The sequence below is a fragment of the Leguminivora glycinivorella genome, chromosome 6 (genome assembly GCF_023078275.1).
Source record: "Leguminivora glycinivorella isolate SPB_JAAS2020 chromosome 6, LegGlyc_1.1, whole genome shotgun sequence".
NCBI classification, from domain to species: Eukaryota; Metazoa; Arthropoda; class Insecta; order Lepidoptera; family Tortricidae; genus Leguminivora; species Leguminivora glycinivorella.
The window spans coordinates 378,314-450,402 of record NC_062976.1 but is presented as its reverse complement, the minus strand read 5'-3'; the positions used below and the strand labels follow the sequence as shown (position 1 = coordinate 450,402).

The window sequence follows — 72,089 nt, the reverse complement described above, 5'->3', positions numbered from 1 at the left end:
AGGCAAAGCAGAAGAGTTGTAGGCGGTAAAATATTTTGACTATTTAGTTGCCTTACTGTTCACAGTAGCCGGGCTAAAGTAATTCTGTGTAACGTCGTAAAGGTAACGAGGCGGTAAAGCCGGTTCCGGTGACATCCGGCACGACCCGACAAGTCGGATCATGTACAATTCATCTTGGTTATTTATATGAGATATGTATATAACTTTGTTGCTTAACTTGTAAAGTAATTTTGACTAAATTAATCGCAATTTTGCTTTGTATATTATATCCGACAACTTCGCGCGGCATTGTCGACGTAAGGCAGACAAGCATGTTCGCGCGATAAATGATGTAGCGTCACGCTGTCTTTTTAGCACTATTTGTAAGTGCGATAGGGACGTATCGATGCGATACAGTTTATCGAACTAGTGTGCTATGCCCGCAGGAAAAATAGCGTGACATATTGTCAACATGTTTTTCCCATCACGGAACAATGGTGTTCCGGACCTTTGGGAGGGGTGCGCGGGGCCGAAGTCAACGCGTATAAACCATTTTGACACTTTAATGAAATGTAAGGGGTACACCGAGTGGATATTGCCCTTGCCCGTATCATGCGACACACGCAGAGGCAGCACCCGCCTTATTATTGTTGACATACTCGCGACATCGCACGACATACGACCTGCATACGACATCCAATACATCGATGACATGTCTCGCGCGCTGTGCCAGAATTGTAGGCAACGTTGCGCCACTTTTCAAGGCTTTTTTGCCCCAAATTGAAGTCAGACATCCGTCTCTCGTAACAAATCGACGCCGAAACGAGCCGCCTAAGTAATAACGACACATCACTCACGCTTTATTATTTCTTTTTTGTCGCACTTGCTCGGAAAGAGTGTTATTCCATGCATTCATATAGGGTATAACGAGTAGGTATTCGTCTTCGCCCCAAGGAGTATAACGTGTATTTTTAATTACATCTTAATTGAAGTCTAGATTATTTATACTATACTTAGTACCATTGTTCGACAGTGTGCTGGCACATGGCGATTGAATTTTTGATCATTAAAAATAAAATATCTGATGGGCGACCGAGCTCCGCTCGGTTCTATTTTATTATATTACGTCTTTAGATAAAAAAGGCTCTTATATGTAAATACAAAAAAAAAACTTTATTTCTGGCCGGGATTCGAAACCTTGACACCAGCGATGTGCTTACGAACATTAGACCGACCTCTTACGACAGAGCTACGCCCAGCCGATGCACGGTCGGCGAAATTAACGACCATAATTTTGCATTTACTAACGTGAAAGAAAAACGCATGAAAACTCGAAAATTCGCGTTTTCCGGGATCTAAGGCTACGCTAGATCGATTTTCCTCCCCACAAAACCCCACATAACTCAGCGAAATCGTGAGAGCGGTTTCCGAGATCGTCGGTATATATAAATAAATAAATATACAAGAATTGCTCGTTTAAAGGTATAAGATTTGACAGGTTATTTGGCATTCGACTGTCGAGCACTGGCACTTTTTTTCCTGTTCTCACTATTTCCTGTTTTCTTTACTAAAAATATTGCTAAAATTCGAAATAGACAATGTGGTTGATATGACGAATTCTATTATAATGACGTAATTTTTTTTTAGTTCTATCTCTGCACCAATTGTATCTATATCTCTTTGTCCCTTAAGGTTGACTGGAACTGAATGCCTTTTGGTAATTTCGCCATTTATAACCTGATATTGATTTTGTGAAATATACCTTAATTAAATAAATATCACCGAGGATTTTCACAGCCTCCCAGTGCATATCAGCGTATGTCGCCGCAAGAGAGAGAGTCACCTTCTTCTAACTGTATTAATGTCATAAGGACGGGTAGTCTATCTCGCGGCGACATACTCTCGCGGCAATCATGTGCTAACCCTGCAGATGTTATTTTAAACGTCAAACTTTGATAAAATTATGAAGTTTACTTAACCTTAAAATTATGAAGTAGACTTATCGTGGAACGATTCTATGTAAGAATGAGTTTTTTCGATATATAGTAATAACTTTTACATCGCCACGCGTTACAAAGCACGAGGTAGTGAGGCGCCCCTTGGCGGTACATTTTATTTATGGCTCAATTTGGCAAGAATTCACCAGCCGTTATAAATTCCGCAGGTAACCTATAAATCAGGACCCTCTGAAAAACTCTGTCTCTATCCTTTTCCCTCCTTGGCTAAAAAATGGGAGGGAGAGTGAGACGAAATGTGGCTGAGATTATTTCCCATTTAGTTTTGTAGGATGGATGTTACGACAGATCGTAAATGATTTTAAGGTTATCTTGAAGCTATGCCCACACTTTCGTGCTGGAGCACAAGGCTGAGCTTGAGCCTTTTTTGCTGACACTATTGTTTGTTATTATTGTTTAAGACAAACACCCGTTGACTGCATATAAAATATTCTTCTTTCTTTCTTTCATATACTTATTATTAACAAAACTGTGTGATATTGATTGTAATCTTATCCTTACAAGTAGCGTAAAGGGGCAAATACATTGCCACTGATGTAGGGTAACATACAGTTTCTAAACAGGACACAACATGTAAGTATAACTTATTTATTAACAAAATTGTGTGATATTGACTCTAATTCTGTCGTCGCATGTAGTATAAGGTCCCAGGGGCATGCAAACCACGTTGATGCTCTGAACATCGCCACTGATGTAGGGAGCCCGGTCCCGGAACGAGTTGCTTGCAACCACTAGGGCGCCGCTTGGCACGTTCGAACAGTACTGAAAAATAAGCCTAAGATTATTGTCTTCGGTTACCGCGATAGTTACTCATGAAATAAAACTATGGAAACATTAAATCGCGTATAATGATTTTAAAATACATCCACGAACTCTTTAGCGTTCGTGGTCAACGGGTGACTGAGGAAAAATTAAAATGTGCAAAATGTGTTTTTTTTTTTTTTAACAGAGTAATGGTAAAATTTTTTGAATATTGTATAATTGGCTTTATTAATAGTGTGTGAACCTGCCTTAGAAATCTATATTATTTGTGGTCATTGTTCGTTAATATTTCTTGTAAGTGGGTAGCGTTTTAATTTTTCCTCAGTCACCCGGACTTAAAGAGTTCAAACGTCGGGATGTATTTTTAATTCATTATACGCGATTTAATCCGTTTCCATAGTTTTATTTCATAAGCCTAAGATTATCAAAAAAATACACCAGATAGCATTTTACCTGTAGATGACAAGAAAACCTATTAGAAATCTACAGTCAAGCGTATGTCGGACTTCAGAGAAAAAAACTTAAGGTACGAATTTCGCTTACTGCCAGGGGCCCATTTCTCAAAACCGAAAGTCACTAGTTACAAGGTACAAGTCTCTTTCCAATGTGTCATATTAGACATTGACTACCGCTTGCAAATTATAGCTTGTAACTTCGAGAAATGGGCCCCAGATCTCTTGAAATTATGTGAGCCCATTTGAAAATTATATGAATTTACTTTTGTTTCGTTTTTTGGCAAATTTCGCATATCGATAATTTTCACAGAGGTCTTAAGCGGCTTCCAAAGTGTAAGGCGCTTAAGACCATTTGTGAGTTAGCAGTGATAGTTATTAAGCTATCGCCAAGAATATGTTAACGCCAAGAATGGCAACACAACCCAGGATGACCAACATAATAGACCTTCAGTGAACCAATGAGCGGCGGCCCTCGCGACCAATCAGAAAGGCGACAGCAGCGCCAGAGTTTCCCCTTCGCGTCACTTCAAAGGCAGATGCGCTGACTGCTCGTTCTTTTGTAGGTTTTAGTGTTTTTTCTTACATTTTTCACATTTATCCATCCTCCTTGTGGGTTCAGCGTCACTTCATTCAGCCTGATAAACCGTGGTGCATTAAATCCTGCAACCAACATAAAATTAGGTATTGTAGTTTATATTTTTTTATTAATAATTATGATAAATATCGTAATTATGACTGTTCACGCAGCACAATACTTGAGTATTATTTCAGCTGTATGCATCATTGTCGACTGTAGATGTCGCTGTTCAGTTGCGCAAACGTTGCGACGAACATCAGCCATAGAGTTGACTAAACGCGGACGCTCAGGAAACGCTATGGATTGTATCTTACCAAACAATACTTGTTCTCTCCCAGCGTCGGCGGCGGCGAGCAGCGCGGCGAGCGCGAGCAGCGAGCGGGCGAGCGGCGACATGGCGGCGGCGGCGGTGGCGGCAAAAACGGCGTTCTGGTAACGCCGACTCCGACAAAACGTAGCCCCAAAACGCGCAAACAAAATTTATCAGATATAATATCAATCAAACAATGAAAACCTTTAATTAAAAAATAAAAATGAGAATAACCTCAAGACAGGAAATGCAGTTAAATTGTAACTAATCGTGGAACAGGTGCAGATTGAAATCAAATCGATTGACCGATGATATGAGTTTTTCATAAGTGTCTAACCTTATCGTGTCTTAGGTAAGTAGGGGGTTATTCTATAACTTTGATTACAAATCCCAAGTATGAACAAGAAACAACTTTAAGCGATATGACTGGGGCAACCATAGTTTTCGAAGTTACGATTTATTAAAATATTTTTTGTTTATAAATACATAATTATATTTTGCGTCTGCGAAATGTTTCATCCTTAATGTATGATGCAGAATTCCTTGCAACGGAGAACAGATTAAAAATGTATTCGACCAGATGCAGAGAACGACTGTCTGGTAAAGGAGAATCGCCCAAGCATAGAAAATCCATCTAAATTGAATTTCTGTTCAACTTACTATTTGCCGGAGATAACATTGACATGTCTTCAATGTTTTTAAGAATGTCAAATATGCGACAAAAATATTTTAACTATAAGTAATTACTTATCATTTTCAATCGGAACGAATGAATCGAATACGCAAAGCGGTGATGGCTAGACCGACTGAGTTCAATTTCTGGCTCTCAGAAACTTCAGAACCCTTGCATTCCCTTGTTTAGACTAATAATTATTTAAAATTATTTGTATGTATTGTGAATGAAAACGTCAAAATTGCTTACGTCTGCAAAAAAAACTCAAAAGTGATATGGTTGGATTGTAAGTGACTTAACTTACAATCGAACCATTCCACTGAGTCACAATGCAGACTATATACTACCCAAGATCTTCTAGTAAGTAGTACAAATTAGGTGTTTATACTTAACTTCTAATCTAAACTAATATAGTAGAGGGGACCTGTGCCCAATAGTGAGATATATATTATAATGATGGCACACGTATTTTTATTTTACTAACACAACATGTATCATTGATAATCAAATCTTAAGTAGGTAAGTGGAACTTAACAGCTTTTAGTTTATTTCGTTTGGTTTTAAAACAAAAAATATCATTACTAAGTTTAAATCAGATACAAACTTTATGTCTTGTACCTCTCTTATTTTACTGTAGCTTAAATAATTTTCAAAAAAACAAGCAGCCATTTGCAGAAATCCTCACTCAATATAATAAAGCATTAACTATTTTACTTAAACATGCACTTTTCAAAACACTTCGTCGTTTGAAAGCTAAAATTGAGGCCTTAAATTAATTTAGTAGCGCGCCTGAAAAACTAAACGCTCTCATTCTAAAACGGCTTTAGTCGTGAGAGTTTTCAATACGTTTAGTTCCTTTTATTTTGGAGAGCTTCGTCTGAAAGCGCACGAGTCGTTCTCGATGCAGCTGCGGTTTGGGTTCAAATAGCACAGCCGCTTCACTTGCACAGGTGTTTTGCAGTTATTCTTATTTGTAACAGTTCTAATATTGTTAATGCAAATCATCATCAAAGGGAAAGAAATAACGCAAGCATTGCTCTCGGATGGAAACCGCAGAATGCAAGCCGTGGCCCCGGGTGCTGTCCATTCATGGAAACGGTCCGTCGAAAATGAACTACGAGCGGCTGGTTTGAGCTGGAGCGAGGTCACAAGGGTCGCTTGTGAAGGCCCTTTGCACCTCTGGGGTGCCTTAGGACTACAACAACATATCATCATCATCATCACATCAGCCTTTTTTCGCCCACTGCTGAGCATAGGCCTCTCTTCTAGTACGCCACTTCTCCCAGTCCTAAGCTAGTCTCATCCAGTTGTGACTCGTCATTTAATACCTGTAATGGTATTAGATATGTTTTACCATCATCATCAGATTATAACTTTTTTATGATACATCATACGTATACTCTGTAAAGAAAAGAACAAGGTATTTTTTTTTAAGATTTAACTATAATAATTCTCACTAGCAGAGGTCACCACAGGGCTGACTGTGTTTTGGATGAAGAAACTATAATTGGTGACAAATAGTCTGCAGAAATAAGTACATAGAAATATTGACTCTATTTTCCTTAAAACAAGGCAACGTTTCAGGCGTAGCTATAGGTAAGTACTAACGGGACTTAAAAAAATCATACAACATTGCATTACTTCCAGGCCTTGAGGAAGTATTTTTTATATTTCTATTTTCCAAATTTTAGTGACACAGTATTCAAGGCTTTCAATATCACATGCTCTGAAAAATAATCATTGATTTGGAAAGATAAATTAATCTAAAAAATAATATAATGACTGAAAAAACATATCAAAATATCTTATGATTACTATAAAGAACTCTTTAAAATAAAGCTAGTGTCTAGGCTGCTCCGTCTGGCTCTGCACTGAAGTGCCCTCAATATTCATAACTGGAGTTAAAATGCCGATGGAAACCCAGGCGCCGCCTCGGCTGTTTTCTGGGGTTCCGTAGCCAAAGCCGGCACCTTTTCAATTCAAATCTAGAAATAATATGCCACTGTTAGCTGTTACTGAAAACTGCTGCAGTGTCGACGCAGGTGATGTTAGGTCGTTTTTAAGGATTTCGTACCAAAACGTTACCCTTATTTATTTATTTATTTATTTATTTATTTAATCTTTATTGCACAAAAGAAAATCTTGCAGTACAAAAGCCTTTAAGGCGTCTTGCGTGAGCGACGAACCCGCGACGGCGACGCGATGCGATGCGATGCGACGAAATCAAACCTTCTATCTCTATGGACTTGTCTTAGGTGGGCGACGGAACGCGACGGCGATGCGAAGCGACGAACTAGCGATGAACATGCGAATGTTAAGCGACGCGATGCGACGCGATGCGATCAAACCGCTGTGTTCATATGGGAGTGTCTTGCGTAAGCGACGGCCCGCGACGGCCCGCGACGGCGATGCGACGCGATGCGATGGCGATGGGCGCGCGATCAAGCTATTTGATTTTTAGAAGCAAATTCAATACGTAGAGAGGTCGGACTAGAGAAATAACGATTGATTACTAGTCTCACATTTAATTCTTTATATATTCTTATAATAAAAATTCAAATTATTCAAATTAACATAAGTTGACCAAAGGAGTAATGTGCCTAAAAAGTAAGGAAATTACAACTTTTGTAACTTGTATTGACAGCCTTTGATTATGTACACGGTGATACGAGATTGTCTGCGTAAAATATTAAAATTTAAGTGTGAACTAAAAATATGAAACACTAGTGCGATGACCTTACGATATATGTACTAGCACTTGACTTTGGTGAATAGGATCACAAAATTAACTAGTTATTACAACGGGCTCGTAGCCTAGCGGTTTCGACGTCTGGACGCCGCACCAGCGGTGTGAGTTCGAACCTCGGCTGAGGCGTGCTTTTGCAGTTTTATTTTTGTTTCTTTTATTTTCTATTATTTGATTGTTTACTTTTTTCTTTCTGTAAGAATCTTCATTCTTATTTTTATTTTATTTTTAATAACTCCGGCTTTTATATTAACAAGGAAAGGTACCCATACAAAAAAAAATAATTAGACTACTCTTTAAGGGGCGTTCATTGTAATTCCTGCGATTCCTGCATTTATTGTAACTCTTAAATAATAATATTATCCTAAACCAGAACTTCTTGTTGCCATATAAAAAAAATACATATAAGACATATACCTTTGTGTCGATAGATATTTTACAGTACAGATGGTGTTTTTTTTACGCACTAGTGCGAGAAGTGGTTCATTATATGCCAGGTCGAAACTTCGGAGGCTCATCTGTACTGAAAAACGTCGTACGATACACGTGCGAAAAGGAAATTCGTATCTCGTGTCGGGAGTGTTTTAATTTATCGCCACTCGTTTCGAACTTCCTTTTTTACGCACTTGTATCGTAATGTACTATTTTAAAGCACATAAAATTCGAATAAAATACACTGCTGACACGGGCCCGCCCGCTCACTGCTCAGTTCAGTCTGCGCCCAGCGCTCATAGACAGTGGACCTACGTTCGATAGTCCGGCGCACCGTGCTCTCGTAAGCGTAAGCAGCTAGATAGTTCTGAGAAGTGCTGTATAGGTACTGCGACTAAACAAATCTTGATCCTGTTGGTGGCAAACAGGCATACGGTCCGCCTGATTTTTACACATGCAATTTTATCCAAGAAATTTTACTTGAAATCTGATGAGAGTTTGAATTATTATTATATTTCGGGACCAGGGGACCGATTTTTGAGTCTCACGCGTTCGAATTCAGAAAATTGTCACTGAAAATACTAAGCAATTCACTGTTTTCAACCGGTATTTTAGTGACAAATCCCATATGTGAAATTCAAAAACCGGCCCCCAGGATGAGGTTCTGGTTTTCATGGTGGAGTCAGGATATGGTCAACAAAACTGCTATTTTACTCATAATAACTCCACTATGTTTGGGCTTATTACATTTGGGCTGATGAGCAGCGTCGATCTCGATGATGTCCAAGGTCACATGATCGAGTCAGGAAATGAATAACAGAACTGCTATTCTACTTATCGTAACTCGACCATGTTTGATCTCATTAGCCGGGCCAATAACACATGTAATTTTTTTCACACAGCTCAGCTCTTTGAAACTGTTTATTTTAAGTTACTTACAATTAGTAGGTACCATATAATAATAATATATTCTTATCTCTTGTAAACTTTACAAAAAAGTTAACACATGAAACCAAAAGAATTGTTACTAGCAATTAAATTCAAAACTATCAAGATCATTCTTGCCTGTGTGTTGCGTTACCGGTGGCTCACGTACCGAGCGCCAACGCCATCTATCAATGGCTATTTCACGAAATTGATGAACGCTCTAAGGAATAAGGGCTCTTAGTGTAGTGGTTATGCCAGTCGACACTAGATGGCAGCATTAAAAAACACTGGGTTACATGACATTTTTTCATTTCAACATTAAGTAAATAGCATTCGTTATAAGTAAATAGTATACGTTAATTCGTCGCTCAGTTTTGCCGTGAAGGACGGACAAATAAATAGACACACACACACTTTCCCGTTTATAATATTAGTATGGATTAAAATAAACATTAAGTTAATAAAAACAAAATGCAGTATTATTGTGTGCTACTTAAAACTTTCCTTGTTATTATAAAACCCGGAGTTCTTAAAAAAAATAAGAAAGTAGAATCTTAGAGAAAGAAATAAGCAGGTAAACAAAATCAAATAATCCATACTGATTAAACTGGAAAGTGTGTGTGTGTCTGTTTGTTTGTTTGTCTTTCAAGAGAAGCCGCGGCCAAAAGCTAGTAGAACATAAAAGAAAAAAAGTAAATAAAAATGCAAAAAGATTGCGTGAGCCGAGATTCGAACTCACGACACTCATGGCGCAAACTATTCCACCTAGAAGTCAAACCCGCTAGACCATTTGCACATTGTGAAAGACGGCGAATCTTGTGATTCTAATCACCAAAACGCTAGTGCCGAAGTTTCGCGCGATGGATACGCGATGACCTTGAGCCATCGCCGTCGCATCGCGTCGCATCGCGTCGCATCGCGTCGCATCGCGTCGCGTCGCAAGACGGAGCGCGTCGCCCAACAGTCGCTCACGCAAGACGGAGCGTACAACATGTCTTTCTCTTCCATTCTCCCCTATCTATATATATATATATAGACGAAACATAGCAAAGAGAGCGCGTTATGGTGCGTCTCTGTCGATCTCTCGGTATTGTCTGTCTGTTTTTCTGTCACATTGCAACATATCGTTGTTAGATGTAAATATGTATTTTAAATATGTTCTCATGTCAGTGATGTATGAATGAATGAATTAATGAGGATTTATTTATCAATAGTGGGTTTACAAAAATGGTCTTAAAACTATTTACAATATGTAACTTCTACAGATCTCCACACGTTACTATGATCTGTTAAGAATCTCGCCAACATTATATTAGAACCATTTCTCACACAGTATTATCTTTATAAGAATAAATGTCTACCTAAACCTAATATCTGGAGAACTACTTATGCTATCAATTTGAAAGGAACACTTTATGAATATTATGAACTTCTACAAAAAGAAGGGGTTTTCTTTCTAGATTTCCTCGATTAATTATGTTGCTGCATTTCTGCATTGCTGACGTGATTATAATGTTATATTTTTTAAAGGCTAATTCAAATCCGTTACACTTTTTTTCACCGTGAAATAAAAAATGACCTATAAAATTGCTTCAACCTGTTTTAAATTATCAAATTAGTAACGCTCTGTCATTTTTATTCTCATCGTAATATATAACGGCGTCGGCGGCGCCGACTCCATTCCCGCCGTGATGTCGCCACTTCACTCGTTGTTCCTTCTCGGCGTGCTCGCACTGTCTGTGTTCGCTCAAGACTTCGTCCCGAACGTGCCAGAAGAATGTTTGAAAACAGGCATTTGTGAGGACTTGCCGGACTATCCGACAGAACAAGTCGCCGCTCTTATTGAGGAACTGGGACCGGCGCTTGAAAAATACGAGGTTTATCGGCTTTGAAATAAAACTGGTAACGGATTTTATCACGTATAATGTATTCGGGATGAATTGTGAATTCATCATACGCGATAAAATATTTCCATAGATTTATTTCATGAGTAGGTACTCGTACTAACTATCGCGGTAACCGAAGACAATATTATTTTATCACCTTTGATTCAGTGAAATTATGCTAAGAAATTAGGCATCTAATGTAATGTGAAAACCATTTACTTATTCTCTAAGATAACGGAGCGCACAGTTTGCTCAACAAACCTAGGATAGCCTACCTATTTATTAAGTCTCACATTCAGCTCAAAAATGCTGAATGCTGGTGACCTATACAACGATATAATATATGTACGAGTACATCCAGGATTTAGCAACCGATTCGAGATCAGCTCATCACACGAATTAATCCGGTACCCAGGACCAGGCCAGGGCTTTACAGACAAGGTCGATCCCCGAAACGCCAGATCGTCAGTTATTTCTCATCAACCCCACAACATCTCTGTCAACAGGTGACTGATGATGATGATCTCGACGAGTCCGAAGCGATGTCCAGAACCGGCGACATGGACCAGGATCTCTGCGAGTCCAGGCGCAGGGCCATAATGCCTCAGGCGGCTCCGGACAAAAACGGCCAGTGGTTCTTTGTTGTCAACAAAAGAAGTAATCCGGTCCAGAGCATCATCGTGGAGGTAACATATTATACTCTGTCAAACAAGTCTGTCAGTAAATAAGAACAAAGAAAACTATGTGCATCCTTTTTTTAGGATGCTAGAGAAAAGGATACCTATAGTTTTCTTTGTTCTTATTTACTGACAAACTTGTTTGACAGAGTATATATCATACAGACTATCGCATACACATTTTTAAATGCTTACGTATTTATTCTATTTATTCTTACATAGAAAATTGACTATTCTAGTTACAGTTTTTTTCTGGTCTTCCTATCAGTCTTTTTATCCTGAAAAATAGCGTCAAATATAACATGAATAAAAGAAAATGTTCACGCAAAAAGAAATGTTTTCAGCTGTTTTCTTTAGTTTCTGTATTACATCAGTATGTTCTTCTACTTAGGTATGTATTTATTAATGTTTATTGTACAAAGAGAATAACACTTTACAAAAGAAGGACTTAATGCTATAAGGCATTCTCTACTCTACCAATCAACCTTTGAACAAATGTTTTAGCATTTAACGTTTATCAATGACTCGACGGTGAAGTAATACAATTTTAAGACATAGATATGGCTAACGTTTAGCCTTACAGCTGAAAACTAAAGTTTCCTTTCCCCATATGCACGTTTTCAATAATTTTCATACAAATTATGGAGATTAGAAATATAAGGAGCGAAAGCTTTAAGTATCAGAAGTGCACATATAAAATAAAAGATAGGTGGCGCTGCAATAGCAGGGAGATAAGGGTTTGACAATCTCTTAGCCTTCTCGGTAGTGACCCCGCCTACGGAGCAAGAGGTCCCGGGTTCAAATCCTGATGAGATCTTTTTTATTTTTTTCTACTAATATTTTTCTTGATTTTTTTTTTTTATGTCCAAAAATATTTTGTTTTGTTACTACTTTTCGAAATTTCATTCGCAAGACTTACAACATTACCTAAGAATCCTAACATGGGGCAAACAATGTAAAAGGGCTTAAATTAACATTTGTCTGAATAAAACAATAAATAAACACAAATAAAAATACACAAAAAGAAAATTAATGTATAAAAAAAAACAAAATGCAAAAAGATCGCTGTCAGAATCGAACCCGAGAACATCTGCGTACGAAGCCAGCGCACTACCACGGGACTACGTCTTGACTTGCTCAGTCTGACGAAACCAGCCTAGAGAAAAGAACGTCTAATGTCATGTCACATCGCTGATCATTGAGCGAGACATGCGCTCCAAGCGGAGAGATTTGTAACTGCAATTACAAGGCCTCAGTCGGTCATTTTTGCGATTGTTGTACTTCGACAGATGTTCCTCGTTTATACTTCTATTCTCCCTGATACAAATTCCTTAATTTTAGATGTGCAGCCACCCAGAGTCATCGTGCTCGAGCGTGGCACACTTCTACACGGGTTACTCCGCCAGCTGCAAGCAGAAGTACATCCAGCGCAAGTCGCCGACTTTGGGCGCCGGCGGCGTGATGATCGAACGACGGTTGCTCTTCCCTAGCTGCTGTGTCTGCCGGTATCAACAGACTGGGGAATAATATTTCCTTATAAAAACTGAAAATTGGGTTAAATTTTACATAAATTATTACAACCTAATGTAAAATATCGATACATGATGTTCACTAATTCAATAAAATGAGTAAAAGAATAAGCGTAACGTAAGCTACTATAATATATGTTATTGCAAAAATAGTCTGGAATTGTTTTAATATTCATCAATTTTTAATCACACTTGGTTGGAGGGACTGGACCGCTGGAGAATGCAATGTTATCGATGTTAAACATCAACTGAAGTGGTAACTCTCACCTGGATGATATATTTAAAATTTAAACAATAATGAAACCCCGATCGCGATAGTGGACCGATTTTCATGAAACATGGCTAAGAACACTCGACTAACTCGACTTTTAAACAAAAATTTGTGCTATTTGGCTACGCACACTGGCCCCGTACTCCAAACGCCACAGAAACGCCGCAGAAATGTAGTCTGGCTCTGTCGCGCCAATACGCAAGAGCGATAGAGATAGATAGCTACGAAAGAGATATTATCGTGAGCGTTTCGTGAGCGTTTGTGCATTCAGCTACGCACACAGAATTGTAAATATTTCAAACATTAATGCATTTTTAACCCCCGACGCAGAAACGACGAGGTGTTATAAGTTTGACGTGTTTGTCTGTCTGTTTGTCTGTCTGTCTCTCTGTCTGTTTGTCTGTCTGCCTGTCTGTGGCATTGTAGCTCCCGAACGGATGAACAGATTTAGATTTGGGTTTTTTTGTCTGAAAGCTGAGTTAATCGGGAGTGTTCTTAGCCATGTTTCATAAAAATCGGTTTAGTATGTCGCGGGGTTGTTTCAAAATTTTAATTTTGTGGTTATTATCTTTATCCTTGTCGTGCAGGATATCGAGTAACATATAAATACAACCCATGTTAGAGATAGACAAACCTCCTAAATAAGTTAAGCTGAACAAACATAATAATTACAAAGCCAATCAGCGCGTAATCAGCTCCGATGCTATTGGATCGGAAACTACCCGCCTCATTACGGAGAACATTGCTCATCCGATCAGGACTCTTTGTTTGTTCCCATTTAGTTCATTCATAGACGCAACTATGAAATAGAGAATCGTAAAACAAGAGGCAATATTATATATAGCTTTACCAGATGATAATGAAGGTAACTATCACTTTTATAACATTTATTTATTTAACCTTTATTGCACAATATAAAGTATAAATGATGAACCTAATACCTTAAGGCATTCCATACCAGTCAACCATTAGGCCAAACAGAAACTTACAAATGGTGCGGAAAATAAAACAGAAAAAATAAATATGATAAATTTACACATTGTAATTATAAATAATACTACTATATGCATCATCAATATATGTACATAAGTAAGATACATAAATAAGTACAATCATATACATACAATAACTAACTAAAAATATATACATATACCTAGTACCAATTTAACCATTGTCACAAAGCTGAATTAATCGGGATTGTTCTTAGCCATATTTCATGAAAATCGGTCCACTATATCGCGGTCGGGGGTTTTTTCAAAATTTTAATTTTATGGTTAGGTCATTTATAAAACTGGTGGGCGCCCGGCGGGTCGGCCCAGATATCCGCTGGAGAGACAGTGTGATGGCGGATCTGTGTCAGCTACAAGCCGATAATTAGCAGGAAGCTGCGCAGGATCAGGATAAGTGGTGTGCTCTCGTTTTGGAGGCCAAGATCCTCTTTGGATTACAGAGCCACACTAATTAGTTTGTTTTTTATCACTTGTGATAAAACTGTACCATAATTTGTGGAAGACATGTTACTCACTCACATAATTTTCAAATAGGTACCGATGTATTTATATCTCAAGTATTTCTCTTTGACGCGTCGTAGAATCTAGTCCTAGTTACCATACACATATCCTGTATTATTCAAACTCAGTATCCATACAGACCTGGCTGTAAATCCATAGACCTTTCAGCTGATCCTCAGGGAGAGCTGTTCGAGCTCGATATATCCTGAGGTATCACGAAGATCGATGGGGCATGTGGTCCAAGTGATAAGCTTTAGTGCGTTTTCACATTATCCGATCCGATATCGGATGTAGGATCGATATCCCATACATTCAAGCCGCCCTCTTTGATTTTTGCCTTTGAAATCCTCCCGACAGATACCGGATCGGATAATGTGAAAACGCACAGACTGATTTTAGTTTCACGCGGACCAATTTGTATGAAATTGATGTTTTCGTTCACTCGGACCTGCTTTACTCTAATAAAACGCTCCCTTAATTAATACATATTAGTCCGGTGCAGTCACCGCTCCGCGCGGTCGACCCACGTGATACTAAAACCAGCCATATAGGAGAAGACTACTAGAAGTAAGTTCCTAAGTATTTTTTAAGCCCTGGCTGATAACATTGCTCCCGACTGTCTGCCGTCTGTCCTGATTAAAATTAAAATTCAGGTAAGCTTAATATCATCGTTTGAAGCAAAAACTTCTACAATACGAGGAGCAGTAACCTAAGAACTTTTAACATCGCTCTTGCTATTGAAGCCAAACAGAATTAATCCATTCTTTCTTTAAACGCACTTTATAATTTGTAACTCTGCTTGTTTCTCGTGCCTTGTATCCTGCTGTGTCCCAGCATTTATCCCGATTGCAGTCAACGCTTTGTCACCCCTGACTAATGCCTGTATGTAACTTAGTTATTACATCATTTTGTTTTCTTTTAAAACCCTTGAGTGAGACAGAAACTAGAGCAGTTTCATGTGAAGATCACTACCTTTTGAGAGCACAGGTATGAGTTCGAATATGTATGTGTTTATCATGGTTGTCTATTGTTTGCCCGACAGTCATTTAACATAATATTCATATGCCCGAATCTAACTTGCCTGAATTTCATTTGCCCGAATGATTTGTTTACCATAAAAATTGTATGACATACTGGTTGTTTATCCGAACATTATCTTCCATAATCATACAATGCCATACTATTTGTTAGCCGTATTATTAAGTGCAATAATATGGTTTAATATAATATTCAAACGCCATAAGCAATTATTGCCATATTAATTGTTGCTCATATTATTACCTAACCTACTTTCTGATAGCAGTTTCATTTTTCAGGGGGTCACAGTTCTAACCTAACCTAACCTAACCTACTTTTCAAGCAGTTTCATTTTCCAGGGGGTCACAGTTCTAACCTAACCTAACCTACTTTCTGATAGCAGTTTTATTTTCCAGGGGGTCACAGTTCTAACCTAACCTACTTTCTGATAGCAGTTTCATTCTCTAGTACTTCTAGTAGTGTCGTCTCCGTGATAATTACGCATTTCGATGATTCTGCCAAATCACATTATGGAAATTGACTTTTCTGGTCGCTAATTTGGATGACAAATGATGTTATGGAATGTGGTAATTACTGATTTCGATGATTCTGACAAATGACATTATGGAAACTGACTTTATGGGAAACAAAGTTTCTGGCACTTGATTAATATAGTAAACAATGATTATGGCATAAGATGTTATGAGAAACAATATTATGATTGTTGAATAGGGTGGCAAATAAAATTATGGCAAATGAAATTCTGGCAAATGGGGGTATCCCGTTTATCATATTGCCACTTAAGTATCTCCGCTGTATCTTGTGCCTTGTCCCCCGCTTTTGTCCCATTTGTCCCGATCGCAGTCGCCGCTTTGTCGCCCTGACTAATGCCTGTATTGGCTACACTAAGCGATATAGCGTTCATCTTTGGTTGCATCTCCGACATGTTTGTTCACTGAACGCTTTGCTCTGTTTCGCTTTCTTTTGTACATTGTTCAAGTATTTTTCTGTGTATCCGTATTCTATTAATTTTTGCTGCGCTCAATTTCTGTGAATCGATCACAGTTTAATATGAATATGAATAAATGATTCAGATGTTCATTAACTTCATCAATACGAAGAGTTTGCGGAGCAATTCTTTTCTCAAAAATTGACATTTTTTTTATATGCGTAACTTGGTGGTTATATAGTAATAACAATGACACTTTAGCTACAGATGATCATAGTTCTCGATAAAATGAGTACCCAAAGGTATGAAATACATTTGAAACTCTTCACCTTAAAGCCATATCTACCACAGGTTTAGCTATACCGATTGGGGTGGCAGGATTTAGACAGCAATGCCGGCTGCAACCCGTCACGGAGCTATGCTCTAGAAGTGCCAGGTTAAAACAACACCCGCCATCTTTGATTCATGAGGCCTGAGTCCCAACACAGATCACTTCTACTTACTTATGTGTAAGTAGCGGCAACTTAAAAAAAATGGAAATTTCCTCGGAAATTTCATGAAAGTTTCACAAGAAATATGGGACATCTTAATTTAAGAAATGGAATGTTTCAATTTCCGTAAAAAATGAGGAAATATTTTGATAATTTTTCCTATGTTGCCAATTTCGCAGTTATGAGTCGCAGTACCTGCTCTACATCACAATTTAGTGAGCTATTCGAATACGGGTGGCAGGATTTTGATAGCAATCCCTGCAACCCTACACGGGGGCGTCACAGTGCTATGCTCTAAAACTGCTAGGTTAAAACAACACCCGCCATCTTTGATTCATGAGGCTGAGTCCCGTCACAGATCACTTCCACTACAAATGAAGTTACAGCAAGTAAAACTGCTCGCAGTCACAAGGCATTCGAATTAAGCCGACAAAAAATTTTATTTTGATATTTGCAACAGAAATTTGTTTTTTGTAGCAATGGCGTGGGACAATACTTTCAACAATGATTATGCGCGGATTTTTACGGTGCCCCAATATAGCGTCTTCGGCAGACTGAGTAGTAGTAGTAAAACACTTTATTGTACCAGAAATTCCAGAAAATAATACAACACACAGGAAAAAGAGCTTATTACAAGTCAAAGGCGAACTTTCCCTTTACGGTGACGCAATATAGAATTGCGGTAGGCTTACAAACGGCGCAGAAACGGATTCTAGGTAATATAAATTATAACTTACACTAACATGCAATGTATACGAATAAATACATAATATACAACTATACAAATAGCAAATATAAATATATACATATATAATATATAAATTAAATATATATTTACATAATAAAAACGACAACTACAAAACCGTACATCCAATACCTTAGTTTTCATCAGAGAGCCAAAGCTTTTTTAGATTAGCAGTGACGCGACCGACTGAGATATCAGTACATTTTATATTAATTAATTAGCTAAGTTTTACTGAACTTTTTAAACAAGCATATAATTGAGTAGGTAGATGAAAGAAACCTATTTATACCTGCTGGTGGGTATCACAAAAACATTGTCTTTGCACTTCATGTGTAAAATGTTTTTCTTTTTTGCGGTTTACCGGGAATTCAGCGGACAATTCTAAGAAGCTAAGCGCTGACAGAATGAATAAGCCTTGTAAATATGTATTTTAAGTGAAACTTTATAAACGCTAACATGCGGAGTCTATGCAACCTACTCCTCAACCAACACTCGAAATACATAATTCGTCGCGGAGTGGCCGGCTCATCCATATTTAGTCGCAGGTATCAGAAGTGAATTAATTCCCGCATTTGCATGCGACTAAAAACATGCTTTTAGGGTAAACTTTCAGGTAATCAACGGATTTTAGGTTCTTTGAGAGGTATTTTGGTAAAATGAGGGACTTAGAAATGAGGGATTGGAAAGGAGATTGGCGATAAGTGTCATTTTCGAGTCATAAATTTATAATATTGTCTTCAGTTACCGCGATAGTTACTCATGAAATAAAACAATGTAAATGGATTAAATCGCGTATAATGAATTTAAAATTCATCCCGACGTTTCGAACTCTTTACAGCGTTCGTGGTCAACGGGTGAAATTCATTATACGCGATTTAATCCGTTTCCATAGTTTTATTTCATCATAAATTTATGTCAAAAGTGACACTTAACGCCATCTACAAGTATAATCGAAAGCTACAAGACATTTCGTAGCGCCATCTATGTGTGGTGTAGTGTATGCGCGTTCTTAGGCTCTTCTTATATTTAATCTATGATCGAAGTGACACATATCGATGATGCAGTCGTAAATCTAATCTAACCTTTAAACTTCATCCATTCCCAAAACGATCGAAATATAGCTTTGAATACTTAGAACTGGTAACAATCTGTAAGCCACTTACTTTCCCGTCAGCGCATAATGGAATCAAACCGTGGCGCAAATCGCCGAGCATAATCACGGAAGTTGGACAATAAACTGTGGCTAGGCTGGGATGCGAACCGGGCACTGCGAGCAAGACACAGTGCGAGAAAGCCAGTACAGACATTTTCACAGCGAAAAATTGGACAAAAAAAAACAAAAAGGTAGGTAATCAACCACAGATGTGTAATCACGATCTACGTAAATCTCAGACAATATAAGGCCGATAGTCCCCTATCATTATGTTTATCGTAGAAATATGATCATAGGTCTGTATGCCTCCCTTTTTCTCTAACGTTAAGAAAAAGGACGGCATGTTGCCTGTGATCATATTTCTATGATAAAGAAATGATAGTGGACTATCGGCCTAAGTCTAGTGCTTTTCGTTCTCACTATTTGGTTCGCAAAGTGGTAGAACGTCAGAGCGAAATTCGTAACTCGTGTCGATTTAAAACACTCCGTTCGGTCGTGTTTTAATTTTTCACCGCTCGTTTCCGCACTTGTATCGTAATGTAGTATGAAGTATCTCTGGTTTAGATAAGATATAGTCCGTCGTAGTAGCGAAGATTAAATCGTAAGTTTGTCGGCAAAATAGTACATTATATAATTAAGGCCGGGAAGTGAACGATTACAACCGAGAGGCTATTAAAAGCCCGACTGACCTGCTCTAAATATCCACCGTTCTTATAGAATATTATGTAACTTTACTGTTTCTTTAGTAAATGTGGAGTAGTATGGGAGAAGATCGGACTGCCAAGAGGGCGTATGTTGGGAAGACCAACTTTAGCACAACTTGCCTTGTCGCGCGCGAGTCCATAAATAAAGCGCGACTTCAAGTATGGACTCGCGAGCGACAAGACAAGTTGTGCTAGAGGGTCTTGTGGCCACCCGGCGGGTCGGCCAAATAAGGCTGGGAAGACAGTGTGATGGAGGATCTATGTCAGCTACAAGCCGATAATTGGCAGGAATCTGCGCCGGATCGGGATAAGTGGCGTGCTCTCGTTTTGGAGGCCAAGATCCTCTTTGGATCGCAGGCGCCATACTAGTTTGCTAGTTTTAGATTCAAGATTCAATATTTACAAATAAATTCATAATAAATAAGACTAGAAAAAAAAATATGTCGGGTTTATCACGAAATGGTCCCGCCTCAGCATAAATGCTGACCCAGGGGTCAGCGCTGATCTTCCGGCGAGACCAGTTTAGTAAATGTAGTTACAATATCATGTTCCTCTACTGCGTTATCGTAACCTAGGTTCTACTGTCCGGCACCCGTTGTTTCAGTAGTTTGCGACCGCAGTAACCAATTAAACCTGCCAATTTATCGGAACCCCAGCTTTACAGTGAAACCCAATAGGTTTGCTTTCAACACGTTTACTGCCAAAGACGCATATATGCGTTCACTGTACCACAGAATATATAATAGTACAAGTACAGAAGGCCCACTGCTTTGATGTTCAAGAAATGCCGCCTTTTTAAATGCCTACAAAATTCTAACAAAGAAACAAGCCGCACGTGCGCAGCGTCGGACGATTAAGATTGTCCTATTTTATCCATGATGTCTATTTAACTAAGCATTATTAGCCATTCCACATGCGGACATCGCATATGAACCTTTAAAAAAACTCGCGACGTAAAGCAACAATAGAAAGTGTGAACGTGAGTTCTGTGAGAACGCTCGCCAACCCTGATTAGGCCGCGAACTCGCGGCCGCCGGCATGTACTTGTAGCGCGGCGATAGAATCGCGGAGTGAGCCGCCCCTGACTGTACACACAATAACTTCCCTGAGTTTTTTTACTCCATGATTTTTTTTCTGACACTGGCACAGATATTAGCACTAAGTTAGACGATGGCATTAAGGAATGGAATTGCCATTTTTTTTTTGTGTCAAAAGTCGTTCATTTTCATCGAATCTAAATATACGTGCATAATATAATGCAAGTATATGTCAAAAAGTCATCACGCTTTTACGTTTATCATTTTTGCGAAAAAAGATTCAAAAACGTTATTTTCTAAAATATGTAGGTATATTTCATGTTTTCCTACTCAGAATTACGAGTCCTTTTCATCCTACTAGGCCGAAAAAAGCCCTTGTTCCTCGTAGATAACCAAGTTTGATAACTGGCTTTGTATTAGGAAAAAATATTCTTGTTTGATTACCCGGTTTGGAAACGAGAATTTATTTTTCCTCGTAGAAAACCATTATTATATGCGGTTTTCTACGAAGAATTGGTTTTCTTCTTTGCTTACCCGGTTTGGAAACAAGAATTTATTTTTCCTCGTAGAAAACCATTATTTTATACAGTTTTCTATGAAGATTTTTTTTTCTTCTTAGCTTACCCGGTTATGAAATGGGATTTTTTTTCCTCATACAAAACCATTATTTAATTGTATGCAGTTCTCTACGAAGATTTTTTTTTTCTTCTTAGCTTACCTGGTTATGAAATGAATGGGTTTATTTTTCCTCATTGATAACCACTAAGTACCTACATATTTCATGCAGTTGTCTTAAGAGAAAATTCTTTTTCACCACACCGACTGGTAAAGGCTCTCTTGATACTTCAAAAACAAATGATAAAGTTGCACTTTATCTCAAGAGTGCAAAGTTATTCCTTACAAATCACAACTTGATGCCCCAAAGCTGGCTAGTAAAACCAGTCAGTGTGGTGAAAAAGAATTTTCTCTTTAGAAAACTGCATGAAATATGTAGGTAGTGGTTATCAATGAGGAAAAATAAATCCATCCATTTCATAACCAGGTAAGCTAAGAAGAAAAAAAATTCTTCGTAGAAAACTGCATACAATAATGGTTTTGTATGAGGAAAAAAATCCCATTTCATAACCGGGTAAGCTAAGAAGAAAAAAAATTCTTCATAGAAAACTGCATAAAATAATGGTTTTCTACGAGGAAAAATAAATTCTTGTTTCCAAACCGGGTAAGCAAAGAAGAAAACAAATTCTTCGTAGAAAACCGCATATAATAATGGTTTTCTACGAGGAAAAATAAATTCTTGTTTCCAAACCGGGTAAGCAAAGAAGAAAATAAATTATTCGTAGAAAACTGCAAAAAATAAAGGTTTTCAGGAAAAAAAAATTCTCGTTTCCAAACCGGGTAATCAAAGAAGAATATTTTTTCCTCATACAAAGCCAGTTATCAAACTTGGTTATCTACGAGGAACAAGGGGAAAAAAGCGTCCCAAATTTATTTTTTCTACTTCGTTACCACTTTTCAAATACTTTATACAGCGGTTACAAAGTGGAAAGTATGCAAAATAATAGATAATTTTGGGACCATCTTTTTATCCTAGATCGAAAGGGCTCGTGATTCTGAGTAGGAAAAACATAAAAAAAATATTTTTGGAGATTGTTCTCGCGAAAATGCCCATAAATCACATCACTGAGACTGTGAAATTGCTGCTAACTTAGCTTGGTATTGCCCTTATCTACCATTCTTGACTGTACCTACTTATTCCTGTACTAACATAGATATTGGCTCTAAAAACGTAGAGTTACATAAAAGGATACAAGGCCAGGTACAAGATAAAATCAGTCTAAATAAAACTACAAAAACGCCATACGATACTCTTATCTCACTTACTTATTCAATAAGAAAACGATCCTTAAAGTGAATATCATAAAGTTTCCTTTGAAGTAAAGTTGAAATTGAAGATACGAGGAAAATATGTATGTGAATAGAAACAAGCTTTCTGTGAAAACGGCATTTTTCCGCAAACACAAACAATGTATTTTCCGCGCTTGCGAGTCGCACCTTATACAATGCTAAAGCAGTAGCTTAACTCAACAGTTAGCTAATACATTTTAATAATCGATAGAATAAGGCTTTACTTTGCGGAAATCCATGTTAATCAAAATCTAGAACATTATAAATAAAAATTATAAAATAAATAAATATTATAGGACATTCTTACACAGATTGACTGAGGCCCACGGTAAGTTCAAGAAAAATAAATAAATAAATATTAAATACATGTCATATACAAAGAAAAAGTGGCCAAGGCCTCCAAGTGTTCCCAGCTGGAATCGAACCAGCGTACTCCGTTTACCAAACGGATGCCTGGGTACCTACGTAGCCGAATGGCACAAACGCTCACGAAACGCTCACGAAACGAAACCCTCGTAGATATCTATCTCTATCGCTCTTGCGTATTGGCGCGACAGAGCCAGACTACCTTTCGCGGCGTTTCGTTTTCGTTTCGCGTCAGAAATGCCATTCGGCTACGGCACCTGAACCACTTGGCTTCTTAGAGTATTCTAGAACATTACGTACTTTGCTTAATGGAATTCGATTTTGAACAGCGATCCACTTTCCATGTTCGCATGTTCACAGACATGGAAATGATGCACGCGTATTGAGCAATAGCCCAAAAGGAGCATCCATCTATTAATTAGTGTGTGGTGTGGGTTCGAGAACTTGCGACAGGCGTATTAATTAATACAAAATCTCCCTCATTTCTATGTCTGTGGATTTGTCTATGGGCAGAGGCAATGCTACTCTTATATAATATGTTATATTATATTATATCACAAAAAACCTTAGAGTTAAATTACTGCTTTAGCTCCCGTATATTCTGTGTCCCCTGTCGTCCAGCGGCGCGGAAAATTTTATTTAAACGGCGACAAACAACGAAACGAGGAGGATCAATGGAACTGTAGGAAGGATATAATAAAATAAAGTCACTTTTATAGTAAAAATCTGCAGGTAAAGGAGATATTATTTAGATGCTTTGTAGGTTACAGAGTTTTATAAGCAGCTGCAACTACTTACCTCATTTAATAATAAAAATAATATTATAAATGGGAATTTGTGTGTGTCTGTTTGTTTGTCCGTCTTTCACGGCAAAACGGAGCGACGAATTGACGTAATTTTTTAGGTTGGAGGGCGAGATACTTGGAAGGATGGAGAGTGACATAGGCTACTTTTTGTCTCTTTCTAACGCGAGCCGCCGCGGGTAAAAGCTAGTAGGTCATAATTCACAATTATGTCTATTATTTTACACATTGTCAACCAAGAACCCGCCTAGTGGGCACTCGTGAACTTTGTTCAGATATGGCGAACCCGCTGGGCGGGTTCTCGCGATACAAGCGGGCGGTTGTGAGTTACGACCAGTTTCTGACGCAGTCCACCACTGCCATCTCTCGACACAAGCTTCTAACTTTTGAACCTCAGTTTTGACAATTTGGCCCATATTGTTAGCTTGTATTAAAATGTCAAAATATTAATATTAGCGCCATCTAGCCGAGCGTTCCCCAAAGATGTAACGCCATCTGGGCCACCGTACCTTTTTCTCTAGGGCTTTAAGGTACGTTTTTTTCTTAGACTTTATCCGTCTATACGGAGTTACATATGTCTTAGATCTAGGCTAAAACAAAAAATCGTTGTGGATATATATATAGAGTAAAGTAAAGTAAAGTAAAATTTATTCATTGTTAACTGTGTACATAAGATGGTATGATATACAAGAAATACAGTATCAACAGTTGCCCATTTCGAGCGTACAATATTCTTAAAAACTACTGACTATATTAGCTTACTGGCTAACTTATAATTATTACCCGGGATATTTCAGAAAAAACTCATTTAGGTTGTAGAAAACATTTTCTATCAGCCAATTTTTTAACTTAAGCTTATATCTATTACCCTCCAACATCTTTATCACAACTGGTAAGGCGTTAAAAACACGTATTGCAGTATTGTATTGTATGCGCATCTATAGTACAATGCGTTATTTGATTTTGGACACACGAGATTAAAATACTGCTCTCTGAGATTGTCTCTGCGTGACGACTTTTTCGTAAAATAATCATTGTTGTTCTTTATAAACAGACAAAGTTCTAATATGTATATCCCAGTAAGTGTAAGATAACGCTTTTCTTTAAATATCTCACGCAAAGATTGCTCAGTATGCATGCGATATATTGTGCGCAAGCATCGTTTCTGGAGAATGAATGTACTTTAATTATAAATATAGGTAAGTAAGTATACGAGTATCGTATAAATAAACTACGCCTAAACCTCACAATCATCCCCATTATTACGTAAACTAATTAACACTTCAGGCTGTTACAATCTGTTTGCCTCCAGCTTAGATACATGACTTATTATTCTAACTAGACCCGTATTGTCGCTTACGACCTTTTGTACAGCACCCTTGGTATTACTCATATGGTTTATAGTTGATGAAAAGTCTTAAGCGCCGAAGATAGTATTTACTAATACATATTGTCATAAGTACGTCAGAATGTTAACTTGCATTATATCAATCAATCAATCAATCAAAATATTTATTCGTAATAAACTTGAAAACTACACATTATGCATTAAGTATGACTAAAACTACAAATGTACATGGGATGGATAAGTTTATCACGAAATGGTCTCTCAGTATTTTGACCCGGAGGTCGCGCTGATCTTCCGACGAGACCATTTTTTCTAGACAGGAATGTAGCCGAATTCTGCCCTTAAGTCTGAACGCGTCCTTTCCTTACTGAAGGCGCCATTTTGTCTATTCCATCAATGACAACAATAATTTGCGTTACTTGACAACATGGCCATTTTGTATGAAAAATAATAGAATTATTACATACGCATTTTTAAAAGTCACTGAACAAATGTTGATTAGTATAAGGAGAATAGCCTACAGTTCAATTCTTCGCCTTTGTTACAGGCCCCACTCTGTATACATCAGGATATTTTATTGTTTTTCAGATTTTGACTTGGCCTGTGAAGTTTTTTTAGTAACTTGAATTAAATAATCGACGAACAACTAGCTTTGAAAATGTTGAATTTGAAAGACGAAATGGGAAGGAGCAAAACAATATTATAGGATATAATTGCAATTTCTTGAATAAATTATAGTTCGATATTTTTGATGAAAAATTAAGGTAATGTCCATATTTTGTCAGGATTCTCAAATTTTTCGTGTCAACCCCTAGATCATCATCATCATCATCCTCCTTGCAATATCACGGCAATCCCAGCTGTTCATGGAGCCTTGGAGCTTTGACAGCTAGTGTCAACCCATATCTTAAAGATAACACTTATGTGTTTCTATTGTCCATGGGCGGCAGTGATCGCTTACCATCTGCTTGTTTGAAATAATTTTTGATCATTTTCGATTCAATGGCTATTAAGACCTTTCAGGACCGAGTCCTTATTGTTTCCCTTAGAAATAAGGCTTAAGCGACGAAGCGATTAATTTCGTTAATCTGTTAGTATAATAGATTGTTTGCTAATATGCTTAGGATGCTGCTGTTATGAGCAGCCTACTTCGCTTTGCTTGAAACTTCTTCCTTCTATCTAGACTCATGTAACCGATGTTCGCGGCGAATCCACGCCACTGACACTGGCCACACCTTGGGTATTTCATGAGCACAAACGTTATTGAGCGTACTGTGGGAGCCAGTCAATCTGTCTTAGAATGTCCTATATTTCTTTTTATGATAATTTATGATATGAGCATTTCTTTTTTTTGCCACTTTTATGAAGTGTGATATTTTTGAAAAAAAATATGATATTTCTACTCAGAATTACTAGCCTTTTCAATCCTAGTAGTAAAAAAATTGTCCCATACGATTTTTTCTTATTTTGTTACCATTTTCCGTGCATGTTGTATGGGGTAACAAAAGAGGAAAGTAAAAAAAAATATGGAAATTCTGGGACACTTTTTGTCTCCCACTGAGATTGAAAGTACTCGTGATTCTGAGTACAATTGACCTAAAACTCCCTAAAATAATAAAAAAAAAATATTGGCAAAAAAAAAAAAGAAATGTTCATATAGGCAGCAGACGAGCAGCCGAGCCTGGGAAGCAACCTTCGCTGCCCATATTATGAGCAACATCAGAGCAACCAAAAGCTGTCCCTAACTACTTTGCACGCAGTGAGAACAATGCCAATTTGACTGTAGCTTGTCTCACAGAAAAACTAGCTCAATATGTCCTACAAAATGTTCCTCGCAGCTAATATACACGTAGAATAAACAACTAAAAGCTATCCCTGGCTGCGTAGTTGCACGCCTTGTAAAGCTTGACACACACTACGCAAGTACGGCTAATATCTTTCAATATGGTTCATTCATGATTCAATGAAGTAACACACACAGCACATTTATTTGTAGGTGAATAACTCGTCTGTAGTGTAGGCGTCGATATATACAAGGTGCGGTCCAAAAGTTCTTTCACAAATATGGCAGAATATCCTCTCACACTAATTAATTTTTGTTTACTTTAATTAATGTGTTTAATAGAATAGTAAGATGTTAATTAGTATTTTTATTTTATTCATATTCATATCGAATTTAACAAGAAGTTAGGGTGGAGTCCTGTTAATAGCTTCGAGTTGAATTTTAACGGATCAACAAAAAAAAACATGCCGTATAATGTCTGAAAATATTTGTAAGTGCGTGCGACTTTCGTTCCGCAGGTCGTGGGTTCGAACCTCGGCTCGCACCAATGAGTTTTTCGGAACTTATGTGCGAAATGTCATTTGACATTTGCCAGTCGCTTTTCGGTGAAGGAAAACATCGTGAGGAAACCGAGCTAATTCTAATAAGGTCTACTTAGTTACCCTTCGGGTTGGAAGGTCAGATGGGAGTCTGTTCGTAAGTGCCTACTGCCTACGCCTAGTGCCTACGCCAAATTTTGGGATTCGCTGCCAAAGCGGATCCCAGGCTCCCATGAGACGTGTCAAATGCCGGGATAACGCAAGGAGAATGATGACCACTCTTTGTTGCGTAGTGTGTGAGAGCCTTAAGTAAACAATGCCAATTTGTCGCAGTAATCCCGTGTATTTGCGGAGGGAATGCCCGAGTTCGCAGGTGTTTATTAACATTGCTCCGCTGTAACATACAGGTTTATTCCAAAGTTAGTTCAGTTCGTTGGCAGCTGAATATTACACGGGAGTCAGATCAGATCCTTTAACTCATTAAGTCTATAGGTTAGTATAGCAATAGACACGATGGGTGATTCTCAGCAGAATAAACCTATCGTGAACGAGTTCCTCGCTTTTCTTCAACGCAAAAACAAGCTGGTACTGGAAGGAGCGATGGATGCGAAGACGGCTGTCCAGATGAATTCGCGTGCGTCGAGTTTCACCATCGATGACATCTGTGAAGCTAAGCAAGTGCTGTGCCAGTCCCTTGGGATTGCCGGCACCTATGTTCCACATCGACGAGGGGATGAAAACGGACAGAAGACCCTTGAAGATATAAAGAAAATCCTCAGGGAGAATCAAGACCGGATTCCGGAGTTCGTGGCGACGGCGTCGTGTATTCCGGAAAATCTCGACATTAGCAGCTTGTTTAAGGAAATCGAGGTCCTTAAAACAAGTTTAGCCGAAATAAGTAGCAAATTTGAAGCCAGCCTTATTACCATTGCTGATTTACGCAACGAAATAGCATGTTTGCGGAATGTCCCAACTCAGCCGGCCGCTTCAAATTTCGAACGTGACTCGCGACCTGACACACGTGTCAAGTCAGTTCGATATCTTACCTGTTGACGCTGTAAAAAGTGTCGCAAGCGCCGCTCCGCCGCCCGCGCGCCCTCCGCGCGTGCAGCCGCCTGCCCCTTCGAGCTTACGTCAGCGTTCATACGCTAGCGTCACCGGCCGGCAGCCAGCAGCTGACCGGGTCAGCACGCCTTCTAAGAAATGTGAATTACGGGCTCTTTTTAAGGAGAAGTCCTCCCGCACCAATGTAGATACGGAGGGATTCACATTGGTGGAAAGGAAAAGCAAGGCACGTAGGGCGCCTCGTAAGACTGTGAGTGGCACTGCGGATCCGGTTAATTCTGGTCTTCGGGTCGCCACACCAAGTAAGCCGCTCTACGTGTCTCGCCTGCATTACTCCGCCGTGGCCGACGAAGTGGTGGAGTACGTTCGCCGGAAGACTGGCTTCACGCTGAGGGTGCAGCAGCTGCAGTCGCGCCGCTACGTGCACTTCAGCTCGTTTGTTGTGCGCGTGCCGCGGCCGCTGCAGGACACCATCGCGAGTGCAGACTTCTGGCCGAAGGGTGTAGTCTTTCGACGGTTCCGGGGCAACCTGCCGAATTCTACGCCCGGACAGACGACGCAACGAAGCCTCGACGTTACGTTGTCACCTAAATCTAGGTGACGTTTCTTACTTTTATGTGTTTATTTTTTATGCTCTTATGTATTTTTAGTTACTCAGTGCTTTGGTTTTTACTGTCATACTGTGTAACATATTTGAAATAAAAATAAATAAAATAAATAGGTCATCATCATCCTCCTCCAGGCATTTGCCACGGCTCATGGGAGCCTGGGGTCCGCTTTGTCAACTAATCCCAAGATTTGGCGTAGGCACTAGTATTTACGAAAGCGACTGCCATCTGACCTTCCAACCCGAAGGCTAAAAAGGCTTTGTTGGAATTAGTCCCGTTTCCTCACGATATTTTCCTTCACCGAAAAGCGACTGGCAAATATCTTATGAGTATGAGAGTTTTGAATGATTCACTGTTATTTTCATTAGACTTATATTGATTAGATTTTCCGTGATCATGATGCGTCGAAATATCGGGAGCTCGACAAAAAAAATCAAAAAGGCAATCACGGTCAATATAAGTCTAATCTTATGAGTATGTTTAGCAAAAATAGTTTTTGAATCTTTGAAGGAAAAGATAGAAAAGCAACATGACAGCAGCATCATTCGTGCACCTAACAAATATCCAAGACGTACTCTTCATGCCGTACCCAAAGAAAATTTCATTTTCTAGAATATTTGATGCAAAATTGCTGCAATGGGAGTAAAATACACTGAACAACATAACCCCGTTTGATCCCGTCGGACAAGTCCCAACAGGGCACTACATCACTCCTTGACTGCTTTACTGCAGAAAATGCTGCAAAGATTTATTCTTCCCGGAGTCTTGTACTATGAATGCAGTTGAGAATCCAAAATGGCGGGTTATCGTGCAATTAATTATTTGGGCACTTAGAGGATTAAATATATTGCTGGTTTACGGAAAATCTTGCAGGAAACTTATACCTATTTTTGAGGCATTTTCGCTACAAGGTTGAGAAAGTGTTTCTCAGAAAATGTTTACTTATACTTATAGTGAATGTTCGCCTAGGATGTGTGTTCCATCGCCTGTACAATGGGTTGTGTTCTAAGGAACGGCCACTTTTCATGATCGCACCGCTCGCCATCGACAGGGCGCTCATCCACACACCTTACAACCTAAATGGTCGCGTACCGTGCGGTTTCAGAGGAATTTCCACCCGCGGACGCTCCGGCTGTGGAATGAGCTCCCTGTCGAGGTATTCCAGATGAACTACAGTATGGGGTTCTTGGAAAAAGGAGTGAACAAGTTTCTAATGGGTCGGCACACCTTTTGAGTTGCAGGCGTCCATAGGTTACGGTAACCGCTTTCCATCAGACAGACCGTATACCTGTTTGCCACCGACGTGGTTTAAAAAAGGGCAGATTAATCTGATCCGATATCGGAAGTAGGACCGATATCACATACATTTAAGCCGCCATTTCTGATTTTTGCCTTTTAAATCCTTCCGACATCCGATATCGGATCGGATAATGTGAAAACGCACTTACGTCGACTACAAACGGTGAATTCCATTTTCCCATGCACACTCAGTCACTCACATTTTTTTTCTGTACCTAAATAATTTCTAAAATTTTCAGTAAGTTCGCGTTTATACATACGGGGCACCGGCAGACTATTTCATGGAATGCTCCAAATTGCCGGAATTCTAGAAACATCCTCCTCTACTTACCCACTCATAAAACTTTCCCCACACTCCACAATTTTATGACACGCCATTAAAACCAGTTTTAAAGATTTAACAGCACTTTTACGTCTAATTAAAATACCATTTTGTCCCGCCGTCCGCCATTTTGTAAAAATATGATGAGCATTGAATTATAAATTACTTTGTAAGGATTTGGCATACAATACAGATGACACAGTGCCAGCATAGCAGTGTCAGTAAAGGCACACCCCGGACACTGGCGATCAAATATATGAAAGAGGCGCGTTCCTAGCACACAGTCTAAGCTCGTGTAGGTGAACGCGTACTATGCTTGTATGAGTAAGATATGACAGGTCGACTGTTCGCGTTTTTGACAGGCGGTAACTGTGAGGTAACCGAGAGGGGAGGGCGGCACTTTCAGCGGGGAGCGGGAGTGGCCATACTGTACGATAGTACTCTTTATTATACTGTGGTAAAGGTATCCATGAGCGATTCGAGACAAGACGAACCGTGAATTGAAATCAAGCTGGCCCTTTTCCACTAAAAATTGTCATTAATTGCAATCGCGAGCCTGCCCAACCTCTAATAGAGATTTCTTGTACCTATTATCATGACGGTCTTCACCGGTATAAACACTATAAACAGCAACGAGCAACAAAACATCTACTTATCACGAGGAGCGTGTTATTATTTCAAAGTTAATTTATACTCTAAGTAAACCGTTGTTTTGAATTTTGCCATACAAATTCCGATTCCCGCCTTGCCACGACACGTCTCTTCTCGCTCTGCCGGTAGAAAACCACCTTAACCTAACACCGAGTTAAGCATCAGTCCATGAACCAATCGCGTTGACAGAGGTTGGGCAGTCTCTTGCTCGGGCAATTCCGACAACGTTTGGCTCACATTGCTACGTAGCAAATTGTACGCTACCGTAAATAATAAACCCTAAATGCTTACTCTAAAGGGACAGTCAATAGTTTCATAGATTAGAAAAGCACAACACGATTCGACACTGAACTTCTGTCAAACATTGATTTTGCAGAAAGAGTTCTTTCTGTACGCACTTTCAAAGTCCCAGTCCCCCAACTGCATCAGTTTTCGCCCAACGTCTACCTAACTTCATCCATCCATTTGTTTACAACAAAGTCAGTAATCAAAACGCCATATAAACTGACCGTTAGGGAAGTCCAGAAAAAAACGACCACATGACTCAGTTCGCTTTCTTATGAAGATATGGAGAAACTTCTAAAAATTGACAAATAACCTTTTTCTACACCTTTCAACTCACACACAAAGTCACAAACACACACACCCACACACATATACACAATAAGTGCACACTAGATTATAATTAGATTATCTTTTGTTAGCTGTCTTGATTACTTTAATTAATTGTAGGATGCCTCGCTGTTAATTTCTGTAAAATCGAAAACTTAGACATTAACTCATTGGAGCCTGGGCTACCTAAATACGAGACAGGCTGAGCCTAGTGTAGGAACCAGAGCAACCGGACCTGTAAATTTCTTACCTGTGGTACCTGCAATTGTTATTGTTAAATGTACATTTATATTCTTAGGATAAGCATAAAACTTTAGAAATAGAAATAGAAATAGAAATATATTTATTGCAAGAACATAGTTTTGTTACAGTCAGTGTATTTTTGTACCTTATAAATAAATAATTTGAAATAATTTGTACGTGTACGTAAAACTATTATTTACTCTGTGGCGTTTGTAGCGCAACAAACAAGAATTCTCATTCGAAATTATATAAATTGCCTTATCCTTTCTTTTGAAATCTTTGATGATGGACTGAATTACTTTCCCATTTGGTGGAAAGTGGGGCGCCGTAATTTTTTAATGATTGTCACATTTTGATTCGTCGCGAGTTTCAGAATTTTTTATAGGTTTTGAGGCGTTTTTTAAAAAGTTACCTAATATATCGTCGTTAGAAGCCTAGTAAATAGGTATACACGGATTCAATATTCGCTTCGAACACACGAAAGTCTATTAAGACTTGGTGACCTTTTCTATAGTATCATCTTTCGCTTGTCCTTGTATAACCAGTACAGTCAACCAATTGGAACCCTAGGCCACTGTAGAACTGTATGTCATAGTGACATTATACATAAACAGCAGGCCTAGCACATGATGGCCGCGGGAGTATGTCGCCGCGAGATAGACTACCTGTCCTTATGTCATTAATACAATTAGACAAAGACGTGTGATCTATCTCGCGGCGACATACTCCCGCGGCCATCATGTGCTAGGCCTACTGGGCTCGAATCGAATACCGGTTAAATTTTCAAACCGTTATCATGTACTTGCGGCAAAACCTTTAACTTTCGTTTTAGCTCGAAAAACCGCAATTTTAAACCGGTTTTTAGGGGAACGCTTTTATAAAGGTTTCTTTCGATTAACCGGTTTAGAACAAAATAAACCGGTTTATTCCGCAGCATGATAGGTAATACTGTTCTAACCAAACAAAAAAGTCGCTGAGTGAACGGAGGTATTTACGCGGCGCCGGTGCGTCTCGCCACTCGTCAATAAACCGGTTTATTTCGGTTAAAATAAAGTTCTTTTTTTTTTTTTTTTTTTTTTAAATAGGCAGCAAACGAGCAGACGAGCCGCCTGATGGTAAGCAGTCATCGCCGCCCATGGACATAAGCAACATCAGGGGAGCCACTTATGCGTTGCCGACCTTTGAGAACCCTAAATACCTGCTTCTTGAAGAACCCCATGTCATAGCGCAAGGGAAACACCTCAGAAGGTAGCTCATTCCACAACTTACACGTTCTGGGCAAAAACGAGCGGGAGGCCCGTTTGTTCTTGGTTTGCCACTGTTCTTATAACGTTCGCGTTCTTTGCAAAGTTCGGAGTAAGATCGAAATAAACCGGTTTTAACCGGTAAAAAATAAACCGGTTCCGAGCCTTGGTTATAAATCAGATTGTAAAAAATCTCTTACTGCTTGTCATTTTGACATGGTTGTAGCCTTTTGTCACTCAAATCGAATTAAATAAAACACTGACCATGTCTATGTCAATAACAAGTTTTATTTTCTTCGTTATACAATCGAAATTACACACAAAAATAAAACAAAAGGCCAATAGACTACGCTCAAGCATCAGTCTGTCCGAACTGGCATGCGCAGGAACTGGGGAACATTAACTGCTTTTCGACCATCTCGCCGCCTCCGCCCAAACTCGGCGCGTTGCGGTAGATGAACTTCTGTTTGCAGCTAGCGTCGTAGCCGGTGTGAAAAACGGCCACGTTGGAGCAGGCAGCACCGGGGCTAGCGCATACCTTTAATAGAAATGATTAATAGTTATTACAGGTCATCCTTACTTTCGATCCGGAGGTCGCGGGTTTGAACCCCGGCTCGTACCAATGAGTTTTTCGGAACTTATGTGCGAAATGTCATTTGATATTTGCCAATCGCTTTTCGGTGAAGGAAAAGATCGCGAGGAAACCGGACTAATTCCAGTAAGGTCTAGTTACCCTAATCTATCACTCTTCGATATGAGTATGTTAGAAACAGCGTTTCATTTCTCTGCAAATTATTGTCATCTAACTTAGGCCTGCTGATACGAAAACATAAGAGCAAGGCGCGCAGGGCGCCTCGTAAGACTATGTGTGGCAATGCGGAACCAGTGAATTTAGGTCTACGGATTGCTACGCCGAGTATAGGGCGCTCTACGTGTCGCGCTTGCACTACTCCGCCGGGGCTGTGGTGGAGTACGTTCGCCAGAAGACTGGCTACTCGCTGAGGGTGTTCCAGCTGCAGTCGCGCCACTACGTGCACTTCAGTTCGTTTGTGTTGCGAGTGCCGCGGTCGCTGCAGGACACCATCGCGAGCGCAGACTTCTGACCGAAGGGCGTCGTGTTTCGGCGGTTCCGTGGCAACCTGCCGAACCCTACGCCGTGTCAGACGACGCAACAGAGCCACGCTGTTACATCGTCACCTAAATAGAATATTGTTCTTTTTTTTCGTCTGTTTTTTACTATTTATATGCTACAAGTATTGTTTTTATTTTTTAGTTTCACAGTGCCTTGGTTTTACTGTTATGCTGTGTAACTTATTTGAATAATCAATAAATAAATAATAAAAGTAAGCTACTAAGAACAGTTAAGCCCACTTGCACCAACCTCTTAACTCGGGCTTAGTGGGCTGTCATCTGTCAAATTCCATACAAAATGGTGGGTTAACTCCCGGCCCCGGGTTACCCCTCCATTTTCGTTGGTGCAAGTGGCCATTAGACAGGTATACCTACCTCAACAATGAAGCTCTGCAAAGGGCGACTCTTTTGGTTCACAACGTAATGCCACTGTCCATCCTTATCCGGAGCAGCCATCGGGACTATAGTCCTGTGGTTGGACGCGCAGAGATCCTCCACGCCGTTCCTAGACAGCACGGTTGTCGCGTCAATCTGGACCTTGTACTTGTCGATTTGACTTCCTAGCTGTTTGATGAGGTTGTCCACGTGCGCTGTAGGGTAGTCTGGCACGTCCTCGCAGAAACCCATTTTGAGGCAATCTTCTGGCACTTTCGGGGTGAATTTGTTGGCTGATACAGTCTTATTTACGCCTGAAAATATTAATATTATTAGAGGGAGTTCTTTCAAGGTATTTAGATAAAAATAAAATAAAAAGCCTATTTTAATTGAGTAAAATGCCTCGATGTCGTCTAACAAAACAAATAAATGCTCTTAGAATAAAATACAGAAACAGGATGTAAAATTATGCACAATTCATTTGTAAGTCTTAACTTACAAATGAAAATCATTCACTCAATTGATATAGTAGGTATCGTCATCACTACCACACAATTTACAAGTAAATATTCTTGGCGGTACAAAACCTAACGATGTCTAAGGGTTCTCGGCATCCATGGGGTTATTTCTACTACTATTACGAGTATGTACTACTTTTTGGCGTAAGCTATTTCGATACGACGTCGTACGTTACCTCGGCGTCTCACGCTGGCGCGATACCGCTCAAAGCCTAGTAAAGTATTGGAGGCCTAAACTCATATTATCGCTCCAGCCAAATAAGTAAAGTAAGTATAAGTAAGTAAGTACGCTGACCAACTTTCATTCCAAATAGCCAAAATCCAAATTACCTTGTACGGCGAGCAAGGCGGCGAATAGTAACGAGCGTTGGCGGAACATTGCGGCGACGGCGGTACTGACAAGACGCGCCGACGCCGACGCCGTTTTATACGCCGTATCGGTTTAAAATTGCGAACCGTCCCTAATGTCTTACATTAGTCAAAACAATTAAATAATTTATATTATTTTCACGGGACTAAATAATAATTAGTAATGTATAATTGTTTGTGTTGTTAGGTAATTTGATACAGTGTTGTTGTCAGGGAAATAAATTTAAATATTAATAGTTAGGTACCTAATACTTACCTATTGCTTTGTTACCTAATATGTTTTATTGCCTAAAAAAAATTAACATTTTTTTATAAAAACATTGAAATTAGTTGACTGTACGTATGAATATATTTGGGTTGACTGTCTTCAGTGTTCTACTTAGGTAATTTTCAAGCTGCGCTGACTATGTGAGTGTGCACGGGAAAACGTCCCACTTTGTCGATTGCTATAAAGCCGCTTTTTAGGGTTCCGTAGCCAAAATGGCAAAAACGGAACCCTTATAGTTTCGTCATGTCCGTCTGTCCGTCTGTCCGTCTGTCCGTCTGTCCGTCTGTCACAGCCGATTTACTCGGAAACTATAAGTACTACAGTGATGAAATTTGATGGGAATATGTGTTGTATGAACCGCTACAAAATTATGACACTAAATAGTAAAAAAAAAGAATTGGGGGTGGGGCCCCCATACATGTAACTGAGGGATGAAAATTTTTTTTCGATGTACATACCCGTGTGGGGTATCAATGGAAAGGTCTTTTAAGATGATATAAAGTTTTCTAAAAAACATTTTTCTTAAAGTGAACGGTTTTTGAGATATCAGCTCTCAAAGTCGTAAAAAGTATGTCCCCCCCCTCTATTTTTATAACTACGGGGTATAAAATTCTAAAAAAAATAGAGGTGATGCATGCTAATTAACTCTTTCAACGATTTTTGGTTTGATCAAAGTATCTCTTATAGTTTTTGAGATAGGTTGATTTAACTGTAATTTTGGCAGGTGTATAAATTGACATAATAAGTTTATTATATTTGCTGCTACGGAACCCTTTGTGCGCGAGCCCGACTCGCACTTGGCCGGTTTTTCAGTTTATTTATATAAAGAAACAAATAAATATACTCCGGGGAATAATAGTTATTTGTTATACAAGGGGGCAAAGTTGTATTTTAACGCCGAGTGTGGAATTGAAAAACGAGCAAGTGAAAGGATTCTTGCGAACTTGCGAGTTTTTTAACACACGAGAAGTAAAATACATTTACACCCGAGTGTAACACAAAACTTTTCCCCTCACTATAGCGAGGAAACTACAACGCAAAAAATGCGTTTATCACTGCTTCCAGTAGTTCCGCAGGTGGTAAATCATCTTTATTACTAGATTCACCTACTTTTGTCAATTTTAAAGCAGTTAATTTGACTTTATTCAAGGTCAAATTACTTTACCCACTAGTGGATAAAATGCGTTTTTACCCGCTGGTATTAAAGGACAAAACACGTGTTTCCGAGCTAGTGAGGGGAAAATGTATTTTATCTTTTATCTTCATCTTTAAATCTCGCCTTAATATTAACCGACAAAGTGGGACGTTTTACTAAACACACTCACATTTATTTATAGTATTTCCAGTTCGTTAGCCAATTTAGTCGTTTTCTTCTGTATTAAATAGTCGAGACTCGAGAAAGGTTCTCAATGCCTTCTAAACGGGGACAGTGTCCGTTAACTGCGGCGTCGGAACCGGAAGCGCAGTTATTTATAGCGTCTACGCCGGAGATGGCGAGATGCGTTTCTAATGTTGTGAGGATGTTCACGTTTTGCTATCGGACTACATGGCCTCCTAATTATTTGCCAAATACCTACTTAATCACAATGAGGAGGCACACTGATGAGGTTAAAAGAAATGTCGTCCCTGCAACAAGTCAGAAAAAATAACAATAATTTTCTAACTTAATTACATAAACCATTTATAAACACAATCATTCAACCACAGCCACTAATCAGATACCTATCTATGTATTTTTCATTCATTTCGTTTTTAATTGTGTGGCAAATCGCATTTATAGTTATTTGTTATACAAGGGTGCAAAGTTGTATTTTAACGCCGAGTGTGGAATTGAAAAACGAGCAAGTGAACGGATTCTATAGTTGAACCACGAGCGAAGCGAGTGGTTCGAGAATAGAACCCTGAACTTGCGAGTTTTTTAACACACGAGAAGTAAAATACATTTACAATTTACACATCCGTGTGTAACACAAAACTTTTCCCCTCACTATATCGAGGAACGTACAACGCAAAAAAACGCGTTTATTAGTGCTTCCAGTAGTTCCATAGGTGGTACGAGTAAATCATCGTATCACTAGATTCACTCACTTTTATCAATTTTGAAAGCAGAAAAAAATACTATATTCAAGGTCAAATTACTTTATCCACTAGTGAATGAAAATGCGTAATTTACCCGCTGGTATTAAAGGACAAAACAAGTGTTTCCGAGCTAGTGAGGGGAAAATAAAATTGTATTATATATTAGGTGCCTAATATTAGGCTTTATATTAGGTGCTCAGACGATTTTTATGCTTAAAAGTGCCGGACGCCGTTTGGAACAGGAAGCGCATGGCGTCTGCGCCGGAGATGGCGAGATGCTCTTCTAATGTTGTGGGAGATAGCCAGGACGGGCACCGCTTTTAAATAGCTCCCTAAGTACCTAGCTACTGCGAGTATACAAAAACAGCTTTACTGCACTACTGATAACCTAACCATAAACTTGAAATTTTGAAGAAAATCCCCGACATAGTAGACCGATTTTCATGAAACATGGCTATGAACACTCCCGACTAATTCAGCTTTCAAACAAAAAAACTAAATCTAAATCGCTTAATCCGTTCGGGAGCTGCGATGCCACAGACAGACATGGACACGTCAAACTTATAACACCCCGCCGCTTTTGCGTTTGGTGTTAAAAATGGACAAAGCACAAAACGACTTGTACTTGTGGGCTTCCCCAAGCCTAATATGGGCACGTTTGTGTTTGGGGAGACCCTTAGGATTTTAATAATGGACGGTGGCCAAAAGGATATTGCTATATAATAAAATTCCATAACGATTTTTTTCCATTAAATACTCGCAGATACAAACTAAAGCGTATTTCCAGTGTTTCTACAATTGTAGTCTAGTAAAGTGTTATTATGTTGAAAGCTAGATTTTTCGCAACAGCGGCGGGTAATCGTCCGGCTGTCGAGTAAATCTCCTTAACGCACGGTGGATGCCCAGAAAGGTTTCACCATTAAGAGGATGTATAGGAGACAATTCTCCATACAAATCTAGTCCTGATTTTCCTCCCTGGATACTGACATACCTAATGGATACGAGCAGACAAGTCGCGAAAAAGGTAAAATGTTTAGGTAGGTATTTAATTTGTATATATTTACATCTATATCATAAGTTCTCTATAATATGCTCGATTGATACGCTGTATGTAAATGTGCTGATAATGCATAGTAAATTAAAGCGTCTTCGTAGAGCTGGTGGACCACCCCAGGAGTCAAGGCACATTTGTGATCGATCCATTGGCTTGTGCAGCCATCACAACCGATGTAGGCTATAGACTGCCTAGTGGCCTACCCTACTAAGTGGCTAATTTGGCATATTACAAGAGGAAAATGGGGACGTTCGTGCGGAAGCCCGATTTGGTAGCGGTCGTTTCTCTTTCGCCTTAACTCCGGTGCTCTTCTTGGAAACTGCTAATGATTCTTTGCGAGATTTTAAGAGTGCGCAGTAAGCTTGGTCGAAATTTACCTCATACTAGCTGAGTATCCTCCTTACTTAATACGTTTTAGGTTATAACCATATAGGAATAAGAAAGGGAAGAGTTCTCCATACATCAGTAAATGCGAGTTATTTGTATAGGCACAGTTAAGTGACATCTAGCGACAATCACGCTTCAACTAGCATAAATTACCAGTACTGCTACTTGTCAATAGATGTCGCGACGAACGAAAAGTCTAATGCTCACAATTTTTTAGCTAATATTACAATAGTATTAATCAGTATTCTGTTTTCAATTCCTTCTGCTTGTAATATAAGTTGTAAACAGTTCTAAAATTATTTTTTTGGCAGAAGACACTGTTGCCACCTAGTATCGAGTAGTGGTACTGATAATTCGCGTATTTGACGCGTGATTGTCGCTAGATGTCACTCAACTATGCCTCTGTGACTGTACCTATTTTCATCATAGCAAAAGTCCTAACGTTTCTATGAAAAAACTGTAGGTAAGCTACAGGTACCTGGAAATTTTCAAATAAATGGACAAAATCCGCACCTTCACATTACCTTACAAAACTCCATAGTTGAGGATATTACAGCGCTGTCATCTCATGTCCGCGGCCGCAATATCCGGTCCTCTGGGCGACTCACTTAATGTAGTTTTAGAGATCCGTAGAGTTGACCTTTCAGTCAGAAATGGAGTACCTTTGGTTTATGATTATGAAATAAACCTTCTCAAAATACTTACCCCCTTATTCATGAACGTTCACTAGTTATCAAGTTAAAGTTCGTTTTCACCTCACTAGCTCGGAAAGGACTTTTTTATTCTTTAAAAACAGATAGCAAAATCGCATTTTATCCACAAGAGTGCAAAGAATATTCGAAATCCGAACGTGTCATTAGTTACTTTTTTAAATATAATTTCTTGTAAAGGCATGTCCCAGACAGGACAATTTTCTCCCTGTGCTTTAATTGTCTTAACAAATCATGTGATGCGAACGTAAAAATAATATCATATCGAATTGTATCAGACTAAAAACATAAAATTCAAACAATTTTATTGTATTTTTTACTCTTCCATTGTACTTATTCAGAACGCACCTTAAGTAACATTGCAATCTCAAAACGCGTGAAACGGAACGCACCCAAATAGATTTTTCTTCTTGATTCTTAATTTGAAACTTTTGTGGTGTCGGTCGGTGCATCGTGGAAATTGTAATAAACGCAAATTAACTTATTTCCAGTTGTTTTTATTGCGTGTTTCCTCGCTTTAGTGAGGTGAAAAGTTATGTGTTACACACGGGATGCAAAGTTATTTTACCTCGTGTGTATTGCAACACTCTCTGCGCTCAGGATTCTATTTTTGAACTACTCGCTTCGCTCAGGATTCTATTTTCGAACCACTCGCTTCGCTCGTGGTTCAACCATAGAATCCATTCGCTAGCTCGTAGTTCAACCCTAGAATCCATTCGCTAGTTCGTGTTGCAATTCCACACTCTGTTAAAATACAACTTTGCTCCCTTGTATAACAAACTATTGTCCCTTTCTATCACACCAATTCGTCGGAAAGGGACAAACGAACTTTATCGGCTTGATAAGTTTAGTGTAAGTTTATGAATAAGAGGGTTAATCATAAAGTTGTAATCGTATCTATCCAAAAACCTTGCATCTAAGTGATGGGAACGGATATACATATGTCGTTATGTAGGGCGATGAACAGACCCCGTAGCCGAATGGCGTTTCTACGACGCGAAACGAAAACGAAACGCCGCGAAAGGTAGCCTGGCTCTGTCGCGCAAATACGCACGAGCGATAGAGATAGATATCTACGAGCGTTTCGTTTCGTGAGCGTTTGTGCCGTTCGGCTACGCACCCAGGTAAGCATTTTCAGAAATTGGGAAAATTAGTGACAGTTAACAAAAATGAACTCGATGTCAGTTTTGTGACGATAATTATTTTTCTCAAACATGGTATGAAATATTGATGTTATGTGCCTTATAATTGGCAGCGAAGTATGACGTTGCAGGTGCGGCTAGGACGATTGATAGATAATGGAATTTCATACAAACCTTGCAGGCCAAGGCCGGCAAAGTCTTCTTTTTTAATTTCCAAACACAGATAATTGTGACATAACATCCAGGTATTTAGCCAATTAAAAAAAAACTATAAGGGGCTTTATAGACGTGCCGACTGCAACTGGTACGGGCCCTAGACAATATTTGATTTTGGGGTGCGTATTCATACAAAAAAAATTTTTTCGTTTTTTTTTTAATTTTTTGTTTTTTTATAGGCGTATACGGGGTATTAAAGGGGAACGAAAATTCGATTATTTTTGCGCTACGACGCACCGTTTAGGAGATACAGCCATCCAAAGTTACTATTTTCAGTAGACTTTATTTATTTCATAGGTACAAATGGCGGACTTAATGCCAAAAGGCAAGTTTTGTTAACAACTGTCACTAATTTTGGGTCCCGATTTTTGAAAACGCCCAGGTATATAACGGCCGGCGTAGCCGGCAATCATCGACGCCAGACGCCGACAGAACTGAAGCCTAGCTCTGTCGCGCCAATACGCTAGCGGCTAGAGCAATAGAGATAGATAGCTACGAAACAGATATTATCGTGAGCGTTTGTGCATTCTGCTACGCACACAGGTCGGCAAAGGCTTTTCATAAACGGCGCGAGTACCTATACATATTCACTGCCTCAATTTTTGGTTCCGGTTTGTGAACGCCGTAAAATAAACAAAACAGAATTGGACCTTATTCGCAGGACTGTCAGGTAAAATCTACACTAGCGCCATCTGTAGAATACTCTTTAAAAGGTTTGACTGTAAAAAAAAACCTGAATAATAAAGTAAAATTTATATTTCTATAAACTCACTGCTGTGAGACATTTCCAACTTAACAATGTAATTTGCGCTTACATCGAAGAAATAGCTAACATAACTCTTACAAATATGGGGCATTACTCATTAGGTACGGAAAAAATATCTTAGACTCTTCGAAAAAAATAGTAGGACACCTTTCTTTTCTTTTACCACCTTGAGGTGTTTCTAGTTACATAAATGCTAAAAATAATATAACTGACAAAATTAATTGTTACGTAAATAAACAATTCAGCTAAACTTCGAGTCTAAACAAATATTAAACTTGAGCTATTTCGAGTCTATTAAATTTGATAATACAGCAGCATAACCCGTAATGAAAATGCTTCGTTTTAAAGACTAAATAAAAAATGCTTCGTTTATATATATCGTTGTCTGAGTACCCACAAGACAAGCCTTCTTGAGCTTACCGTGGGCCTCAGTCAATCTGTGTAAGAATGTCCTATAATATTTATTTATTTTATTTATTTAAAGATATCGTCATTTGAACGCGCTCCATACAAAATAGTTCATGTAAATGAAACAAAACACATCACCTATCACAGATGCTTATAATTTGAACACATACTTAGATATTTTTAACATTTTGAACGCCAGACTGCGAAGAATTACCCCGCCGCCAGGTGAGAGGGATTATTTAAGCGATTTTTTTATTGTATACTGACCGGCGATTGACCCTAGTCATATATCGTCACTACTTTAAAAAAAACTTGTATCTTCGTCTGTCAATTAAAAGAAAATTGTAGTAAGTATGTATGGAATGCATATAGACTTACTGCGTTTTAACTTTGAGGAACAGCGTGAGATACAAGATTTTTTCAAAGTAGTGATGATATGCAAGAGCAATAGAGATAGATACAGATATTATTGTGACTGTATGTGCATTTAGCTGTACCTTGATGGACAAAACGTTAAGAAAACATGCTTTAAAAATGTATGGAGCGCGCTCGAGACATTGAAACACATACATCTGCATACAAATTCCCATCAAGTTACAGTATATGAGCTACCTATTCCTCGGAAACGCTCTTCTTCTTTTTTTTCTTCTTTTTCTCGCTCTGCGGAGTGGGGCCGTCCACCTCATCGTTCTCCATGGTGGTGTCAGCTTGGGAGGCGTCTAGGGATTTCTTCTTTTTCTTCTTCTTTTTCTCGGAGGTGGGCTCGGCTGGCTCCTCTGCGGGCTCTTCTTTGATTTTCTCCTTTTTGACTTTCTTTGGTGTGACCTGAGACAAGGAAGGAATTTATTAGAGCAACTAAAGATCCACCCCAGTTTCACACGAGGAGTTAAAATGCGCATCCCACTTCCGCCTTCAAAAAAAGGAGGAGGTTGAGGAGGTTCTCAATTTGACTGAATTGTTTTTTTTTTGTATGTATGTTACTCGATATCTCTGAGAATCGTAGACCAATTTTCAAAATTTTTTTTGGATCGGTATAACCCTGAGATGGTCCCATTGGCAACAAGTCGGGGTCTGATGATGGGATCTTGGAGAAATCGAGGGAACTCTTCAAATGTTATAGGCACATGTAATGTTTTTAGTGTATTTTTCAAAGGACCACCAGTATTTACGCCTGATGGTAATAATTTTATGTGGCTGAGCTGATGATGGAAGGTCAACTCCTCAATGGTTAGGAGTTAAAGGATAATTATTTCACTACTGTACATATATTCGTTCAAAAATAAGCGTGTTACAAAACACCGAGAAATAATAAACCTTTGAATTCAGATTTCTTATCGGATTGCAATAATCTAAACATCCAAATTATAAACAAATGGGGCCAGCCTGCGTATGGTTGGGTGGGGCAAACAGGAAATAGCTAGGCGACGAACAGGTCTGGTACCGACTACAAAAAGAATTGATTTGTTTATAATTTGGATGTTTAGATTATTGCAATCCGATAAGAAATCTGAATTGAAAGGTTTATTATTTTTGGCTTTTTAGTTTCTCTGTTTTGTAACACGCTTATTTTTGAAGGCTGTTTTATTTTTTGTTAAAAAGTTTTGTAGTATTTTATTTTTAGTTTCTTAGTGCTTTGGTTTTTTAATGTTATGTTGTGCAACTTATTTTGATAATTAATAATTAAATAAAAAGTTTTAAATAAGACTTAGACGATAGAATAGACATGTCTCAAGGACTTTTTGTAGACATGATTAATTATCTCATATGATTATCACGATACCAACATTGTGTAATTATATCTCAAAAGGCTTTTTTAAACCACATGTTGGTAAACAAACACCTGATGGTAAGAGAAAACTAATCTCCAGTTAGGCATATAATTCTTTTAGACAATGGTGGCAAACGAGCATAAGGCTCACATATTTAAAAGAGGGATTTTTTTAACTATTAGGGATCATCCACATATTACGTCACACCAAATTTCAGGTTTTTGGACCCCTCCCCCCCTATGTCACGCTTTTTTGTATCCCTTTAACAGGGATTGTCACATTTAGTATGACCCCTCCTCCCCCCTTACACTGTGACGTAATATATGGATGACGCCTAATGACTTTAACTATGTAGTATAAAAATATTTCAAAGAAATTAGGCATAAAATTTGAGTACTCACATCACTGGCCCCATCCTCCAACTTGATCTTCTTGGTGGAGGTCTCGGCTCCGGGGAGTGTTCCCGCTTGACGGGCTTCTTGTCCAGCGTGCTGTCCGCAGCCACCGGGTACTGGAACACCTCGCTGGAAACAGGTTACAGAGTTAATATGTCTCCCTTTACAAATGTATAGGCTCCTATGGAATGTGGCAATAAGAAATAAGAATCATGGTGTTATGTTTAGTTAGTCTTTTAATTTAAAAGTGACATGTCAGTCCTAAATAAAAAATATATGTGAGTGTGTTTAGTAAAACGTCCCACTTGTCGGTTACCATTAAGGCGAGATCTACTTGTATCTTTAAATGAATAAACTGACAAAGTGGCTTTATAGCAATCGACAAAGTGGGACGCTTTCCCGTGCACACTCACATATGTTCAATCCATACTAATATTATAATCTTTCACGGCAAAACAGAGCGACGAATTGATGTGATTTTTAGGTGGAGATAGTTGAAGGGATAGAGAGTGACGTAGGCTACTTTTTGTCTCTTTCTAACGCGAGCGAAGCCGCGGGCAAAAGCTAGTAGTAAATAACTCTAGAAGCCTCTTTATTGGCGTTTTTGTTTTTGTATCTTTAAAATATCATAATTGTAATATTTGTAATTTACAAATTGTAAACATATGTAACTAGAGCTAAATATTGTTTCTGACATCCGTATAAACACAAAATTGCATTAAAAATAAACAACTGGAAGTTTTGCTTTTTTAGAGATGACACCAGGCGGGCAAGCACGATCCTCTGATAGAGCCTATCACGTCAGGTCGTCCTTTTCGTACTATTTGATGATGGACGCACCGAACTGTGATAACGCTTATCACAAAAGAAGGGGCTTTCTTTTGAGGTATTTTTTTTGTAAAGGACCAAAGTTCGCAATTTAGAGTATGTTTAGTACAGATGGTGTTCTTTTTTACACACTAGTGCGAGAAGTGGTTCATTATATGTCAGGTCGCAACTTCGGAGGGCCATTTGTACTGAAAAACGTCGTACGATACATGTGCGAAAAGGAAATTCCTAACTCGTGTTAATTTAAAACAGTCCCTTTGGTCGTGTTTTAATCTGTCTGGCGATTCGAACTTCCTTTTTTCACAGTAAATAAAAATTGTGTACTTACGATTTGCTGTGATATTTCTCAAACTTGGCCTTAGCCTTGCCTGTTCCGCTGATCCTCCTCAAGTTGCCCTCCTCCAGCAGCCGCAGCTTATTCTCCAGCTTCACCTTATGCTCCGCCCCCATCTCAAACGACACATCTTCTCCAAATGCATCCACTCTGGTCGCTAAAGCTGCCTTCGCTGCCAGCATACGAGACATCTTCCCCTTATTCTTAGTACTGCACTGACCAACTAACTGAGCATGGTAAATTAAACCGTATTTTGGTGTGTCTTTCTTTGTTTTTAAAGCTCTGAACAAGGCCTTTTCGGCACCAAAGATCTGTACCGTTGAAGCGGGGTGCTTAGCGAGATTCATTAATGAACCTGCATGAGCAATAAGGCGTGCCCCAATGTGCTCTCCGATTAAAACTGTTAAGTTAGGAGCCATAGCCATCATACGGGCTTTCAAGTAGTCGGTTAGATGAGTCCTGTAGTCAGTGATAGAGATAATCTCATCACAGAGATTCTGGATATTCAAAATATCATCATCAGAAATTTCTGTGCCCATGGAAATCTCGGCAGCCTCTTTTACCTTTTCTTCTAAATCTTCCGACAAGATGTCTGAAAGATCAGTTTTAGAAGCATTGTCACGAGTGCCGATAAGTTTGACAATTTTGACAAAGAGTGTGTTGTCGGTGATGATTTTGCCGAGCTCGGGGAAATGCCAGCCGTACCACTCACGGCATCTCATGATGTAGTTGTTGAGTTCTTTGTCTAAGTCATCGAGAAGGCACTGAGCTTGCACTATCATAGTGTCAATCTTGTCAGGAGAGAACTTCAGCTTGTAACGGGAGAGGGAATGGGCTAAACCGAGGGCCATCGCTGTCATTTCTTTCTTTGGCAGCCCAGCGAGCAAACTGTCCATCTGTGAGCGAATGCATCTCAGCAATTCTTGGACATTCGAGTTAGCAACACATTGTAAGTCAAACTTCTCCTTAATGGCACTGCCCAGTTTAGCATCTCCGACAAGTAACTGGTCTTGGATTTCCTTACAGGCATATTTCTTTAAAGCTTTCTTTAACGGCTTTGAAATTTTGCCCTCAATGGCAGCAGTAGTAGCCGCTAGAGCCTCAGTTGTGTCTTCGAACTTGATGAAGTTCTTCAGTTTAACACTGTAATAAAATTAAAATGTAAGCAAAAGAAAAATTTACTTACCTATCTAAAACGCTTATAAACAAGTAAAAATTATAACTTACACTGATGATGCTCCTTCAGGAGTGTTGAATTCCTGGTACAGATCATTGATCTCAGACAATTTAGACTCGTCCAACAACTAAAACAAACAAAAACGTGCTTTAAAACTGAGATAACCTAGTGTTAGTATCCAGAGCTTGATGGTAAACAATGACCTATTTTCAGCTTGAAACTTAAGTTAAATCACTGAAACGTATAAGAACTATGTCATTTGAGTGTTAACATAAACTTTCACTGCACCATACGTCGTATTTAACACTGATTTTGATATAAAAAAATAAGCATTATGAGGTTAGGTTAGAATCCACACGTGTGGTGCTTGTTACCTTAAAGATAGCGTAGCCCGCCGGGGTTTCGAATAAAACCAACATGTTGAAAACACTAGTTAATCCACACTAAATTATTATGTCACTTAATTATGAGCACATTTAGAAATTATTTTATTAAACACGCGAAAGCGGCAAGAAGCACCCCGCGACGAAACGCGGACTCCATTGACTGACGTGACGTCTGACAGCTAAAGATTAGTGTTGCCATCCTGAAATAACCACTACGTACAAAATGTCAAAATCAGTTTTATTTTATTTTTGTAAAATATTTGTGGACACAATTGTATTGGTTTATTATAAAATAAATATATTTTAGATGGTTAAATATTGAACGAATTAAAAAACACTTCCTTTTTAAACTGTTCAAAAATAGAGTTGTGCATTTTAATTTAATTTAGACGTGTGGTGTGGGTAAGTTCAAGTAGACATGCTTTATTTTTGTTAACCCTCACAAGGTTGCTCCTGGGTAATAACTTTAAGCTGATTATGATGATTTATTGTGATGTTTTAGTGATAACTCGATTCAATACGGAGGATATACATAACAATACGTTAGATAGAATATTTATTGATTTGCTACAGTTAAAGCCGATTCTGATGTTTTTTAGCAGGTTCAGACCCTAATATACATAATGTTATTTCTTTTAGTATTTTTTTACGAAATTATTACAATACCGAAAATTTTATAAAGGACTTAAGTGCTAGCTTGTCACAAAGTCACAAAGTTCGCAGATAAACAACGTAATACTTACATATTTTTATTTTTACAGATTTAATTTACGTTTCGCTACTGAAAAGGTCTTACATAGGTACCTACTTTATTACCTTCTGTTTTATAATCCACGTTCACTACCACACCGCAAATCTATTATATATAACCTAACCACAAAATTAAAATTTTGAAAAAACCTCCGACCGCGACCTGGTGGACCAATTTTCATGAAACATGGCTAAGAACACTCCCCACTAACACAGCTTTCAAATGAAAAAAACGAAATCGAAATCGGTTCATCCGTTCGGGAGCTACGATGCAACAGACAGACACACACACAGACAGACAAACAGACAGACAGACAGACAGACAGACAGACACACACGTCAAACTTATAACACCCCGTCGTTTTTGCGTCGGGGGTTAAAAAGTAGAATTGAAGTTGGGAAAATCATGAACAGCACCATCTATTGTAAGATTGTTTAACGTGATTTTCGTAGATGGCGCTCTCGGCGGTTACTTATGTTGTACTTGTTTGAATAATTAAGTAGTAAAGTAAATTAATGAACTCACGCCTGTAACGGGGTAGACAGAACACATGACATGAAAGTGGTCAAGTTTCAGCGCCACTGTTGGCAATGGGATTGAAAGAAAACGAAATTGTGATATGAATGAATGGTTTTTCTTCTAGTAGGTAATAATCTTTTCTTCGACAATTTGTTCCCAAGCCCTCAAGTTGTGTCAATATGTTAGATTTGCTCGCAATGGGAGCTTATTAAGTAAAGTAAATATTCTATTCCAAACATTTGCCTCAATACTTTCTGTCGTTATTTATTCAGGAGATTCAACCGAGGGGATACAAAACAAACAAATATAATAATTTATATGTATTCAAACGATCTATACTTCACGTGCTGTGCCAAATGGAATTTTATCTCGCCGGCGACGTTATTTGAATTCGGAAAATTCAATAATTCTGCATAAAAGCGTGCATCCACTTTAGAGCGAATGATTCTCAGAGTGAATGATTGAGCGAATGAACCGTGAATGGATTCCATCGAGCGGTGAGCGTCTGGATTGGGTCGGAGCGGCAAGAACGTGATTATTTTGTGATATTGAATCATGTGAATGTTTTGAATGCGTATTTTGTGTTCGAGTGGAGCTTTTAGAGTAAACGGGGCGCCTCTTATAGGTTTAAAGCATAATAGGTAAGCTATGTACTCAAACTCTATTTTGCACGTATTTAAATGTTATATAACTTATAATTTATTTAAAAAAGTAATCGAAAACTAGTCGTCTTAGTTTTATAAATCGGAATAGTTATAACTAGTGGTGTCCAGATGAACATACTGAAAATCCTTGAGAGTATGGAATGTGCTGGGGGATAAGATGGGGCTTGAAGGTATTTTTTCTATATTATGAAATAGTATGTAGAATTATGATACTAGTTATCAATAAAAAAATAATAAAAAATTCTACATACCTACAATTTTCTACAAGATTGGTCATATTCATTTTTGCTCTACAATATGTATTCTGTGGCTCCACGTTATAAAAAATACCTAGGTAGGTACTTTGGGAGCTATAGGGTGTTCTGTTACTGTTGTTGAGTTTTTATTCGATGGTGAAGAAATTTTCTCTAAATTAGCTCGTATTGTTAAACACTTTTCACCTCGAATCCGTTCCCTGCGGGCCTACCCTCGTCGACCTGTTCTGCTGTCAGTAGGTACACTACTTACATCCTATGTAGGATGTAGGTATGCCCAATGAATGTAGGTAGGTACCTATTTAACAAACTACGTACCTACATATCTGTATTTTTCTCCGTGAATAATAGCAGCGTTTTACCTTACAATAAAACGCATATTAAGCGAAATACCTTATTTGAAGCCTATTTAATATATTGAGAGACAGCGATACTGCTTGTAGATGCGTAGCGGTTCACAGCAGGTACCTACAGCTGAACACCTGTAAACAACTTGCAACTCCAGTTTTACGATTCAGGTTTCCCCTTCCACCAGGCGACCCGTGCCGTAGGGACGGCAACGATGTTTCATCATTGGTTCTCAAAATATTAATTTAACCGAAGTTGCAATATACCACTTACCAAACGGTTGCATCATTTATGAATTCAAATGTGAAATGAAATAAAGACGTATCTTCGAAACTGAATAGTCTAAAAATGTTGTTTACTAGCAGCGAACAATAAATACCCTCAAATGGAAAAATAAATGTGCCTTGGTTTATTGCAACTGAGTGTTGTTGCCACAGGCGTAGTTAAAAATATAGGCTTCAAATAAGGTATTTCGCTTAATATGCGTTTTATTGTAAGGTAAAACGCTGCTATTAAGCTTCTGTACCGTTATTTGAAGCCTATTTAATATATTGAGACGTGTCTGTATTCGCCTGGTGGTCAAGAAACGCCAATGTGATTAATTGAATCGCCAATGGAAATAACAACTTCAAGTGCACTTCACACATCAGATACCTTGTGTACCTATATGGAGGAATGTGAATTGCAGCTGACAGCAGCTGCAGTGACTGAATTGATAAGTGCACAGTGACCTATTTTTCTATTGTAACTTATTATTCGTCGGTAAGGAAAGTTTGAAACATTTATAAATTTTATGTATATACCTATTATGTATATACCCATAATGATATTAAAATAAATTATGAAAAACCTGTTACTTTTTTATTTCATCCCCCTAACAAGGTCAGGTCATGACTTATGTTTATGTTTATTTCATTATAATATTCAATTTAATACACTTAGTATGTTTTTAATGTTTTGACCCCGACTCTGCAATTGCCAGTAAGTAGGGTTATTGCAGTATCATTACTTTTAGGGTATAAGCGAAAAACTTAAGTTTTGGATTGTGTGTCAAATTCCTCGCAACTCGTTTATCTCTTTTCAGTATCATAGAATAATCGACATGACATAGGTACATTATATTGATATATTGATTTGCATGACATGATATTATTACATATGATATTATAGAAAACAGTTAAGGAACTGATCCATTCATTAATGCCTTATCCAAATAGTCACTATTTATTTCCGGCAATTACAGCATTACATAATAGACAGTGAATATTATAATTACTGCCTTATGGCTATGACATGGCAAAATTTGGTAGCGAAGAAAAATTTCGCTCAATCGGCTACAACTTTAAAAGTGTATAACACTAATATGCGCAGCTATTGAAAACCTTAATACCCATGGTATGACTAATGTTCCGACAATCATGGTTCTTTCGTGATGTACTTAATTCGTTTTATGAAATCTAATTTTAGTAATTTTCCCGAGCATTCTAGTATGCCGGAAATATTCTTGGCCTCTTGGGTATAACCCATACTGAACCCATGTGTAACGTGGTTCCAATTTTATTAACGGAAATAATAATCTGGGCACGTTTGGTAAGTGCTAAAAAAAATAATCTAATCATTCTAAAAAGTCTTATTATCATATATTAAGCACACTTGTGAATTTTTCATCATTGAAAACTCCTAAGCACAAGATACTCTTTTGGTAAACGAATCTGTCATCCAGGAAGGAAGTGTAAGTATATCAAGTAACAAGACTATTGAGGTTTTGTATAAGTATAACTTAGTCATTCGTTATACATTATGAGTATACGTATTAAGGTCATTGAATCCATGTATGAATACAGTCCTAAACAAAGTACCTCCTGTGCAATTGGTAGTAGTGGTACTACAACAGTTCAACTTTTAATTGCCTTGGTTAACAGGCTACAACTTAACCTTAGACTTTTTGTCTGGAGAGTTCTCTCCCAGTTCCCTAATATTTTTTGTTAGTTATTTACCCAATATGTATGTACTTTCTGTTTAGCCAAGGATTGGCATAGGCTAACAACGCCTAGGCGGCTAGACGCACATGTGCGAAGCGTTTTATTTGTAATTTGTACACATGTTAAGCCAATGCTGATGATAGAATTTTCTTCGTATATAAATGCCTTTTTGTTTTGGGTAACCATGCAGCTTATGAAAGCGCAAGATGTTACAATCAAATATTTTTCTCCTTAAGGATACGTATGTATGCGGGTAAGACCCGTGATTTTCGTTGGAAGCATAAAGATATATAACCATTCCATTATATGGCATGACGTAGCCTTCTGGTTTTGTAATGAAGAATATGATATTGAGGTTAAGGTACCTAGATCTGTAGTTCCGAGATCTGAGGTCCAAACAAAATTTTGAGACACTCATCAAACCCCATGGGTCATGGGCTTATTCGGCATAGCTTTAAAATTGTTTTGACGGTCCATTTTTATATGAGTATTAAAATCATTTTGAAACCACATCAAGTACTTATCTTGCAAAATATTGTTACCAAAAACAATGATTAGGTATGTATAATAGTTTTCCGAATACCCCATGAATGTCATATATTTATTAACCATAGAGGTTACTTTATTTAAAAAAAACAGATTAAAAGCTGTAATATGACAGCGTTTTAAGTTTGTAGTTGGGTTTATTAACCCGTACATTTCATCACTTCTTACGTAGGTGTTCTTTTCCCCTGTTTTATTTTTAAAAACGTGTTATGGCGGTAATCTTAACCTAAAACTCATAATTTAAATACGTATTGTTTCATTCGGACTAAATAATGAGTAGACGAGTCACCCCGTGCTACTTTATGAGGATGTGAACACATTTTAATGTAATGGTTCTTTGTAACATTGGTTCAGGTCGTTCCTGGAGCCTCAAAATATGTAATAACATATCACAACTGCATTCTTACATAGCGAAAAACTATGCAAAAATGTTTGCTATTTCATCCACATAGCCAATTCCTTAAAATGTGTTCAGCCCACGTGGGCTTAACTGAACAAATTAATGACCTAAAACAGTCCAAAGCAATCTGATCTTTAGATTATTGGCCTCATGTGGCGCCGGAGCGGCCAGCGGGCTAGATAACTATTTGATTAAAATAATAGAATAAATAACCCATTTAAGATGTTTGGGAAACGGTTAATATCCTGAACCAAAGAATACTGCGGCCTTGATATGCATCAACACTATCAACAGGTTTACTTTAATGATTAAACGACCTCAAATCCCACTTTAAAACCTAAATAAGTAGGCTGATAAAACCGTGGTTAATTTTGAATATTATCGTGTCAATTCACTCCGCGTCAGCGTGAGCTAGGTGTTTCAAACGTCGTTAACGACAAAGATAAAATATGTAGTAGATAACTATATAGTGGAAAAAGTTCACAAAAAAAGAAACCACGTTTATCAAGTCGCCAGCAATAACTGTGATAATCTTTTTAGTCTTCACCAGACTCATCATCATCCTCCTTGCGTTATCCCGGCATTGGCCCCGGCCTGTGAAGGCCTGGGGTCCGCTTTGACAAGTCTTCTCGAGACTATTTAATGATTACTGGGAAGTGATTCCGCAGTAGAAATATATAACCCCTGTCAAAATGACTTTGTAATTAACAAAGTAAGCACTTGGTACTAAGCTTAGGAGGCGTTATCATATTGTGTTGTTTCCTCCATCACACGTAAGTTTCAAAACGCCTTGCGTAGGTCGACAAAAACCGCTTTAGAACCATGCTAATTGTATTATACCTATTATACCACATCTGCTTGATCTGCTTGTGACGCAGGATATGTAAACACGCGCCTTGCGAAGGCGGCAGGTTTTCAGCAGGCTAAATAAAATATTTAATCGCCTTGCGCAGGCAGAAAATTGAGTCACGAAAATTGCAAGCCTTGCGCAGACTGCAAAATTTTCAGCTGTCTTAACAATCATATTATTCACACACCTTGCGCAGGTGGGAAATATGAAAATGGGAAGATGCACGTCTTGCGCAGACGGCTGGTTTTTATCTAGATAAATAGTAATACTCATAAGCCTTAATAAGCTGGAAATTTATTATCGGTACCAAAATAAATAGACATTGGGGAATCTATTTTTCCAAAAACTGAGGAAGGCTTGTACTATGGTAGCAAGGCGACATATTACTCTTATTATAGACATATGTATACTTACATACATAATAACACAACCGTAACTCGGGAAAAAATGGACGTAGTAAAAGGAAAAAGATCCAATTCATATAAACATAATTATTTGAATATAATCTCAACGTAAAAAGGGAAAAGCCATTCAAATAAAAGGCTATTTTCAGAGGATGGCTCTCTTTCGTTCAACTACGTCCCGCTATTTGTGTGCATCACACAAACATATTCCCATACTGGGATTCGAACCCAGAACCATAGGCTCTGCAGACAGGGTCACTGCCTACTGTGTTAGACTAGTGCTTTTACACCGTCTTAACACTTGATATTTTTTCCACTAATGCCTGCGTTCCACAGAATAATAATTATTATACTAGCCTTTAATATCCTTAAGCGGACTATACACAAAATAAAAACATACTGGTTGTAAATTTCTTCACACCTTGCGCAGGTAAGAAGTTTTTAGTAAGCTAGTGCTATGATGCACCCTTTTACTCTGCTTACGCAGCAGCCAAGTAATCAAATTAATCAAATACGCTCGCCTTGCGTTATTAAACGCTATTATTATAGTTAAGGATTAAAGAGTGACTCTCTCGTATGCGGATTTTCTCAATTATCTTTAACCGGAACTTATATTTGGTAATTAATACAACTCTCCACATACCTGAGTTTCACTTTGTAATCCTTTACTTCCACTGGCAAGCGGCTTAGATTTGATTAAGGCATAAGAACATTACCAAACTACATTTTTCAGAGGTATCCCTGACGATACCGTACTGTGCATTAAAATTGCCCATATTTATTTACGGAACATTTTTCGGATTACACAAACATGTTCCCCAAAGACGCTAATGATATAGGTTTGTTAGTTACCTTTCTTTAGAGCAGAAAGTCTATTTTAAGGCACACAGGGATCGGATATAAAAGCCAACATGATACTTAGAATCAATAAATATTTATTGACGCCCTTGCCAAGTCCGGCAGCTATAGGCTTTAACTTTCGACTTTTGATCTATTTCTGAATTCCGTTACAGAATATCGATCTATTTAAAGAGATTGTAAAGAAATTTTATCCCGCAGCACAGTACCTACCACAATGGGCACGCACGGAAATTATCAGGTCACAGCACAGGCTCATCTTCGGCCGCAAGGCAAAACAAACACTAATCGCGTCAATTACGACTTTAATTAGGACTGTTTTAGTCTCAAAGAGGACAAGGAGATCATTTTTCAATTTTTACTTTCTTGACCTGTTCCGTGCTTAAGACGAATCGATTCACTGAAAAAGAAATAAAAAATCGCTTACTTACGCGACACGCTGCGCTCAAAGTGAATCGATCAGGTGCTCAGCTTCTAAAACATTTAATTTATAATAGTAAACGAACGGTAAAACCGTTTTCTAAAACGATATTTTTGATTAAACTTACAAAAAATTCCAAGAATTAAAGAATTCTAAGAATTTTTTGTAGTGAACCGAACGTTCCGACAAACAGAACGCCAATGATGAAACATCGTTGCCGTCCCTACGGCACGGGTCGCCTGGTGGAAGGGGAAACCTGAATCGTAAAACTGGAGTTGCAAGTTGTTTACAGGTGTTCAGCTGTAGGTACCTGCTGTGAACCGCTACGCATCTACAAGCAGTATCGCTGTCTCTCAATATATTAAATAGGCTTCAAATAACGGTACAGAAGCTTAATATATAGGTGGTATTGGTGATAATTATGTGAGAAAATGGGACGACACTAAGATGTTACCACTATTTAATTTCTACTATTTTTTTGCCAAGCTATACTAGTGTTTACTTATTATTAGAAATCTACATTTCATCAAGGTATGCTCCGAATCTCTCCCAGGATAGTCGCTCCCTCAAGGTCATATAACCCATGTATCTTGTCGATAGCTAATAGCCCCCAGCGGCCGTTGACCCGAGCGCGGTTTCATTCCAAATCTCGCAAGGGGCAACCCTATCACGAATGGTTTTATAATACGACACGCGTGAAATAAAATAAATAAAAGGGTATTGTAGGACAGTTTTAGACAAATCGACCTAGTCCCATATATTATGCTGTAACAGTAAGTTCAATGAAGCTTGTGTTGTGAGATTTGTGAGAACGATTAAAACATAATATACTTAGTAAGTATACTTAATTTAGCCTTTGCAACTTTTATCAGACACTAGCGTTTGCGACTTCGACTACTCAGAAGTACTAATTTGTATAACGCCTGATAGAAAATCAAAGGCATAATAATTCAATTTGAGAAAATTGTTTTCCTTAACAGTCGGCAGTTATCCCACTTTTGGGCAGGAAGTGAGATAGGATTTGACATTGCCATATTTTTTTACAGCATATTATGAATACAGGGATATTTTCATAATTATGATTCCGTTTATATTAGCTAGTTCCTTCATTTCATATTTGACAAGAAACTATCGCACGTTGAATGTACTATCGGCTGCAAAAGTGCATGGAGAAAATATGAATGTTACCATAGATAATTTCGCCATGCACTTGTGAAGCTGATAGTACACAATGCAAGCCAATGAATGCTATGAATAGCTCTCAAATGTATATTGCACCAGCATCGATCTGAACTACAGTTTTAGGGAAGTTTAAATCGATGTGCACCAGTAATTATTATCCTCAGTTCTCGACTAAATATCCGTTTAATATTGTAGCAGGAATCTCAAATAATGGGCAAGTTAATCCGGGAGAGGAAATTAGTTTCGATTGGTTTAGGAAATGGGGTTCTGAGTGGCTTTGTAAAACGGTTTAGCACCTGGCGGGGTTTGTACTTGGACTTTGTATGCTTATTGTAAGAGGTTATTGTTTACCTACTAAAATATATAATGTTCAACTGAAATATATGAATGTTTTTTGCCTTTATGTTTGATATAGGTGATTAATTAATTTAATTTATTTGATATTAATTTATTTTAATTAATTTGTATTTGTATTTTCTTAATGTCTATTTTTAAGTAAATAATTTGTATTTGTATTTGGTATTGTTTTTTTTATACGTGACTCATCATTCGCTAGTATAAGGACATCACTAGTCGAACGTCCCCTTCACTAGCATCGCTGTCAAAAAATGGCGGCAGACGGACTCAGAGCGTCACTTGAAGATAGCTTGTCATTGAACTTGTATTTTGAGATTCCGTTTAATAAACTGTATAATTAATAGTGGTATCCTGGTGTTTTTACTCTAACAGTTTCAGAAGCGCGATATTAAGTACCCATATACGCCCGTATGAAATTTGTCCGAAATTGACAATGTCATCATTCTCGCGCCGCGCTCGTAACCATTCATTGTCATCCAACAGTATTTAATTAACACCAGTCGGGGATACCCCCATTTGCCAGAATTTCATTTGCCATAATTTTATTTGCCATCCTATTCAACAATCATAATATTGTTTCTCATAACAACTTATGCCATAATCATTGTTTACTATATTAATCTAGTGCCAGAAACTTTGTTTCCCATAAAGTCAGTTTCCATAATGTCATTTGTCAGAATCATCGAAATCCGTAATTACCACATTCCATACCATCATTTGTCATACAAATTAGCGTCCAGAAAAGTCAATTTCCATAATGTGCTTTGGCAGAATCGAAAACTACTATAATAGGTACTAGAAGGACTAGAGAATGAAACTGCTATCAGAAAGTAGGTTAGGTTAGGTTAGAACTGTGACCCCTGGAAAATGAAACTGCTATCAGAAAGTAGGTTAGGTTAGGTTAGAACTGTGAACCTCTGGAAAAGGAAACTGCTTGAAAAGTAGGTTAGGTTAGGTTAGAATTGTGACCCCCCGGAAAATGAAAATACTATCAGACAGTAGGTTAGGTTAGGTTAGAACTGCGACCCCCTGGAAAATGAAACTGCTATCAGAAAGTAGGTTAGGTTAGAACTGTGACCCCCTGGAGAATGAAACTGCTGGAAAAGTAGGTTAGGTTAGGTTAGAACTGTGACCCCTGGAAAATGAAACTGCTATCAGAAAGTAGGTTAGGTTAGGTAATAATATGGGCAACAATTAATATGGCAATAATTGCTTATGGCGTTTGAATATTCTATGAAACCATATTATTGCACTTAATAATATGGCTAACAAATAGTATGGCATTGTATGATTATGGAAGGTAATATTCGGATAAACAACGAGTATGTCATATGATTTTTATGGTAAACAAATCATTCGGGCAAATGAAATTCAGGCAAGTTAGATTCGGGCAAATGAATATTATGTTAAATGACTGACGGGCAAACAATAGACAACCCACCAGTCGATCTGATTCGACGAGTAAAGACACTAGCACCATATACTACAGTTAAAAGTGTAAAAGGCAAAGGCTATGATCAAATACCTGTCCGTAATTGTGCCAACAAAGAGATAGAACATGCCTAGTGTGCTGGCGTGTCTTGTGTTGTCTTTCAGATTCATTGCAGTTTACGAGATATTCACACTTTGGAGTAATAATTTATCATAATGAGTGTGAAATCGGAAGTAAAAGTGATCCAAACACAGTGCTCTGGGGCTGAAATTATCAACATCCACTATAGTAGCCTGTGTTGTGTTTCTTTCTTTCAGATCAACTTAGTTATGTACATGTTGAAGATACTAATACTTTTATATACTCACAAAATGTATCACAATAAGTACCACAGTAAGTCATGGACGGTGAGATGCTAACCACATCCAAGTTGTCATTCACATAATGCTCCGGGCAAAGAGTATTACCAGTATATATAGAGGGGCTGCAGTAATGAATAATCATTAGCTCACTTGTGTGTTGTGTTTTTGTGCTTCCAGATATGTTTCAGAATACATAATACATATTGAACCTACTTGTGATATATTGACAATTGTCACAGTGTCACAGTGAAACAGAGTATAAGATACAAGTACTTAGATCTAAATTACACCTAAATGATTCCTTATAACAGGTGACTTTATGGGTTTAATGATCTACAAAGAGAGATGATCATTATCTTGCCCTATTTGTCATATTAAATATAAGTTTGTCCGGAATGACATGGAATAAGGTATTTATCCTACTCAATAATATTGTACCATTGCATCTGGCTTATGTAAGTATACTGACAGTAAATACATTTTAAATTCACTACAGGTTGGTATAAAGGGATGAGTAAATAAGCATAAGAAAACTTTGACAACTGTCTTGTCTTGTTTGTGTTTTGTTATAAGTTCAGTAACACTTCTCCGGGGACTGTATTTTGAAATCTGTCTTAGTGACATTCTTATGCATATAAACTCTGTATGACCTTGCATTTTTCTAAATGAGGAAACATGTTGCTATATTACATGGCACAAATTCATCAAAAATGTTGATAAAATAATAATAATATTTTGATGAGGTTAATTATGCATCTTGTTAAAACCATAATGTGTGTTAAAATTAAGGGCATAGCACTGAAGTATAGTGTATTGTTGATGCTGTTTTGTTTATAATAATGCTGGTTTAGCATTGCAAACATTTTTGACAAGAAATGTAATCAATGTAATCATGTTCTAAATTGAACCAAAGACAAATATATTACCTAGACAGACATTTGGAACATTTATTATCATGACATAGTCCAGTGTCCATTTAATGCATTATCAGTGATATAATTTGTTCCTTAATTACATTCCTTTCCAGATTAATTTATTGATTACAGTAGTTGCCTGCCGGTAACCTGGTGAATATTGACCATAAGTTGAAAATACTTGCATTGGTAAGGCATGATTCCAGAAGTTCCTGAGGTTAAATCTTGCTAAAAGCTGGAAACACCAAACTGGATATCTATTGAACTATTTATGACACTGGTAAAATTTGTCATAGCTAATGGTAAGAGATTTTGATATTTATAGACCTGATGGACTTTAACGGTCTACATGCTATACTTGTCTGTTACAACAAATCAGTTTGATTTGGAATTGGGCTTGAAACATGCCAATCAGTTAAGTTTTTAACAGATGTGCAATAATCTGAGGTAAATAACTTAATTGGAGCTTCTAATAATTTTAACCCTTCACTGCGAAGGAATGTTTCTGAACCGAAGCATGACAAACAGGTAACGTTTGAAGTTGACAAGTATTGTCTACTTTTAATATGTTCTGTTCCTTGAAATATAAAAAAAAAATAACTGTACACTTCTATTGCTTCTTGATTTCACAAGAATATATATATTTTACATGTTTTGTGACTTTTGCAAGAATCAAAAATAATGATATTTTGTTATAAAAACTCAATCACCTGTACTAAGTATTCTTGCATATGCATAGTATTAACACAACTAACAAAATTATGTAGTTGTGCAGGTGGCAACTATATGGATAATGTTGTGCTTTAAATTGCACATATACCTACAGCTGGAGCACCTCTCTAGTGTGTCTGGCAAGCTTGATGGTTTAATTATTAAGCTTATGCACCATGCCTGATGATGATATATAAATACCTTTGTCAAGAACCATTTGGTAAGTGAACAATGATAGATAAAATATTACATTATTTGAATGTAGTGAAACCTCGATAAGTCAAGCCAAGTGCCATATGATTATTCTTGCTTGACTGGAATGTGTTTCAATAATGGTATATATAGTAAGCGTGTTACCTTAGGGGCACGGGAAAAATAAGACAAGTTGCACGCCGGATTGAGAACCGAGTTGTGTTTTGTCTTATTAGTCTCAGATTAAGAACTGAGTTGTCATTACATATATGCACGCCGGATTGAGAACCGAGTTGTGTTTTGTCTTATTAGTCTCAGATTAAGAACTGAGTTGTCATTACATATATGCACGCCGGATTAAGAACCGAGTTGTGTTTTGTCTTATTAGTCTCAGATTAAGAACTGAGTTGTCATTACATATATGCACACCGGATTGAGAACCGAGTTGTGTTTTGTCTTATTAGTCTCAGATTAAGAACTGAGTTGTCATTACATATATGCACGCCGGATTGAGAACCGAGTTGTGTTTTGTCTTATTAGTCTCAGATTAAGAACTGAGTTGTCATTACATATATGCACGCCGGATTAAGAACCGAGTTGTGTTTTGTCTTATTAGTCTCAGATTAAGAACTGAGTTGTCATTACATATATGCACGCCGGATTAAGAACCGAGTTGTGTTTTGTCTTATTGGTCTCAGATTAAGAACTGAGTTGTCATTACATATATGCACACCGGATTGAGAACCGAGTTGTGTTTTGTCTTATTAGTCTTAGATTAAGAACTGAGTTGTCATTACATATATGCACGCCGGATTGAGAACCGAGTTGTGTTTTGTCTTATTAGTCTCAGATTAAGAACTGAGTTGTCATTACATATATGCACGCCGGATTAAGAACCGAGTTGTGTTTTGTCTTATTGGTCTCAGATTAAGAACTGAGTTGTCATTACATATATGCACGCCGGATTGAGAACCGAGTTGTGTTTTGTCTTATTAGTCTCAGATTAAGAACTGAGTTGTCATTACATATATGCACACCGGATTGAGAACCGAGTTGTGTTTTGTCTTATTAGTCTCAGATTAAGAACTGAGTTGTCATTACATATATGCACGCCGGATTGAGAACCGAGTTGTGTTTTGTCTTATTAGTCTCAGATTAAGAACTGAGTTGTCATTACATATATGCACGCCGGATTAAGAACCGAGTTGTGTTTTGTCTTATTGGTCTCAGATTAAGAACTGAGTTGTCATTACATATATGCACGCCGGATTGAGAACCGAGTTGTGTTTTGTCTTATTAGTCTCAGATTAAGAACTGAGTTGTCATTACATATATGCACGCCGGATTGAGAACCGAGTTGTATTTTGTCTTATTAGTCTCAGATTAAGAACTGAGTTGTCATTACATATATGCACGCCGGATTAAGAACCGAGTTGTGTTTTGTCTTATTGGTCTCAGATTAAGAACTGAGTTGTCATTACATATATGCACACCGGATTGAGAACCGAGTTGTGTTTTGTCTTATTAGTCTCAGATTAAGAACTGAGTTGTCATTACATATATGCACGCCGGATTGAGAACCGAGTTGTGTTTTGTCTTATTAGTCTCAGATTAAGAACTGAGTTGTCATTACATATATGCACGCCGGATTAAGAACCGAGTTGTGTTTTGTCTTATTAGTCTCAGATTAAGAACCGAGTTGTGCTTGTCTTATTACTTTCAGATTAAGAACTGAGTTTCCATTGCATATATACACGCCGGATTAAGAACCGAGTTGTGTTGCCTTTACATGATGTTAATAATATATTCTGTTCACAGGGTTTCCTGATAAGCACATTGTACCTGAATCTTGTGGTATCCATGGTAGTGTAATTAATGTGATATCCACAAATGAAGTGATTTCCGTCACTTAAAGTGTGAGTCATAATTATAATGATTACTTTAATGTCTGCTATACATTTAGCACTTTGATTATTGTTTCTTAAGTAGTTCTGTTTATGCAATGCAGGCCTAAGGAGGCGGACCATGTGCATAAGACCTATTATTGTGATGCAGGTCTTTGGAGACGGACCATCATGTGTTATATAGACTATCCTTAAGAGGCTAGTTCTGTTTCTGGTATTTGTGATGCAGGTCTTTGGAGACGGGCCATCATGTGTTCTATAGACTATCCTTAAGAGGCTAGTTCTGTTTCTGGTATTTGTGATGCAGGTCTTTGGAGACGGACCATCATGTGTTCTGTAGACTATCCTTAAGAGGCTAGTTCTGTTTCTGGTATTTGTGATGCAGGTCTTTGGAGACGGACCATCATGTGTTCTGTAGACTATCCTTAAGAGGCTAGTTCTGTTTCTGGTATTTGTGATGCAGGTCTTTGGAGACGGGCCATCATGTGTTCTATAGACTATCCTTAAGAGGCTAGTTCTGTTTCTAGTATTTGTGATGCAGGTCTTTGGAGACGGACCATCATGTGTTCTGTAGACTATCCTTAAGAGGCTAGTTCTGTTTCTGGTATTTGTGATGCAGGTCTTTGGAGACGGACCATCATGTGTTCTGTAGACTATCCCTAAGAGGCTAGTTCTGTTTCTGGTATTTGTGATGCAGGTCTTTGGAGACGGACCATCATGTGTTATATAGTATATCTTTAAGAGGTTAGCTTGAGACCTTGTTTGTCAAAAGCATGTTTATTGACCTTAAAGAGTAGTGATCTCAAGGTTACCTTGAAAGGGTTGCTTGCACTAATACTTTCCAGAGGTTGCTGGTGGAATTACGGTTTCCAATAGAGTGCATGCTACAGGCTGCGCGACAACCTTGTCATGAAGGGCCAACGTCTGCGGTCGTTGCGCCGCCAGCCTCGAAAGCAGCCGTATCACCGTGGCTTGCGTATGAAGCTTTGATATGGTAATGTTTGTTATCTTATAGCAAAATTGGTGGCTAGTACACATTGATTATTACCTTTTATTAATTTTATCATGTTGATAGATAAATAATTAGCAGTTGTTAAAGGTCCTGCCAAGGAGCAGCCATGTATTCTGCTTAATATATTTTCATAAAAAAAGATTACATGACAATATTTTCTAATATCTTCATTGTCATTGTTTATTACTAAATTATTTTACGGCTATGTAAGCCGGATCTGTAATTGAGAGCATCGACTATGCCAATTGTACATTAATTTCTCGTAACCTTATCATGTTACTTGAACGACAGTTGTGTTGTACTGATTCTATCACCTACTGGCTTAGTTCCAAGGAAAAATTATCACGTTCTCGTTACATTAAGGAACTTAGTATTTCCCATGTATGTTACAGAGCTTTTTAATAAGAGCTTTCTTGCTGCTTGCTGTGTTAGAAGGCGGCTATGCTCACGCATGGAGTGTGTCATGTTCACCTCTCACGAGTTTGATGTACGCGTTGTTGCGCGTGCGGGGAGCTTCACAGCCTACAGTGACGGAGCCAACTGTGAGTTTGTTCCATGTATTTGCTATTTAAACGACGCCAATCATCATTATTATATTGAGCGGTTGGTTAGTTTGGAATGCACCGCTCACGTAAGTCTTAACTTAAGGCATAAATGGCATAATACTTACCTGAAAATAAATGAAATGTATTGATGGATGAAGTTATTTACAAGCAAATATTAGATGGTGTTTTGTACACCAGTAATTACCTGCCCGCCGCTAGATGTCATCTATTTTACATAATTAATTTGACTAATATATAGTATCGATCATGGCGGTAAAACATGTACTTTTCGTACCATCGCACCTTAATAGTTTTAAAGCCTTACTGGCTGTGGAGTTGTTAAATAATGACCTGACTTACTTGTACTAGGCTAGTCTGGTCATGCAATCTTGAGTTTAGTTATGTCATTACTATGATTCGACTATAAAATGAGACCAATTACATATCTTGGTGTAAGTTAGTCTTAAACTACACCGGCCGTTTCCAACGGTACTCGAGTTAATCACTTCAAAGGACCAGGGCCTGAGTGTATAGCTGGAGTATACAAAGTTCTTGTTCACTCCGCAGAAAAGAAAAGAACAAATGAACAGATGAAGTCTACCGCCGCCAGTTGGAGGCGCAGCCTGCTTCGGCTGCGTTGACTGCGGCAGTCATCAGTAGCAGCATGGATAGCAGAGACTTTCGGGACGAAAGGTCAAGGTCAGAATGGTCGAGTATAAGGACATCACTAGTCGAACGTCCCCTTCACTAGCATCGCTGTCAAAAAATGGCGGCAGACGGACTCAGAGCGTCACTTGAAGATAGCTTGTCATTGAACTTGTATTTTGAGATTCCGTTTAATAAACTGTATAATTAATAGTGGTATCCTGGTGTTTTTACTCTAACACTAGCCTTTATCCCAATTACTTGGGGTCGTCGCAGCATGTCTTTTTCCTCAATACATCTCTATCGGACGTCATCCCACCCAGTCGCATTCGTTCCATATCATATTTCACGCATTGATATAGGTAATTATACAGCGGAAATCAATAAAAACAGCCCATACAACCATTTCAGTCGCAAAATCTTCAAATCAGTAACTAACTGTCAAATGTGACATAACGCGTGGTAACGTCGTGCAAACAATGCGACCGTATTGATACAATAACAAAATGTAGTCGTCGTGTGCACTCGTTACGGTAACAAAATGTGTACGAATTTGTGGCTGTCAATGTCACTGTCAGAATGACTTTTAACGACACTTTATTAGTCGACATTTGCACACATAACGGTAACAACATGTGGACGAATTTGTGGCTGTCATTGTCACTGTCAGAACGGTTTCGGACAGTGACATTGACAGAATTTGTACACACATGTGTAGGTCTGATTACCGAACTGCTCCTAAACCACTGTATCCGCAAATGACAATCTGAAATACGAAGGTTTCTCAAACTGTCTTGTGAAGTTGTGGACTGGTTGCTTTGAATCATTTAAATATGAGCGAATTAAATAATAATAAACGACGACGACCATTTAAGCACTCTTCGACATTTTATAGAAATGTGGGAAAGTTAAGAAAAGTGCAGAATGATAATACAAATAGATAAGCACTTTATAGTTACTTAATGTATTAAATATATAATTTTTAATTCTTATTGATAAAAATGAAGTGTAGTGTTGCTTTACACAATAAAAGTAGGAATCAAATGAAATAGAGTATTTACTGTGATATTAATAAAATTTCTGTTGCGCAATGATAGTTTTTTTTTCAGTAAAGATGCTGCTTTTTCTAACGCAGTAGTGCGAGCAAATCAAGCAATGATTCATTTCTTGTCTGGTCGAAACTCTTAGCTTAGATTTAGGTACTGAAAATCGTCGTACGATACACGTGCGAAAAGGACATTCACAACTCGTGTCGAAGTAAAACACTCCCTTCGTTCGTGTATTAATTTATCGCTACTCGTATCGATTTTCCTCTTTTCCGCACTCGTATCTACAAGTATTTTGTTTGGGTTACAAAAAAAACACATTATTTACTCTACTACGTTTTATTTATGTCTCTTTAACATTACAAATTTGTAGACACTTATCTATACAAAAATCTTGACTTAAGAAGTACAGATCGCTGAAATTAATGTTGATAGTAATATTAATGACGACTACTTCAACAAGTGTCAATTGTGAAATGCCGCAAAATACTAGTTGCTCTATAGAAAACCATAATAATATGATCCCCGATCCTTTACAACCCAGCAGCTCGGTACGCACGTTACAATTTTTTTTTAATCTTCTTTAGTGAGGGCAACTGAGTACGACGGCATATTTAATTGTTTATAAAGTTTGAGGATACCTGGAAAAAAATAATACATGAAGCCATTTTGAAAATATAATAAATATTCACTGCTTTCGGTCACGCGTGTACGCAGCGACCATTTTGCGACCGTTTGTCGACCGTTTGGTGACCGTTTGGCGACTGTTTTTTACATGGAATATTACCGTCTTAATCCATATTTTAACAACTTTATTGGTTTTCTAGGCATTATTTTTATTATTTCAGTATAGTATATGCACCGGAGCACTAAAACTTCACCAATCATTATACATAACACGCAAACACCGAGTAGTCAATAATATTATTACTGGTTAAACTGAGGTAAATTGATGGCGCGTTGATAAATTTAGACTTATTTTATGAAATCACTCGAGCAATTTAATTGGCCATGGTAATTAGCCCACATTATATTACAAATGCAAACAATATTTTATCTTTAACAAATTCTTACGCCATTACATTTTAATGTCAAATGATTTTATTTCTTTTTTAATTTGACGTCTCTGACAGTCGCCATTTGAAAAGAATGAAATGAACGAATGATTTTGGGAAAGTAGTCGCCAAACGGTAACAATGTGTGCACGCGTAGTGCACACTTCTGTCACTTCTGTGACCATTTGTGCCTGTTACCAATCGTCCCCATTTGGGTCGCCGCGACTAAACGTCGACCGTACTGCGACTAAGCATTGAGACCCGAAGACCTGTGTGTACACAAAATAGGAGGATTTGCGTAGGAACGGCGACCGATTATGGTTATATGGGAGGTTTAAATTATATATTTTTAAGCTAGGTACAATAACAATTTCTGCTATTATTCATTATCAAAACTTTGTAGTAAAGTTGTTAACAACCAAAATATTGTAATACCACTGAATAAACATGTTCAAATTTCACAAACACAAGTAGAACGAGTATAAAGTTTTCGATTCACGCTTTTGCACGAAGAATAAATTTCAAACAGTTGCATACGGAAATTAACACCTTACGTGTCTGCTATTGCACCAAATATTACATTTTAAGTAGGTCAAAGTAACAATGCTATTACAATATAAACATCCAAATTATAAACAAATCAATTATTTTTGTAGTCGGTACCAGACCTGTTCGTCGCCTTGCTATTGCCTGTTTGCCCCACCCAACCATACACAGGCTGGTACCGACTCCAAAAATAATTGATTTGTTTATAATTTGGATGTTTAGCTTATTGCAATACGATAAGAAATCTGAATTGAAAGGTTTATTATTTTTATTGGCTTTTTAGTTTCTCCGTGTTTTGTAACGAGCTTATTTTTGAAGGCGGTTTTATTTTTTGTTAAAAAGTTTATTTATTTGTTGATTTTTAGTGGTTCCTAGTGATATTATATGTATCAGTCCGAATACATGTACAGTAGTGAAAGAATTATCCTTAAACTCCTAACCATTGAGGAGTTGACCTTCCTTCATCAGCTCAGCCACATAAAATTATTACCATCAGACGTAAATACTGGTGTACCTTTGAAAAATAGACTAAAAACATTACATGTGCCTATAACATTTGAAGAGTTCCCTCGATTTCTCCAGGATCCCATCATCAGACCCTGACTTGGTGCCAATGGGACCATCTCGGGGTTATACCGGTTCGATCAAAATAAAAATTTTGAAAATCGATCCACGATTCTCGGAGATATCGAATAACATACATACAAAAAAAAAAAAAACATTCAGTCGAATTGAGAACCTCCTCCTTTTTTGAAGTCGGTTAAAAATAGACTAGTATCCTCTCTCTTTTACGCCTTGCCTTTATAGGTGTAAAGTAAAAGGGTTAGAAGTCTACAAACCTCTACAGTTTGATAAAACAGGCAACTGAGCCTCTACTATGAGTGTGATAAGTACGTTTTAGGGCCAGTTGCATCAACCAAAACAACAGATACATATGTATAATATATTATCTACGCAGACCATCAACCGCGCGAAGCATCAGCACCAGATAAGACTAATGACAAAACTGCATTTATAAATTAAAAAACTCACGTAAGACGCTGACATCTATACGTGTCTATTTGTTTATATGTTCAATTCAATTCAAAATATTTATTCAAGTACGCTTAATTACACAAGCGTTTTTGACAAATCATACAAAATATTAACAATTATAGCTTATGAATTACAAATAATTACAATTATACAGAGTTATAATACATACAACAATACAATCATTATTATCCTCCTTGCGTTATCCCGGCATTCGCCACGGCTCATGGGCCGCTGTGACAATTAATCCCAAGATTTGTCGTAGGCGCTCTACTTTTACGAAAGCGACAGCCATCTGACCTTCCATTCCATCCCAAAGGGTAACCAGGCCCCGTTATTTCTGACGCCAATTACAAGCGCGATAGAGATAGATATCTACTATTTCGTGATGGCAAATTAAACAATATTAAAAATTATAAACGGTATACGTGAGTAACCCAACTTAATATACATATTTTTTAATCAATGTGGATCTAACCGCTAAGATCTAGATCAAAAATGTTGAAAAACTTTTAAGCAAGCAGCGCCCTCTAAAGGCACTTAACAGAACCAAAAATTACATAATATTTTTTGACGTACATTATATCGGAGTAACGTATTCTAAAAGATCATAGACTAATAGTAGAGGTTCAGATGGTATCGTGAAGTCATTGCAGCGTGTACGCCAAGTTGTGTAATAAAATGTATATCTGACGGGCAATTTGCCAAATATCTGGCTTCGAAAGGAAATGAACGTTGTGTCTAATATGTACAGTTATGGGGACTGGTAATGGTTTTCATATCGACTTCGTAGCCATTTCGTAGTCAGATAAGTTTACTTTACTGCGGGCGTTTGCTTTGTTAAAACGTTGCCAAGTGAACTTTAATGTCAGGTTTTAAATGTTTCAGTAATAACAGGAAGTTTATATAACACTGCTTGACTTTCGTTTTGTCAATTTTCGATAAAATAATAATTACGGTTTTTGCTGAATTTATAAATTCCGCATTATATCACACTTTAATAATCTTGTTATTTTTAAAAACTATTTGATAATTCCCGACTTAAAAAAAGGCAATTAATTTTCTCCTGTGTTCCAGATGTCCATGAGCCACATTAATGGCTTACTATCAGACGAGATGTCTACTCATTTAAGTAATATACCTACCTATCTATCCAAATGAGATGGAAATGAAACGCAGAAAGAAGATAATTATATCCAATTATAAGGGTATAGTCGGGTTAGTAAAATATACATTTCTTTACCTTAACTCGTTGCAAATTAATGCCTAAAGTGAAAAAAAATTACATATATTTATGAACTCGACTATACCCAATTACCCATTCATTTTTAGTTACCAAGATACAGAGTCGACATACCTCGCTAAGTGCACTATTTTATAACCCTTTTCAATAGTATAAAACCGCAAACCCACATTTGTCTTCTATAACTTATATTAAAGCGCTTAGCAGTTGTTTATCTTCATAGTTTTATCACACGACACGATACATAACTATAACAACGTTACTTGACATAAGCTTCATAAATTCCCATTAAAGCCGTTTAATTGCGTTATTACATTTTATAACATTCACTTTTTTAAATAAAATACTACGCTCAAACACGGCTAAAGTCCTTTAACCGTGTATTTAAAGACTTTCATTGTAATTTCGGTTACAAATACATCACTAAAACCTAGTTACTGCGCTTTACGGTGAATTTATTACTAAAAAATATTCATAATGCCACACTGAAACAGGACAAACCAGCAAAGCTACGCTAAAACCCCGCTAGTTGTAAAAGTATACCTTCCAAAGTTATTGCGCCAGTCCGACAGTCGGCCGAGCGGCTCGCGCGCAGAAGGTTGTGCGAAGGCTGTAGTGACCGGTGAATGAACATTTTCTCCTTAAAATGTTAAGAAACCGAAGACCAGGTAAGTGTTAAATATCTTTTTTTTAAGGTTTTTTTCAAGCACAACTTGCGTTTTGCTAACGTATTATCACACGTTTGCCGCGACAAGTAAATACCTAACTCGTAAGTTATTCGATCAAGAGCCCAGTTAAAACTATTGTGTACAAATAAAACGTAACCAAAAAAGTCAAGAAATTACATTGTACCATCCTATTGCTATGTAGGCATTGCCATAGCCACATACATTTTGTAAGCATTTATTTACCTTACAATGTACCTATGTAGGTATGGATTACTTGCGCAACATTATATTACCGTCAAGCTGATTTAATAATGCAGTCAAAAATCAAATTAATTAATGTTATTTCTTTTAGGCTTGTTACGAACTTCAGGATACAAACGATAACAGAGATCTGCGAATAAAATGAATACCGAAAAACCGACCACAAGTCATCACACCAGCAGTAAGTTTAATAAATGTAGAACAGAAGGGGATTGCTCAACTCCATCTTTACCAAGGAACATTCTATCGTTGTGTATTGTTTCAAGAATTTTTGAGATTGATACCTCAGAATTCTTTGCCTAACTTAGCCACGTCGAACGTTTCTGCTTTAATTTTCAATGCTGACGAAAATACATCAATTTTAAAACTCCCTTTTACTGGTCCAAGCTAAAACCGTTGCTGACGATCATCGAATTTGGGTTTATCCTTCGTTGTAACAAAATCGAACAACGTTTACTTCTTTAATCATTCGTAAAATGCTTCTCATCTTGATATAAGGAAAGAAGGTTTTTGACTATTCCGTCGCAGACGCATTGAAACTACAAGTGATGACTCGAAAGAAGAAGAACTCTATACCTAGCATGTAAAAATTGTAAAATGACAACATAATATGTATCATCCAAAATGAAGCTTTATCTTGATTTATCCGCTCCAATTCATACAAACAACAGAGAAACAGACTTAAATTTAACCTAGTTAATACAATTTTAAGCAATGATGCACCTGATTTTACCAGAAATTGTTAACAAAGATCTCTATATTGATTCTAGTTTAAAGAAAAAAAAAAAGATGATATATAAGTATTCTGCTGTACCAATTCATTCAGACCCTTCAAATCCAGAAATTTTACATACAGAAAAGGAGGACTGACCTACACATAAGTACATATAACCATTTATCGATGTAGAACCACCGTCGATATAGAGCACTACACTCGTAATATTAATATTAATAATACAACTGTCGAAAACCAAACGCACAAAAAAAGAAAAATAAATTTTAAGAAGAACGGAATCAAGCGGAAAGAGAGAAAATTAT

The 72,089-nt window shown here is 37.9% G+C and overlaps 4 protein-coding genes and 1 long non-coding RNA gene across 5 annotated transcripts; 2 read left to right on the top strand and 3 right to left on the bottom strand.

Moving 5' to 3' along the window:
• Positions 1-2,568: 2,568 nt before the first annotated feature.
• LOC125226835 lies at positions 2,569-4,285 on the bottom strand. The gene is made up of 3 exons (XM_048130961.1): positions 4,103-4,285; positions 3,795-3,871; positions 2,569-2,756 (listed from the first exon to the last, which is right to left on the bottom strand). Exons 1-3 carry the CDS (start codon positions 4,182-4,184, stop codon positions 2,586-2,588), a joined length of 330 nt encoding a protein of 109 aa, XP_047986918.1. The 5' UTR covers positions 4,185-4,285; the 3' UTR covers positions 2,569-2,585.
• Positions 4,286-10,558: 6,273 nt separating this feature from the next.
• LOC125227547 lies at positions 10,559-13,121 on the top strand. Its single transcript, XM_048131883.1, has 3 exons — positions 10,559-10,753; positions 11,269-11,448; positions 12,781-13,121. Exons 1-3 carry the CDS (start codon positions 10,568-10,570, stop codon positions 12,964-12,966), a joined length of 552 nt encoding a protein of 183 aa, XP_047987840.1. The 5' UTR covers positions 10,559-10,567; the 3' UTR covers positions 12,967-13,121.
• Positions 13,122-33,902: 20,781 nt separating this feature from the next.
• LOC125227516 (protein spaetzle 5-like) lies at positions 33,903-36,099 on the bottom strand. The gene is made up of 3 exons (XM_048131851.1): positions 35,989-36,099; positions 35,141-35,454; positions 33,903-34,172 (listed from the first exon to the last, which is right to left on the bottom strand). The coding sequence occupies exons 1-3, from the start codon at positions 36,035-36,037 to the stop codon at positions 33,987-33,989; spliced, it is 549 nt and encodes a 182-aa protein (XP_047987808.1). The 5' UTR covers positions 36,038-36,099; the 3' UTR covers positions 33,903-33,986.
• Positions 36,100-43,131: 7,032 nt separating this feature from the next.
• Positions 43,132-48,106, bottom strand: LOC125227014 (nucleolar protein 58). Its single transcript, XM_048131203.1, is given in 6 exon segments — positions 43,132-43,882; positions 45,228-45,274; positions 45,277-45,350; positions 46,378-47,526; positions 47,611-47,687; positions 47,935-48,106. Coding segments are annotated over 6 exon segments (1,605 nt in total). The 5' UTR covers positions 47,980-48,106; the 3' UTR covers positions 43,132-43,669.
• Positions 48,107-63,642: 15,536 nt separating this feature from the next.
• On the top strand, positions 63,643-64,641 carry LOC125227348. The gene is made up of 2 exons (XR_007177176.1): positions 63,643-63,992; positions 64,403-64,641. It is a non-coding gene; the product is annotated as an uncharacterized LOC125227348 (long non-coding RNA).
• Positions 64,642-72,089: the final 7,448 nt, after the last annotated feature.

Excerpts from the sequence above, each read along its gene's own strand:
- LOC125226835 (XM_048130961.1), bottom strand. The coding sequence starts at position 4,184 with ATGTCGCCGCTCGCCCGCTCGCTGCTCGCGCTCGCCGCGCTGCTCGCC. Across the intron at positions 3,872-4,102 it reads GAGAGAACAAGTATTGTTTG|GATTTAATGCACCACGGTTT; the intron begins GTAAGATACAAT and ends TGTTGGTTGCAG. Across the intron at positions 2,757-3,794 it reads GATGGATAAATGTGAAAAAT|TACTGTTCGAACGTGCCAAG; the intron begins GTAAGAAAAAAC and ends CTTATTTTTCAG.
- LOC125227547 (XM_048131883.1), top strand. The coding sequence starts at position 10,568 with ATGTCGCCACTTCACTCGTTGTTCCTTCTCGGCGTGCTCGCACTGTCT. Across the intron at positions 10,754-11,268 it reads CGGCGCTTGAAAAATACGAG|GTGACTGATGATGATGATCT; the intron begins GTTTATCGGCTT and ends CTCTGTCAACAG. Across the intron at positions 11,449-12,780 it reads TCCAGAGCATCATCGTGGAG|ATGTGCAGCCACCCAGAGTC; the intron begins GTAACATATTAT and ends CCTTAATTTTAG.
- LOC125227516 (XM_048131851.1), bottom strand. The coding sequence starts at position 36,037 with ATGTTCCGCCAACGCTCGTTACTATTCGCCGCCTTGCTCGCCGTACAA. Across the intron at positions 35,455-35,988 it reads CGCCTTGCTCGCCGTACAAG|GCGTAAATAAGACTGTATCA; the intron begins GTAATTTGGATT and ends TAATATTTTCAG. Across the intron at positions 34,173-35,140 it reads TGCAGAGCTTCATTGTTGAG|GTATGCGCTAGCCCCGGTGC; the intron begins GTAGGTATACCT and ends TTTCTATTAAAG.